The 63623-nt window shown below is 40.0% G+C and overlaps 1 protein-coding gene across 1 annotated transcript; it reads right to left on the bottom strand.

Moving 5' to 3' along the window:
• Positions 1–6572: 6572 nt before the first annotated feature.
• OPN5 (opsin 5) lies at positions 6573–33062 on the bottom strand. The gene is made up of 6 exons (XM_065886195.1): positions 32933–33062; positions 28998–29117; positions 25552–25722; positions 21909–22243; positions 10569–10810; positions 6573–6636 (listed from the first exon to the last, which is right to left on the bottom strand). The coding sequence occupies exons 1-6, from the start codon at positions 33060–33062 to the stop codon at positions 6573–6575; spliced, it is 1062 nt and encodes a 353-aa protein (XP_065742267.1).
• Between the last annotated feature and the right edge of the window lie 30561 nt (positions 33063–63623).

The following is a 63623-nucleotide window of genomic DNA, read 5'->3' as shown; positions in this document are numbered from 1 at the left end:
CAAGCTCAGCTGCAGAATTAGGTTCTCTTTTGGATGGATGCCCTGCCAATTCCCCAACGGCAGCGAGTTCCTGCAAAACCCGAGCTTGGAGGTATTTGTGCGGTGTTCAGGTCTGGTCCTGTGTTCAGAGAAGGGTGCCAGGTTCTCCACTCTCCGGGAGTGTTGAGAGTGACTTGCTACTTTCATGCTATTATTCTTCACTTCCTATGCTTTAAAACTTTTGGTCAGTTTGGGCTTATCCGTGACCGTGCTTCCTACATGGATGGAATGTCAAAATGTGTAGCTTCAGATATAATTCTGGGCAGTTTGGATAAATCCCACATGTTGGCTGCTGTCGAATTTGGCTCATTTTTCAAATGGATCAGAGGCTTTTCTTTTCCTCTAACAAAATTAGATTTTGTTCACTTGGGTGTGTGTGTAAGTGGATGTAAGGAAGAAAATACTTACAAAAGTGTAAGTCTTGGTATCAAGGGAAATTTCCTTCTCTCTAAATAAGTTAGCTTTGAGTAGTAAATCCCCACTAAAACACCCCTGTAGGCGAGGAATGTGTTGACTCACCCACCAGCCTTATGTTCCCTTCCCCTGGTTTTGTGAGAAGGAGAATCTAGCCAGCTTTGAAAAAATACCCAAGCTCTTGTTCTGAAGAATACACTGTAGGCGACAAGGATTTAGACCACACGCTACACATCATACATAGACATTAACAGGTTAAAAATCCTAAATAAGCCTTCAAAATGGAATCTTCTCTGCTCTAACTACACTCTCCAGCTAGTAACCTGAGGGCCAGGTAACTATTTGAGAATTTCTATAACTAGTTTGAACCTCAAAGAAAATTTCTGATTCTGCCTCTATTTCCATAAAGATCCATAGTGGGAAATTATAATGTTCTCACCTCAGTGAAGGGCTGATCATCTTGATCCTTCCGTTCGAACTGAATAGACAAGGCACTCCTGCCCCCTTCTCCTTCCAGAAGGGCTCCCACTGGAATGGAGCAAACCTCTACTCTCTTGGTCTAATGCAGTGCCTCCAAATGTGGCTTACACAGGTAAGCATCTTCCCGAGGTGGCAATTCCTAACACTAGCTGTGTTGATCATAGCGGCTTTCATTTATGGTATAATTTCAGTGGACCAGAACTGTCCTAAGAACCTTACAAACTTAAATCACTCACAACAAATCCTAATGAGGTAAGACTGTCCCTAGTTCACAGCTAGAACAAATCAGGACATTGAGCGATCGAGTCATTTGCCCAGGCCTATGCAGCTGGTAAATGACAGAACCTGAGTTTGAGATCAGCTCTGGGTGAATGAGCCACCGTACTCAGGACTTCTAAACGATGCTGTCTCTCTGATGCTCTAATCTTTGTTTGGGAGAAAATGCATAATTTCCCCAAACCGCCTAGCTGGCCCAATTTTATTGTAACCTGGGGAAAGAAACAGATTTGTGAACTTTGCCTTTGCTCAAACCAAGCGTTCAAATATCCAGAGATTACGGCAGATCGTTGCCCCAGGCGAGGAATGAGTTCAGCTCGAAAAGACTTGTCAGAAACCCCGTGGTTCTCTGCTCATCTGGGCACAGAAGCACCTCTGCAAATCCGCTTCCAGGATCTGTCTTGACATTTTGCGTTTTCTCACAGTACGCCATCAAAGTAAACCCTACCGGCGTCTGTAGATCCCCATCTAAACATTTTTACTATTAAAACCATTTATAATGTAGATAGAGGTCAAGACTTTGCCAAAACCCCCAAATTCTTAAAGAACTGAAAGCACATCCTCCCCTTTTTTGCATCTCCCAAAACATTCAGGACAGTGTAGACTACAGGCCCTGAATAAAAGCTTCCTGAATTCAAAGCTGAATGAGAGAATGCAGTATTTGCCTATGTAGATTTGGTCAATGTTATAACCAAACCAACAATAATGCACATATACAGTTTGAATGACTTTTGCTCTCAAATATGTTTCATGTAATGTATATAATGTCTGTCTATTCTAGAGCCTGTGATACATGTGAGGGATATATATATATATATATATATATATATATATATATATATATATATAAAATTTATTTCATCATCAAATGATAAAACTGGGAAGATCCCTACATACAATTATACACAATGCTACTGCACACTTAATAGACTACAGTAGAGTGTAAACAGAACTTTTACGTGCACGGGGAAATTACACAATTCGTGTGACCTGCTTTATTGCAATATTCCATTGATTGTGGTGGTCTGGAACTGAGCCTGCAATATCTCCAAGGTCTGCTTGTATATCTTCACTCTATAAAATGTCCTCTGACATTTCGAAAGTCTTTAAGACATTTTGTTATGCAGGCATCAGCGACCCCTTCAGTATCCTACTCTCAGTCTCCTCCGCTCTTCCTGTTTCTCCCTCATTTGCACTAACTTAATGGAGAAGCATTCCCATTGGTGGATGTGGGGTTCATATTTCTAAAGCTCATTAGAGGTGGTATTGAGTTTTTCAAGGGAAAACTAAATGAGAAAAATTTTTTAGTTACCACTTCAGTTCTAAATAAGCATCACGCTTGATTCTTGAGACAACTATATTTCTAAGAGTCAAATAATAGGATTTTACTGCATAAAATACTCCTGTTGCCTCACTCTACTTGGAAAAAATCAAAATGCATTTGGAATTTACTATGATTCTTGAAATCCAACCTTTCGAGTTAATAGGGCATTTCTTTTCTTAATTCCCATTTCACAAATTCATTTAATCATTCACTCATTAATGAAACAGGTCATATTTAAATGGAGGTACATAGAAGCAAGTGAATAAGTGAACTTAAGGAATAAATCAGATATCTAGGATGTTACATTCTTGGTTTAATGTGCTAGCCCATATTTCCAAATCTTTCCCAAATCTTAACCTGATAGCTACCCTTTTGTTTTGTTTGCGGTACGCGGGCCTCTCACCGTGGTGGCCTCTCCCGTTGCAGAGCACAGGCTCCGGACGCGCAGGCTCAGCGGCCATGGCTCACGGGCCCAGCCGCTCCGCGGCATGTGGGATCCTCCCGGACCGGGGCACGAACCCGTGTCCCCTGCATCGGCAGGCGGACTCTCAACCACTGCGCCACCAGGGAAGCCCTAGCTACCCTTTTGATGACTGATTTCAACCATTCCGTTTCCTAGTGCCCATCCCACATCAGGCACTGGACCAGACACCAGCACCTAGAGGAGAATAGACATGGTGCCTGCTCACGATTTCGAAGTCTGTCTTACACACAACCACATCAGCAAACAAAAGGAAATGTCTTTCTTTAAGCTAAAGTAAACTTACATTAGTAGAGGTGTCTGGAGACTACACAGGGAGGGCTTTTTCAAATCATTGGAAGACCCTGGGGGTGGGGCAATTACCCACCGACAGCCCGGTGTATACAAGCTCACCCTCAAAGAATCATTCTTTTCTTCCTCCATTCTATCCCAAGGACCAGCTCTGTCCTTCCCTATCGATACTGGGAACATTTCTGGAGCCTCCCAGATCCCAGAGTACCACCATGGAGGATCACTTTTTAAATCGTATTTTCAAATTGGAAGCAGAAGAGAATTTTCAGAACTTCCCTCAAGGCTCCTAGAATTAAACGCTTCCTCCCCTCGCCCCACACCCCCATCGCTCTACTAATCTTTTCTTGTTCCTGCTTTTCAAAGCTGTGTTAAAGACCACGTTCCAGTTAACCAGTTAGTAAATGACAGGGTATGGTCTACCTTCAGGGGCTTCCTATATCAGTGTTAAGTTCTACCTTCTAGACAAACCGACACTCATCTGAATGCTCTTTTCTACTTATTCCCTCCATCATTTATTTCCATAATCATTCCCTCAAAAACAAAACAAACAAAAACTCCTTCACTTCATTTTCTTCAGGTTGAGACCAACAATTTCCTCCTTAACATGCTTTTCCTACCTGCTAACCCCCAAACTCTATAATCCCCATATCAACCAGTATGAAATGTAGATGATTTTTAACCACTATTTTAAATAGCTTGGCCCGTGTTATGACACTGTGTTCAACGCATCCCAAATATAGTTCATTATCTGCCCTCCGTCCCACTCCCACATGCATTTTTCCCTTCTGTAGAAACCATCATCCTCCCAGTTTCCTAAGCAGACGCCTGTGGGTCATCCTGACTCCTCCATTCTCCAGGCAATCAATTGCCAAGATCCCCTACTTCTTAAAAGATTTTAAATTTAAATATTCTCATCTTAATTTCTGTTACCATTCCTTAATCCAGGCCCCCATTAACAGTTGTAATTTCTTTATAAAGCTGCCTAACTTGTCTCCAAATCTCTAATCTTGAACCCCATCGCCACCCAGGACAATCCACCCTCCATATGGCCATCAGGCCGGTCTTTCTAAAAATCATAAGCTTGGACTTCCCTGGTGGCACAGTGGTTAAGAACCCGCCTGCCAATGCAGGGGACACGGGTTCCAACCCTGGTGCAGGAAGATCCCACATGCTGCGGAACAACTAAGCCCATGTGCCACATCTCCTGAGCCTGTGCTCTAGAGCCCGTGAGCCACAACTACTGAGCCTGTGTGCCACAACTACTGGAGACCTTGCGCCCGGAGCACGTGCTCTGCAACAAGAGAAGCCACTGCAATGAGAAGCCCACACACACAACGAAGAGTAGCCCCGGCTCACCGCAACTAGAGAAAGCCCGTGCGCAGCAAGGAAGACCCAACACAGCAAAAAATAAAAGTAAATAAATAAATTTATATTAAAAAATAAAAATCATAAACTTCATTTCTTCCTTCCCCTGCATGAATTCCTGCAAGGTCTCTGCATTACCTTGCAGGTAAAATTCACAGAACAGCACAAACAACAAAGGCCTGTAGTTGCTAACTACAACTTCCAGGCCCACTTCTGACAACCAGCGCCCACCTTAATCATAATTAGAGCAATTGCTAACATGTAAGGGATGCTCCCTCTGTTTCAGGCATGGTGCTAAGTGAATTATATGGATATTTTCTCTTCTAAGCCTTACAATGACCCTGTGAGCAAACTCCTGTTACTATCCCCATTCTACAGGCTCTCCGAAGGGCCCAGAGCTGGGGTGCAGACACAGACTTTCTTCTCTAAACCTGTGTCGCTCTCCACCTGTGGCAGCACACTTTTTCACACCTCTGTATTTTCTGCCTAAAAGTCCCTGGCCTCTCTATTTTCAGGACAATCCTTCTTTTCTCAAGCGGTCCCAAGCCCCAAGTAGAGTTGTCACTCCTTTTGCTTTCATCATAGCATGTGTTTTATACACACATCTATTTAGTATTTTTCTTAAACCACTGACACACCCCAACCCATTCCTGGTCCCCCACCCCAACTCTGGCGGAAACTGAAAGACCAAGAAACTGCAGGTGTCCTGTACTGAAGGCTGAACCCTGGAGGAGGGTCCATTCTCTATCCATCCTAGAGAGAAAGGAGTGGGGAGGGGTGGAGAGAGTACCAACAGCCCCTCCCTTCCCTTCCTCACTTCTCTCACCAGCCATTGTCAGAAAAGCAGGATCAGAATCGGTGCATTATGTTCCTAGCAGAAGGGGGAGGTAGATGGGAGCTGGGAGCAGGGGTAACATGTGGTTGGCCTTAAAGAGAGAACTGTAGTAGAGATGGCCTTGCATGCTGAATTAGGAGAGAAGATAGACGTTGAGCTGAAGGCCAATTTAGACCGAGTATTTACATGCCTGCTGCCTTTACGAACTCTTAAAGGGCAGGCAACTGCATCTCTTTACCTGCGGACCTCACAAGGTATTTGTTGGAAAAAAAGAAGGAACAAAAGAAAGAACAAAGGTAACAAAGAGTAAAAGAAACAGCACTTATACAGAGCTATGTTCACTAAATTCGCTTCTTAAATAATTATAGCTAGTAATGCCCTGTCACATCCACTATAGTAGTATGTAGAACGTAATGAGAAAATCCGTATGAGTAAAATTATCATCAGTGGGAATCACTTTAGTCCTCAAATTCTGAGATACAAGAGAGTTCTCCATTGAGGGATTTAAGGCAAAATTGATTTCCCTAGAGGACTACTTTGTGGCATCACTACCATTAGGGTGTGACCCTCTGTCTGCACGAGAAGAGAGAGGCTTCAAGAATCAGGAGCATCTCCCGGTCAAAGAGCCTGTGGTCCGACACCCTGCCCCCATGATCACCCACCTAAATGAGCCCCAGAAACGGCCTCCCTGGCCCTACATTAAGAAATAATAATGATGATGTAATGAAATTAAATATGCCCTAATAAATAAAACTTTTAAACATTTTTCTTAATACCTCAGACTTCACACTATGTACCATGACCATAGGTTTTAAAATAGAATTAAAAAGAAAAAAATTCCAGGGAGGCTCACTCTAGTAATATTCCTTGAAGTGGTAACCTATCATCTAGTTTCCATTTGGCCACTGGAATTTCCTAGCAAATCTTGGCCTAAAGAAAAAGAGGGAGAGGGTACGAAATATAAAAATATAATATCAAGATAAAAGTGTGGTCACAATCAAACGTTTACAGCAGTGAAGAAGCAAATAAGTGAATCATTGTGTCCATGAGTAATGCCGTGTCCAACTTCATACCTCTTGATGGATTTCCAGCACAGCAGAAGACTTCCTGACTGTGGTTACCGTGTGCAGCCTGGATATAGGAGAAGAAAGATGCAATTTAATATATATATAATACACTATATATGTACATACACACACAGATACATACACAAAGACATATATGTATAGCATGTCAAACTTGAGTACCATGAAGATTATATGCACAAAACTTGAATTAGAAAGAGTTGGAAAATAATAATTCAATTTAGAATATTCAAAGTCAAGAAATTCCTTGGGCAGAGCTTTCCAAAAACAAGCCACTGGTTTAGAGCACATTTCCTGTGCCCTAGTGCGTTTCCTGTCCTCTAGGACAAAATTCTCTGCACACCAACCTACCACTCAGTTGGGCCCTGTGACTCACCCAACTAATGTGGTCAGAGGAGGCTTGATTACAAGCAATGCCAGAGTCTGGGGCTTTGTTCTTCTTTGTTCTTTATCTTTACTAAAATACTAGGAATGTGGAATGCCTCAGGCCTTCACTATGCACCACCAGCTCTTTTGAACATTTCTATTCCACCTAAGATTGGCCTTGCATCTGAAGTCTGGGTCACCTGTCACTGGTGATGGGTGGCCTCATTGGTCTCGAGGTAGATGGGGTAAAAGGCCTATGACTCCACGTGCTGCAATGTCAATGTCTTCCTTTCCCAGACTCTGGTTCGCTGGCTTTCAACCATGGCTGTGTATGTGAATCATCTGGGAGAGATAACCAACCAAACAACCGATGCTCAGGTCTAATCCAGACCAATTAAATCCAAATTTCTGCAGATGGGGTTTAGAGAGCGGTATTTTTTCAAACTTCCCTGCGTGTCTCTAATACACAGCCAGGGTGCAGAAACACTGTTTACAAAATATGGGAGACTACTTCCGGATAATATAGTGTAGTGAATAATAAAACTTCAAAAAGGGCTCTTGGCCACATTTTTTTCCTTCAGTTCATCAGCTTCTACCAAAATCTCAGGGGACTCAATTCAAGGGGGGAAAAATGAGTTAACTTTTAATGAACCGTTAAAGTTACTCAAAATTTATTTCAACAATCTCATATTCAAACACATTAGCTTTTTTATTTGAATTCAAACTATTTCCCAAGAGGGTCTCCCATTATGCGTAGTACATTTCAGAGCTCAGAAAATGAAAGACCAAGGATAAAATGAATCCAGTTTAATTCAATTGAATTGTTCTGGTAGTACATTAACCACTCTGAACTGGCTTCCTATGACTACACCTCACTCTATGGACCTCCACATTACCTATTTTCTTAGCTTTTTGATAGCAGCAAAGATAAATACGGTTCTTCTTGTTTGTCTGTCTTCTTTGGAAAGCTAAAAAGTGGCCACTGCTCAGCCTTCTGGCTCTCCCCCAAAATAGATCCTTCTAGAATCTGCAACTCATCACACCTTTTCAACATTTCTTCTCTGAAGATGCTTCAACCTCTAGAATCCAAGGCCTCCACCCTGCTTCATCACCACCGCCTGCTTTTTCCACCAAAAGCTGAAGCTCTGGAGTAAGGAAGCAGCCCTTGCTTTCGTTAGGCAAAGCAATTGCTCTGTTTCATATAAATGGCTAATCGGAGTAGGTGAACCGAATTGTCCCTTGCCTGACTGATTTTTCCAAAGCTTTGTGGCCCTAAGTCATTTTCTTCCACATAATTTTTTTTCTCTTTGTATTGTGGAGTGTTGAATATTTACGTGCTACTCACACTTGTGAGCAAATATATAGAACACAGAGTCAGTCTGAAGCCAAATTATGAGGTGAGTGAAATTTGTCTTCAGTCATTCCTGCCAAATTCCCATCTCCTTCAGATGAAAAAGTGCCTCACTATTTTCTCCCTCAGCTGCTCCATTACAAGTGTTCTCCCTACCTGCATTCATAATAGAGTTGTGGTTTTTTGTTTGTTTTTTTTGTGTGTGGTACGCGGGCCTCTCACTGTTGTGGCCTCTCCCGCTGTGGAGCACAGGTTCCGGGCGCGCAGGCTCAGCGGCCATGGCTCACGGGCCCAGCCGCTCCGCGGCTTGTGAGATCTTCCCGGACCGGGGAACGAACCCGTGTCCCCTGCATCGGCAGACAGACTCTCAACCACTGCGCCACCAGGGAAGCCCCATAATAGAGTATTAATAGCTGATAAGGGCAAAGTGTTATTACGTCCAAAATAGATGCATTTTAGCATTTGAATTTAGCTAGTCAATTCAACAGAGATGGTAATAACCACCAACAATGTGGAAAAAAGAACACTAACAGTTGTCACCTAGCCCTTTTCACCTGGGCATTTTGTGTAATTATTACGGCTTGGAAGATGGGCTTTGCCCTCAGCTCATCCCAGTCCTAGGCTCTGAGTGGTTCATTTTCCCAAAGATATAGAGCTACTGTAAACAGCAAAATCGACGTTAAACTCTGGTCTCCTACCTCCAAGTTGTGTGTTTCTTCCCCTGGACCACAGCAACAGCGACAGCACTACCTTTCATTTTGTGCCTGTTTTATCTTTTTTTTTTGCTGCTGCTGTACCGACATGCTGAGGAAACTCAAGGTCAAGAGATTTGTCACTTGCCCGAGCACGGTGAAAGAACAAGGTCAAAACCCACATCTTCTCTCACTTCGGAGTGGCATGGACATATATACACTACCAAACGTAAGGTAGATAGCTAGTGGGAAGCAGCCGCATAGCACAGGGAGATCAGCTCGGTGCTTTGTGACCACCTAGAGGGGTGGGATAGGGAGGGTGGGAGGGAGACGCAAGCGGGAAGAGATATGGGAACATATGTATATGTACAACTGATTCACTTTGTTACAAAGCTGAAACTAACACACCACTGTAAAGCAATTATACTCCAATAAAGATGTTTAAAAAAAAAAAAACCCACATCTTCTCATAGTTAATTCTACCTTTTCCTCTGTTCCCTACTTACTCAAGGAAAATAGCATTGAAAAATATCTAGACTTCAAGTGAGTAAGAATTAAGGGGCCGTTCCATACCCCTCACCTCAGACCAGGAACTTGGTGCCTGTTCCACATTCTACTAAGACTGTCCCTGAGTGGATACAGAACACGACCAATCACCCTCCACTCTTGACTCACCCTGAGCCTTTCGGGTCTTTAGGAAAAATGGTGCTGGATCCCCAAACTCACGTGTTCATTGTGTAGCAGAAGATGTAAAATAGGACATCAAAATCACAAAATGTGGGGGAAGGAAGTATAAAAATGTAGATCTTTTTATTCTGTTTAATTTTTTATTATCCTATGGCAGGGATCTTTTCAGAAAATGGGATAATTAAAAGCAACACAGTAGTCATAGCATAAAATGGTGATAAGCGCTAACATTAAAACTGTAGATCTTTTAGAATGTGTTTGAACTCGAATGAAGATCAGTTTAAAGCAAGTAGATATAGTTATGGGTCAACATGCTTGAGTTTTGAAACCCAGCAGACCTTCACCTTGCTTGAACCTCCATTTCCTCAACTGACAAAGAGAAGAAATAATATGGGTCTTGCTGTGAAAATAAAGAAACTGGCAGAGAGTAAAAACGTCATCTCCCCTTCTCCCCTTCCTTTGCCTGTCCAAATCCTGTATCTTAGCTAATGGTAGAAATGTCCCAAACAAGAGAATCTTTTCTGTTGTGAAAACCTAATTTTGGATCAATGCCATGTGGCACAGTAACTCTTGGAGTGAAGTGGATTTGGTTCCACATAAGAGTGATACAGGGTGGATGCTCAAATGGTCATGCCTCCGTATCTTGGCTGCTCTACAACAAAAAGCAGAATCACTTTTCCCGCCCTCTACTCCTGTTGTCCAACTCCTATATATCTGATTACTTGATTTCAGGGATTCTGGTGAACAGAAAGTAAAGTCCTCCTAGCAGTAATCCTAAGTGATGAGCTCTAACCCTAAGAAGGCAGCGCTCCCAGTGGCTTGAACCCCACGGGATTTTGAAACAAAGAGGGTATCACTCATTTGCAGCTTCAGAAATTTTACCTGAAGTCTTCCAAAGATTTCTTCTTGGTGGCCTTCAAGCCACCAGTTTGGCAACAGGCAAATTTGTAATCGATGACCTGGTAAATGATGGGGTTGTACACTGCTGCTGATTTTGCCAGGAGGGTTGGCACCACGGAGAGTTGTATGGGGATGGAGTCCGGCCTTCCAAAAGCTGACCACACGGAGACCACTGCGTAAGGAATCCAGGCGATCAGGAAGCCAGCACAAATCAACATCGCTACCTGGTAAGGGAAAGCGACAGAGAACAAAATCGAGGTACTTGGTGGAAACGATGGGTGTGGGGGAGAGGATCAGGCAGCCTATTTACACCCAAGAAAGTCTGTCTAACATGTGTTCATTTATCTTGCCAGTAGGAATCATTTCATACGGATCTCTGAGATGTTCAGCCAGAAGAAGTTATGACAATTCTTATCCCATTCACCACATCTTATCCGTTCTCCACTCCAGAATTTGAATGTACCCAAAGACCCGAAGTTTAACCCTATAAAAGGTGTCAGATTGTGCCTACGTGGAGCAGGAAAATCATGCTAAAAGGACATCTGTGAGCCGGAAGTTTCCAGACTTCGCAACCCACATTCATTTAAAAACTAGATGGAGAATATGTACACCTTGATGAAATTTTAAATCGCCCTCATTTGCCTCAGGAGACTTAGAAACTCTGCCTTTGTTTGAAATTCTAATAGGAAGCTTCTTCAGAGATTTCTATGAAATGTAATTTCCTTTGGCTCAAGTTTGAGGCTCAGATGGTGGAAATTCACTAGCTACAAAGCAAAAGAGAGTCATCGAGCTTGAACCAAAGTGACACAGTTGTATAAAATGAGACTTTTCCAGAAAGTGCTTTTCTCTCTCACCAAATTATATTTACCTTTAGAAGCCTCTTAACTTTCAGACCAAAGAATAGTTAGAGATAGGGTTCGAAGCACCCTGACTAGTTTCTCACCATCTGCCATTCAGTCTCTTTAAGAATGTAGTCTGGGACTTCCCTGGTGGCACAGTGGTTAAGAATCCACCTGCCAAGGCAGGGGACACGGGTTTGAGCCCTGGTCCAGGAAGATCCCACATGCCGCAGAGCAACTAAACCCGTGCACCACAACTACTGAGCCCACGTGCCACAACTACTGAAGCCCGTGTGCCTAGAGCCTGTGCTCCACAACAAGCGAAACCACCGCAGTGAGAAGCCCGCGCACCGCAACGAAGAGTAGCCCCCGCTCGCCGCGACTAGAGAGAGCCCGCGTGCAGCAACGAAGACCTAACGCAGCCAAAAATAAATAAATAGATAAATTTATTTTGAAAAAAAGAATGTAGTCTGACCCTATAGATTATCCCACTTGAATTCAACAAATCTTTTTTTAGCAAGTGCTTTGCGTGAGACACTGTGTAAGTGCTCTGGAGACACCCGCACACCTCCGTGCCTGGGTTGTATCCCTCGAGAGCACAAACAACTACATGACAAAGCTGAATATGGTTTAAGTGCCAGCTCAGAGGAAGACAAAATTACCTGCTATGGAGCAAAGTAAGAACAGTCTCAGGAGGAATGTGACGTATAACCTACCCACTGGCAAATGGAAATAAAGGCGAGTGAGACCAGCACAAGCAAAGGTAAAGACAGGTATGTGTGAGGTTTGTATAGGGACTAGTGAGCAATTCACTTTGATGTATGAGAAAGCAACTAAGGGAGACGAGCCTGGAAAGAAAGATAACATCCACGTATTCAGGGTTCTGTATAACATATTACTGAGCTTGCCCTTAATTCCATATGCCTGAAAGCACCAGTAGGTTTTTGAGCAGGAGACATAGGAGAGTCACGTTTAGGAAGATTAACCTGTAAAATAAAATGCAGCTGGGAAAAATCGGAGGCAGAAAAGTCATTGTTTATTCATTCAACCAGCAAGCGTGATTGAGCATCTCCTACGTGTTTGTGTTGAGGATAAAAGAATGAACAAAGCAGACACAATGCCGGCACACCTAGACTTTCCATTCGGAGCAGGTTTGTTTAGGCAACTGTATGAACAAGAAACAAAAGGGGTCTTAATTAGAGTACCGAGATTTGCAAAGGAAGTCCAAGCTTCCAGTTTTCTTTTAAATGCGAGCTATTTTAAGCCCCGGTTGAGAGAGAGTGAACTAACTTCAAAGCATCCTTAATACCATTATCTACTAGATTATTTTTTCAGTAAGATAAATAATGAAACTGTATTCAGATTTGCCCTCTGTGTGATGAAGATCTGGTGTTGTTTGTTTGTGTTTATTTTCCTCTTCCCAGTATACCTTTGGCCTTAGCATTGCCAGCAACCCTTCTGCCCTGTATACTCTTTTATGGAGTTGGCATCTCAGCAATCACAAGACCAAGTCTGACCAGAGGACTGCATGCCCCTGGCTACAATCCTAGGGGCAGGGTTGGACACATGACTAGAACGAGCATAGTCAGACCCACCCTGGGATTTTATAAAGGCAGTTTTAGGAAAAGTCAGCCTTCCTTTTGAGTTACCTAAAGGCCTGGGAGGATGAGAGGCTGGAGATACCTGAGGCCAGGAGCCACTTCCTTTCACAGCCCCCATCCCTTAATTTAAGAAGTAAAATGTAAATTAACAGCTCCCAGCCTCAAGGTCAGCAACATCAAGCGGGTGTGGAGGATGAGACACCAAATATTTTATTAATAGTAGTTAAAGCAACAATAGTTGCACATACTGGATTGTGTTTGAAATTCAATTGGAAGAGTTCTTCCCGTAACAAAGTCATTTGTGTGAATGTGCATTTGAATATTCTTTTGTGGGAGCAGAGCTATTGCATGCGGGAAATGGTCCGGACCCCTCAGTCTACTTGATCTGTGGCACAGCCTGCCAGTAGGGTGTGCTTGCCCTGGGAACCCCGTATGTGAGGGCTGTGTCAAGAAGGAAGCGTGAGAAATGTACCTGAAAGTCTCAGATTCAAAAGTTCTACCCCCAAAAGTTCAAGGATCATCTTTAACTATTAACTGCAGCAGAGAAAAACCTCAACAGTAACCATTTTGCTCCATTTTGCAAGTAGAGAATCTAAATCCCAAAGAGGTGAATCAAATGAGGCCAGATCTCCTGCACGTCCTCAAGTCCCGAGTTAGGGTCCTGAGCTAAACTTCTCACCTGCGCTCAGCAGTTATAGAGGAGGCCTGATGCACACATGCAGCTCTCCTGCCTACTTGCCTTTCCATCTTTCTGCAGAAGCTTACCCAGGAGAAACAGCATTTAGTTTGGTCTGTGTGACTTTTGTTTGTAAATGGAGTGGATGCCTCAAAGCTCACAGCGAGGGTCGTATTTTTTTCTAAATCCTCAAATAAACAATAACGATATAAATAAAGCTTGCTCTAGCCGATGTCTGGGAACTTAACATAGCTCCATCCTTTCTCCTTTGGTGTGAGTCATAAGATGATTTCACAGTATCTCAAAAGCTGTTTTCTGTGTTGCTGCCAAAGTCATTGACAAAAAATAGATTAGCACTTAGTCCATAATATTTTCTACATTTTACATATTTTCTCTTTTTATGGGAGTGTATAATGGGGAACACTAAGGACTTAAAACATTTGCATTTTCTTATCCTTTTTAAAAGGACAGAAGAGAATTAAAATATACCAAGGTTTTTAAATACATAGCAAATGAATCTAAGTGGTTTTTCTGGGATTAGAATAAAGCTAGATACTTCAAATTGAATGACTAGAAATCAAGTTTAATGCAGAAAGAGGGATAAAAGCTTAGATCTCAAAGTACTGCATAATGTTACTCATGTTTTTGAAGTGAATACGAAGTTAATATGAGGCACAGTCATTTTCTACAAGCTTCTCATGTTAAAGTCCACAAAATATTAAACTTTGAAATATTAAAGCTATTTTTAAGAGAGACTACAAAACTTTGCAAAACTTTCATGTGACATTCAGTTTTCCCAGAACTTTCTACTCAAGTTGGAGCACGTTTAATCTTCCCATCACTCTGTCCTTCACTTTCCACATTTCTAAGTGTGTCCTCATTTCTATTTTCCAAAATTTCTCTCCCAGACATCCTTAAACCAATTCTAATACAGGCACCTGTACCCATCAATTTCTTCTAAGTTGTTTATTTTTTTAACTGCTTCATTTTTATCGCTGCCTTTTGGTTCACTGGAAAAGGAATAAAACTTCAAATTCTTAAACTAGACAGTTTTTGTGGGAGGAAATTCATAGAATACATGTTTAGCTTCTACAAAAGACTCACACGTCTGCAACCCTGCTGATTTTTTAAAATATCTTGCTGCAGAGGACCAAGAAATACTGGTACGTTTCAGCTACACGGTTCAAGCTGGCATCAAGCGTCACGTAAGCCATACTGCCCACAATGGATCAATTCCAGTGAATTAACCAATTAAAGCAAGAATAGAATAGGGATGAAGAAGTTCTATAAGGCGCTGCCTCTGGGCCCAATACATCTGAACCATTACAGCAGAGAAGTTTTCCAAAAAGGGAAGTCCTATCTCGTCTGTGTGCAGAGGCAGCGTGGAATAGTGGGGAAGTCTGACATGGAGATATTCAGGTTTGGATTCCAATCTTGCTTCAGTTCCACTGACCACTGTAAGGGAGACAGAATCTCTCTCTCAGATCTGCCCCTTCAGTTCCTTCCACCAGGCTCCTTTGCCCAGATACAAGTAAGACTTCAGCCAACATTTGAAGCTGCCTGCCACCTTGGATAATGAAATAGATAAGGAGAGGACTGGATGTGGAAGTGAAGGCTTAAAATCAGAGCCAAAGAGATGGAATAAATTCCCCACCAATGATGAGGCTGAATCACACTCCAGAACCAGCTAGACTACTGATAATAGAGATATTTCAGTGGCTGGGATGAGATAAGGTCACAAGGAGAGAGATCACCACATCTGTGCATTGAGAGACAGGGCAGGAGAGGGTCCCGCCTGCCTACAGAGAGCGTACATTTGGCAGGAACACAGGCAGGATCAGATTTGGTTTTTCTCTCTTGGCTCTAGCCAGCAAGTATACGGATTTGTTCCCAACTAGAGGGGAAAACGGTAATAAAAGTTGGCAATGCAATGATAAATGCCAATTGTAAGACTACGACCCTCCATGCGTGGGCAGCCTGTCATTGAGGGATGCTGCCAGTGACAAGGAGGAAGGTGGGGAGCTGGATAGCTGTGACCTACCTTCCTCGGCCCTCTGTTTCCTCATCTATATAGAAACAGGGGTAGCGATAGTTCGCTTTCACACCACCTTTAAGAAATTAAGTAATGTGACAACTCCAAACACGTCTAGTTTGAGTTTCCTCCTTCCTTCTATTTTACCAGCAGAATGACAACAAAGGCCAACTGTCTCAGACCCACCTTCATACACTGATGAAAAAATTTCTGAGAGCTTTGGTGCCCTGGTTGTGATCCGGCTAGGAAATATTAATTTATATTTTTTTAAAAAAGGAGTAGGGACCTCCCTGGTGGTGCAGTGGTTAAGAACCTGACTGCCAATGCAGGGGACACGGGTTTGAGCCCTGGTCAGGGAAGATCCCACATGCCAAGAAGCAGCTAAGCCCGGGCGCCACAACCACTGAGCCTGCACTCTAGAGCCCGCATGCTGCAACTACTGAGCCCGAGAGCCACAACTACTGAAGCCCACGTGCCTAGAGCCCGTGCCCCACAACAAGAGAAGCCACCGCAATGAGAAGCCTGCGCACCGCAACGAAGACCCAACACAGCCAAAAAATAAATTTTAAAAAAATTTTTAAAGGAGTGGAAGAAAAAGAAGAATTCTGCACTTCCCAGTTGCAGTTTTCTCAAATCTTAAAATACCACTACTCCACAAACAAGCGAAAGCTGTGATTGGAAGGAGAGGCTGCAAATTAGGTCATGTCACTCTATGCATCTGTGTTTTGAGTTGTAAGCAACAGAAATGGACGTTAGCTGAGTGAGACAGAAAAGGAATGCACTGGTTAGGACAGAGCATCACTGGGAATGCTCAACTGAGAATTGGGGCCAAGCAGACAGAAATGATACCCAAAAACTATGACCTGAGCAGGTTCTGATACACAAACTCCTGCTGCTTTAGCCGTGTCCTTGGGAGCAATCTCCCTGCCCTTCACCAGGTGTCACTAGTTTCTGAGACAGGCTACCATAGCTGGAGCCTAGGGTCATAGCTGCACTCTAGCCACAAGGGAATCTTGGAAAATCAATAACTTGTCTTGATGTATCTTTTAAGTCAAGAGGCCATCTTTGCACAGAAACATTGTTTCTCCCCTGCTGCTCCCCAGCAAGACATAAAATGTTGACAATTTCTCAACATGGAAATTTCAGACCCGGAAAGGGTTTCAGCGACTGTCAGCCAAAACAAATGACAAATGTCAGCTTTGCGAGATTTCTCAGTGGGGAAGTGGCAAAACTGGCACTGAACTTTGAAATTCTTTCCTTCAAATATATCTGTATATGTTTGAGGCATTGTATTAGGTTCTGGGGACACAAAGTGAACAGAAAGATATGGCTGTTACCCCTGTGGGCCTTATTGACTAGTGGTAAAGACAGACATGGAACAAACAATCACAGAAGTAAGTAGGTAATTGTAAATTAACTAAAAATTGTGACAAGTTCTACAAGGCAAATGTAAAAGCGGCAATGAAACATTTTAATAGGAGGACTTGAATTCAATTTGGAGAACACTTCTCTGGAAAGTAACACTGAAGCTAAGAACACGTAAGAAGAACCAGAGGAAAGCAATTAATAAATTGGTTCAAGAACACAGTTCTGCTTTCCCACTAACTGCTCTCAGAGTCCCCATGGGGGTTCTCTGCCTCTGAACCCCCAATGATAAATAACATTCAATGAGCAATGCTGGAAGGGAGTCTTTTGAAGGAAGCAGAGGTTTACGTTTATGAGTTTTAAAAAGGCTTCACAGTCAATGTGAAAGAACAGCAAAACAAAATGCCTCTGCAGGTATAAAACGGACAGAGGGCCTCAAGCTGGGGGTCAAGGGACCAGTGAACACTGATCAAGGTGATTAGGTTAACATAGTATATTCAATTATGTGTCATCCCAGTAATCCTGATTAAGCATCTAGCAGGTGTCGGGCCCTGGGGAACCAGAGCAAACAGCACTTGCCCTCATCCAGCTACTATCTTGCAAAAAGAGCCACAAAGATGTGTCATTCAGAAAAGTGGATATGCCAAGTACTCTGGTGGCCCATAGCAGAGGGACTTCAACAAAGCAGGAGGGATTGGGAAGGTTTCCTGGTAGAAATAAGAGAAATAAAGAGCAACCCAGGTGTCCACAGGATCTGGATACTAACTATAGGCCTGGGACATTGTAGGTGAGCTATGTGTCCTGAGAGAATAAATATGAAGTACCAAGATGCCCAGCATAGTCATATACGGAAAAATTAACTGAAACTTCTGGTATTTCCTTCCCGTTACTCCATCCACCTTCCCCCTCATCATAGCAGCAGCAAGAGTGTCCACTGCATTGGTATGAAGGTTTTCACAAGCAGAAATGTTGAAGAAGTAAAACATTCATTTCTCAACCTCTGAGTTTCAAAATAGAAATTCGAAACTTACAAGAGAGGAAATAGTTGAAATAGAGGGTTTCGAGTGTGACAAAAATGATTTTTGAGTATCTGCAGCCAGAGATGTGCAACACTAGAGGCATTAAGTGTACAGTGTGGACAGGTTAAAGGGACGTACGTGGATACAGGAGCCCACAGTGCGTCAAGGGCCTACAGCCCAAAGGCAAGGGAGGACATCAGAGGAGCTGGTAACTGACCTTGAGAAGCTGTCCTGAAAATACTCCACTGAACCGAGCACAGGGGGCCAGGGAAGGGGTTGGGGGAACAATAGACTCTCAATGCCTTTGCACAAGCAGACAGCTTGTGCCTCACTTCCCAGGGTGCCAGCCAAGGTCTTGACATCCACCCAACGGGTTGCCAAAGAAGGATGGGGAAGTACCTGGAATTTCCAGTGAGCCTAAAGAGGCCTTACAGCTGAAACAAGAAAGATGCAAAGTGACCCATGACAATGGATGCCTGAGGCCAGAGGACACCTTAACTATCTCAGCAATACTAGGGTCAATAAATGACAACAACCAAACCAGATGCCCCCACCCACTGGTCCCATGGAGTTATAAAGACCTCCCTGAACTTACACAGAGCCTAGGAAGAGGAGGAAAACCCAATTCAACTGAATTTACCCTGATTGTGTAATGTTGTTTGTTTTACAAGGTCAAATGCGGGCATAAAATTGAGATTATACTGAGTCATAGGAATACAAAGAGAAAGGGTTTTTTCTTTCCTTTTTCTTTTCTTTTTTTTTTTGGTTTCTGTAGGGTTTTTTTGCTTTTGCACACCTCTGCAATTTCTGTAGTCTGTGAAATTTCAGCCTGCTATAAACGTCTAGCAAAACCATTTTTTAATTAATTAGAAGGAAATTACAATGTGGAAAAAGGTTTATAGCTGGAACATCAATTTTTAAGTTGACGAGGTCAGACCGGCAAAATGCAGGCCCAGATAATAACCTACCTAGAAATAATTAGAGTACACAAAGAAATGAATTATTTTGATCCCATAATCCAGTGAGGTGGCCTTTAATAAGCTTTTAGACCAGGACATTCTGAAGATCAGAAGCAACAGATGAACAAGCAAAGTGCCAATCCTGAGAGGTAGTTGAATGGAGGACAAGGCTTCTAACTACGAAAAGGCCCCTGAAGGTTTTTCTACTTATTTTTACTCACTACAAAAAAAATCAAAATTAACTAGTAATTGAAAATAGTTTAAATTTAGAACAGAATGTGCCACAATAGAAAGCTCTATTTTTCAACGTAGGTTGAATTTTGACTTAAATATTTTGCACAAATGTCAATAATTAGAAGCAGTGTATGTTTAGGTTATTTTAATATAGGTTTTATATATACAAATGAAGCCAAGATGTAACATATAATATAGATAGCATGTATAATATAATGAGAATACATGTTAGAAGACACATATAAAGTAAAATCATACACATATATGCCTACACTTTTCCTTTAACATTGCTTTGGTTAATCTGGTCTGGGTGAGCCTGACTATTTGGTCTACACAGTGCAGGGCAAGGAGAATGATAACACATCAAGTTTGGGATTGACATATACACACCACTATATTTAAAATAGGTAACCAACAAGGACTTACTGTATAGCACAAGGGACTCTGCTCAAAACTCTATAATCTAAATGGGAAAAGAATCTGAAAAAGAATCGATACATTTATATGTATAGCTGAATCACTTTGCTCTATACCTGAAACAAACACAACATTGTTAATCAACTATACCCCAATATAAAATAAAATTTTTTAATAAAAACAAACAAAAAAACTACGCATCAAATTAAATGGTATATGCTGAGCTTCCCCGTGTATGTATAATGAGCTTTAGAAGCTCTGATTAATGAGCTGCCCACCCTCAAGAAATACACGAAGAACCAGATGCTAGGGTATTGGTAAAAGCTGGCTGTGAGTGGGCTGAGTTAAGGAGTTCAACTAACAGGAGAGAGGATGATGAGTGATTGCCTCAGAGAAACGGGAGAAGGGCCTCATGGGTAGGAGGACCCAGACTCACTGCTTAAGACCAGCCAAGCGTCTCAAGGCCAGTAACCTTGGGGGATGCGAAGAGGAGAGGACATCATATGACGTCTCGGCAGCTTCATGGCATGCCACACTACAGGACTGCAACTGAGATCACATACCCATGTGACAGTCATCATGTGGTTCCCTGGGCATACTTCCACGAACTATTGAACACAAACACTTTTAGCTCGGTTGCGTTCACCTAGTTCCTAGAACAGTACTTGGTACCAAATAGGATTTGGATGAAACGGAATCCACATTTAACTTGGATTGATTTATTGGCATTAGTTTGTTTTTTACATTACAGACAGGAGCTAAAGGAAGAGCTAGAAATGAAGAACTTAATTCATGATCCTGAATTTATGGAAATATTTTTCCTACATAACAGCCAATTGTAAGCTAGAAGTTGATCATGATTCCTGATGCTGCATATTTGTCCAGGTAGAACGGCTCCATTTTTAGGTGATCAGTATAGATTTAGAGTGATGAAAACTTCAAACTTTCTTCTACTCAAATGTGGAGTTTAGGGAGTAAAGGAACCAGAACCTCTAAGCTCTCACTGGGCAACCAAGAGGTCCTTGCACGACATCTAAAAATCTGAAATTTGGAGAGAAAACTATTACTAGGACAAAAGTCCTGACTTAGTAGGTAAGGACTAATCCACCTGTGTTCTGGAGGGAACTGTGTTACTCCTGGTCCCTAAGGCCAGTGGTCTGTGTCCAGGGTAGGCTGTGAGGACACTGGAAGGTGGATATCAGTCAACATGATGGATTGGGACACCAGAAGAATGATTAGAACTTCAATCTACATTTATTTTTATCTTTCAAATATAAGATGGAAACTAGGGGGTGCTAATATTAAAAACTCAGTTTGAGAGTATGTGCTGAAAACTGTTTCCTCGATATAAGGGTGAAACGTGATGGAAGTGTAAAGGCCACTGCCTTAGCCCTTACCGGAACTCCTAAAAGTTAGAAGAGACATGAGGAATTATGATTTCTTTAACATCATCCATGCAGCCGTTGACAGGATAACATGTTTATCTCATTGAATCCCCACCACAACCCAGAGAGATAGATGTTACTGTCCCTGTTACACAAGTGAGGAAGTAGAGATTCAAAGAAGTTAAGTATCTATCTCTGGGTCACAAACCTGGCAAGCGTCGGTGATAGAATCCAAACTCTCATCCGTTTTCAAACTGTCTGCTCTTTTCCTTACACCACAATATCTGAAGAGCTGCCAACTCTGAGGCTAGCATTTGCCAAGGGCCCCAATGCTGCAGAAATTGCTCTTGTGTGAAGATGGGCTTCCCATAGGAAAGCAGACATGGTAAGCTCTTACTCTGTTAATGTCCCTAAATGTCCATCAAAGTCCATACAGGACGGTAAATACTGTGAGGCATTCTATGAATCATAAAAGTTATTACTCTTATTAGTGAAATAATTTTAAGAAGCAATGCTATTCAATAGAAAGAAAAAGCCCCCAGTAGATCCATTGTATAAATTCGGTAGCTATTAGACGTGTGTGTGTGTGTGTGTGTGTGTGTGTGTGTAAATGAGAGGGAGATAGAGACAGAGGGAAGAGATACTACAAAGGTTTAAATAAATAATAACAAAGTTCATAAGGACATAAACAGTGGACATTCGAAGTTCTCCCAGTCTCCGACATTCTCTGTCCTCTTTGCCCTATGAAGTTTTAACTGATTAGAAAACACGTTTGTAAATTACGACTGCAGTTACCTTGGTCAGTTTCATTTCCAGCACATGGCTACTAGGGATCCGACTGTCAAAATGAGCTACTTCTTTGGAGGAAGACTTAACCTTAGCAATGATCTTCACATAGGAGAACACGATCACAGCCGTTGGGAGCAAGAGGCAGAAGAAGAGGATGTTCAGGATGAAAATCTGGCCCCCTACTGAGGCCTGGGCCAACCACCAGTCCAGGGTACACGAGGTTCCGAAGGGCTCAGGTGCGTAGTCCCCCAGACCTACCAAGGGCATGGTGGTCCAAAAGGAAGCATAGGCCCAGATGACGGCCAGGCAGATGTAGGCGTGCTTTCTTTTCAGCCAAACCCCTGGAGGTGGAAGAATAGCATTAGCAGGATGTAATCTACCCTCCGCCCAGATACCTCCCTTCCATAGGTCAAATTCCACATCCAAAGAGTTAATCCATTGGATTCTGGGAGGAGTGGTCACAGTAACCGAAGCCGGAGGGAGAGCAGGGTGGAGGGAAGAGAGTTCCAGAGCTTGGGCCCTTTTTCCAAGAGAATAAAACTGGAAGTGATTTCACAGGGAAGGTTTTCTCTAGGCATCTGGGAGCCTTGGGAGGGGGAAGTGACAAAAGCTGGGGAGAGGTGGCAGTAAAAAAGATGAGAGGATGCTGAAGACAGTGGAAGATCTTGGGAAAACATCCGGAATGATCTTTGAGATCCTATCCAGGACAAGAGGCCAACTGGTAGAATATAAAGATGGAGCCCAAAAACGCATGTGTTAAGGGTTTATCTAAGGTAGAGTCCTTTGCGGGAGAAGTGATAAGACACTGCCCGTATCTTTAAAATACGCTTCTTCCTAAAAGCTCGTGTGCCTCTCACCTAAGCACTCGTGGAGTGGGTGTTGGTGCCACGGTCATGACTGTGTGGGGTGACGTTATGGGGTGACCCCACTGGGTGAGAGGAGATTTTGAATCTTCCAATGTTATTAATACGACAGTCACATTCACACAGCCATAGATGGAGAAGTGGGGAATCTAGGTAGATCATATCATGTTCTGCAAAAGAAATTCTGTGAAAATATTTCCAGTAAAACAACAACAAAAAAAAATGAGCTCTGTGTTTCAGCACTAGTTTCCATTCGCCGAAAGAGAATTCCAAGAGGCAGAAACAGTGCAGTCATTTAAGGAAAGCTGTAAAGCGCTAGTGATCATTTGCAAAAGTTCAATACAACCACCTAAGACAGGTCAGCCTGATCTAGGGCTTCAGCCTGCAGGGGAAATTACCTCCATACCGGTTATTGCCTGAAACCCAAAGGGCCAGAGAAGTAACCCCTAACTGCCTTGCTTCTTGGTAGCAGAGAAGAAATATCAAAACATGCTTAATAAAAGCCAAACGATTTCTTCAGCACAGACTCAAGGCCTGCCTCTGTTTAGTGTCATGTGAGGTCTGGGAAATCAGAAGGGCCTAATGCTTCTCATTTCTAGTATTTGACCCTCTTCATGTAACCTTTCCAGAGGTCAGTGTTCTTATCAGTAAAATGGAGAAAATAAAGATATACTGCTTACAGATTTTGGTACAGGTGAAATGAACAATGCCAGGCCTCCTTTGCAGACTATGAAGAACTGCACTAACACGAGTATTTACTCCTGTGTTTGTCTTATTTGGCGCTAAGAAGAAATATAACAGATTGTTTCCTTTGTCTCTATTTTTTCAAACATACGGTGCCATAAAATGCAAATTTCACGGACCCACCAGATAGGGGTAACAATTACGTAGCCACAATATCTGTCAGTTATCCATTATAATGGAGAAGACACTGGCACAAATAATTATATATATTTATAGGAATGTGCATAGGCATACGTAGAAGCATTTATGGTTAGGGTTACTTAGTGAGGTGTTTTATACTTACATTCGGTTATGGTGAAAGGCTGTCAAGTACAGGAGGGAGTAGATTAGTAGATTGGTTCTGTGATGCTCCAGCAGTCAGAACTAGGACCAATGGGTGGAGGTTACTGGGAGGCAGTTTTGTCTTAATATAAGGAATAACATTGTAACAATGAGAGCAGACCAATCAGAGAATGGGCTGCCTTGTGCAGTAGTAAGCTCCCCGTCACTGGTCACTGGAATTATTCAAGAAGAGGCCAAGTGGCTGTCTGTCAGGGATGCCTTAAAACAGTTTATCACATTACATGGGAAAAAGGTCTACATGTCCCCAAGCGACCTTCTAATTCCAGCATTCCAAGACACTGTGTGGAGTGTTTAATTGTGCGACAAATCAAATGATGAAACTAGACTATCGAGAATCAACCTTAGGAGAAGCTGGAAAAAATATATAGTTCCCATAGGAATTATGCCCTGCAATGATTCTGGGGATGGGCGGCACCATCTCTTTAACTGACCCAAAGCCTAGTCAGGAGAATATTTAAAAAGCAGAGACATCGAGGTTTAGTATTCCTCAAATATTCTCAGGAAATGGAACTTTTGCTTCTTTGTCTGTAAAATCTATATTTAAAATCTATTTTGATATGACCAAAAAATAAGTTTATAGAAAAATATTGAATCTGAAATCATCCAGCATAGTTATAATTGTATTTTTTGTATTTTATTGGAATTTTTGATTCAAGCTATTTCTATTGCAAGTTTTAAGCTGTTTAGAAAAAGATGCAATTTTTTTTTAAAGGTGAGCCTGGATGGTGCAGACATTGGGCCATGACCCTACCCCTGCCCTGACCCCCTGCATGTTTGTTTGTTTGTTTTTAATTTAGGACTGTAAACTTTTAAAATAGAAAGAGAAATTCCACCCCATTGAGAGTGTCACATCAACTTGATCCTTCCCATTTCAGGCTCCAGGCCACAGTCTGTCCCCATGGTCACAACAATCAAGCTGATTGAGATTAACAAACAAAGCAGCTGTGGTGGGAACCAATCTTATTCCCTGGTTACACCTGGTTCTCAGTATTAAATTTAAGGGGCCCAAATCCTTCTCTTTTGGGTTCAATAGATTTCCAGAGCCCCAAGAAGCCAAAGTACGAAAAGTTTATTTTTCACATGTAGAATCGTTTTATCGTTAAAGAAAAATCTTTAGCCTCTGAAAATTTGTTTATTGCTGGCTCGCCCCTGGCCAGTTCTCTTAGCTACTCATCTTTCTACCTACCAAGACCACAAAAAGAATGTTGGGTGGTATTTCTGTATGTGTGTCCTTTCCTGCAGGCACGGCTCTCTAACCTGGAGGAGAATTCCTCTTCTCTGCAGTCATAGGGATCCTGAGTGCTAAAGGAGAACCAGAACATCTTTCCATATAATTATATTTACTACTTGGGGAACCAGCTAAACATCTTGGACCCAACATCCTTTCAATGTATAAAATGCATTCTTTTGCTTGTATGGCATAACACGGTAAAAAGCTTGCACACTTTAGACAGAAAAATGATACTTTTAAAAGCATCATAGCCAAACACCAGACATTCCTATAAAAGTAGTATTTAAAGAAACCTACATTGACACAGGTTCAAATCTTTAAACATAGGTTAGAACAAGATAAGCTATAAGTAGAAATACTCCTGGTCTCTGAGGTTATTCATAATCCTTATTACCTCTGGGTAAAACTTGTACCGCTTTGACAATCCACCTAGATTTGACTCTCAGGGAATAGAAACCTTCCTACTTACCATAAGATAAATAGCAGATTTTCAAGTACCGGTCCAGGCTGACAGCAGTCATGGTGATAAGACTTCCACAGCCGAAGAAAAATCCAGCCCATCCGTACCAGCGGCAGCCAATCCAGCCAAACACCCAGCGGTGACAGAAGCAAGAGATGATGGTGAACGGTTTGCCTACAACTAGAGTGCCAAGCAACTTGTCAAGGGAAGTTCCCTTCAGTTAAAATTTACCTCACCTACCTCAACTCGCTGTTGAGTTTTATCCCATGCAGACAACAGAGAGCTCTTTTTGGAAATATTAGGTCCAGTTTGTTTACAGCCAGACCCAGATTTCTGGCTTCATCAGTTCATTTTGTTTGTTTGTTTTTTTACTTTCTAGGAAGTAATCTTCTACTTTAATTCATGCCCTGCACCCGCCTTATCCAGCTGTGCATTCAATCTTCCCCCTCTTTGAAGGAAATGGCTGAGGAAGCTTTCCAAAATCTGTATCTGATCCATCTATCAAAAGAGGGCTCCCCAACCTTAATGCATTAGAAGAACCAAGTAACTGACATTGGCAGCCTGCAGGTGCCAGCCTTCCCCACCCCTCCCAGGTGTGCCCCGTACCTGGTACACTGTTAGTTCAGTCAATTAACACATATTTATTGGGTGCTTTTCTAAGTTAGACATACATCGCCTCTAGTGGTCTACACAGCTGGTCTCATACTCCAACTGGCTAGACTGGGCACCCTCATATCAGAGCTTCCCAGTCCTATTGGGTCTACACCCCACTGTCAGTGAGGAAACCCAGTGTAAAAGAATTAGTTTTTTGTTTAACAAATGAACTATTTAGTGCCCAGGATGCAACAAGGTGCCAGAGGACAAAGTGGAGATTAAGATTAACAGATTCATTTTTAATAGATAGAGGGGGCAAAAGAAACAAATAATTTGTAATATAAGATACAGTATGATGGACTGATGGGTCATGATGAGTTCCAGGAAGAAAAATGAAGCAGAGGAGGGAAATAGACAGAAATGGTTTTTTTATATCAGGAGATCAGGGAAGACCTCTCTGCACATGTGATGTTTAGGTAGATGCTAAATCAGTGGTTGAGGACTCGAGCAAACATCTAGAGGGAAAATATTCTAGGCAGGGGAGACAGCAAACTCAGAGCTTGGATTGAGTGTCTGCTGGGTGGGTGCTAAAGACAGCAAAAAAGACAATTGAATGTGACTCCGATGAAGCAAAATTTGTGTCTGTTGTGCCTGGGATCCATCAGCAAAAGGTATTTTAGGCTTCTTTCTGGAGTGGAGCTTTTGATGAACCTATGGGATGTCATCTAGAACCTTCAGGATGCCAAAGGGTTTTGATGAACCTCTTGGAAAGGTCTCTCCCTCCACCACTAGGTAGAATGGTTCTAAACCCAGCTGCACATTGAAATCACTGGAGGAGTTTTGTTTTGTTTTGCTTTGCTTTGCTTAATTTTAAATATCAGTGTCCAGAGCTCCAACCCCCAGATAATCTGATTTAATTTATCTGGATTTAATTTACCTGACTTCATTTATCTGGCTGGGCCGTCACAATATATTGTTTTTAGCTCCCCAGGTGATTCTAATACATATACATGATTGAGAGCCATTGATATTTAAACAATAAATATTAGTTGTATAGATGAAATACATCTGGTCTCTAGGATGTGTTTCTTCAAGGTGCTTATAATGGAATACAGTGAAGCAAGAAAAAAAAAATTTAAAGACATAAAAATGTTTAAGGTTTATTGGAAGGAAAAAATGTATTTAAGAGATAACCAGAGGTTGCAAAAAATGATCTGAGTTGATCAGAGAAAACTAACCCACGGCAGAAAATGCTTTCTGGTGAATTACTCTAAAGATATATACAGAGCAATGAGGTGGTTTATGCAATTCTGAGGCAGACTTGCTTAGTTGAAAGCATTTTCAATGTATCTGACCAATTAAGGACATTTTTATTTAAGCCTAGTCTAATTCAGCCTTAAGCATCAGTCGGCTATAAGCGAAGGACGTGACTGAAATGGCAGGTTTCATTCAAGCATTTTACGTTCAGTACCAGTGAGAGAACCACCAGGGGGCAGCACGTTGAGCTGACCGGAGAGCCATCATTCATGTTGCGACACCGCCATCGCGTGTCCAAAATGAGAATGGCAGTCACTTTGCAGCCTCGCAAATTCTCTGAGGCGTATCGCGACTATTTTCACAGAAAGGGCCAGATATGTCACTTTCCTCTTAATGTGCATGTGTATTTCCCAAAAGAGGTCATGATACTTCAGTCTGTCCATACTGAGTAAAGCCTCCCCAAATAACCAAGATCATCCAAACTCAGTGAGAGGGCGGCACATCCATTGCTGTGTAATAAACAGTGACTCAGTAAGTAGACACATCACCAAGACTTGTTTTCAGAGATTGGCAGTGGCAGAAAAATCCACTTATGAAGAGAGAAACAAATACCGGGAAACGTTTTAGAAGGGATGCTTTGGATGAGACCCTGCTAAAAGATTTCCAGTGGAAAGACGAGTTGATGTGTGCTATTCAAACTCAATTTCTCCAATTCTAGTAACTTAAAACCATAAAGTGGGGATCCAGAGGCATATTTGAGTGTATCTAGGCAACCCTGGAATTTCATAGGTGAATGTAAAGGGAAGTGACTGACCCCAAATTGTTCATATTTGTAAAAATGAATTACAGTTAAAGAGAAATTTTATTCCAATCCCTCCTTGCTGGGTTACCAGAGAGGCCAAAGAAGCAAGAAATAAACCAGTGGTTCAAAATTTTGGTTGCACATAAATTTACCTGGAAATTCTAATTTTAAATAACCTGATGCCCAGGTAACATTCTCAACTGATTAAAAGCAAAATTTCTGGGTATGAAACCCAGCTGTGAGTTGTTTTGGTTTTGGTTTTAAGTTCCCCAAGTGACTTTTTTGTGCAGCCAAGGTCAAGAATCACTGAACTAGAAGCTTCCTATACTTGCAGTCAGTCCCTAAGCCACACTTAAATATGTCATTACAAGGGCAACCCTTCCCCCTTCCTTGGCTCACTTTTCTGACCCATCATTTACCCTTAACACCTTACCCCCTTGATGTTTATTTTAACAGATTTCCCTAAGCGAGTGAGGGATGTAACAGAGCTCAAAACAGAGATCTAAATCCTGTCTGTAAGTTTCTGTTTTCTGAATCATTTAGCCCACTATACTGTGAGGTATCCAAAGTCTCATGTATCATTTCAAATTGTATCCTCAGCATCTAACATGCCCGGCACGTGGAATGGACTCCATCTGTGTTAAATGGATGATCTCTTTAGCCACACAACAGTCTGCTGGCTTACCACAAACACTGTAAAGATGATTTGTGAAAGGAGGAGCAAAAGAAGCTGGGGGCAGGGTGATCTGTGAGCCAGTGAGGCATTCAAACCCCCAAAGAAGAAACGGCGTGGCTGCGTTACCTGAAATCCCCAGATCACAGATGGCCAAATTGATAGTCATTATTTCCGCAGGTTTCAGCTTCTTTTTTCGTCTAGAAGACATATACAGGACATACCCATTTCCAAATGTGGACAGAATCCCTACAAGGAAAAATATAAATTTCCATCGTTAAAACTAGGATTTAGAGCTCACTCAGATATGAAACACTTCTCAATTTCAAAAAATGGACACCATAGATTTAGAGGGTAGCGAGAGGATTCTAAATAAAAATCTAAGTTAAGAAGATGAAATAAAAAGCATGAGTTGTGAGTGACAGGCGAGGGATGGTTTACCTCCAAAGGGATAGGAGTCAGGGATTGTCAAACGGCACTTACCCAGAAAAAGAACCACTAATTTCCCAGTGAAGCTCAGTAGGGTGTGGGAATCCCCATGGTCAGTTCTTGGACTAATCCCCAGGATGCAGCATCTCCTCAGCCATTTTTAGAGTATTAGCTTTATAGAACTCCTCCCCTCTGATGAGAAGGGTTAACCCCTTGGCTATCGATAAATTCTGAAGACGAAGTGACCCAAACCAAATGAGGTGCTTTCACTCTTCTTGTGGACTCCTGAGGGGGGACCAGCATTCAGGAGAAGCAGAGGCCAGATTAGGCTGGCATGACCCCCTGCAAGGACAGGGTCATCTCCTGGAGACACATCCAGGACTTTTTTGCATCCTGAGGACATGGACGCTGGATATCTGCCACTGCTACTGGACTCAGTATGAAGGGGAAGTGGGTGACAATTGATAACATGGACTCTCCCACTCCCACCAAAGGGAGAGAAAGTAGCTGTCAACCCACCAACCTACCAACAATGATATAAATGTGTTCCCACTTTTATATATCCTTTTATTAATGACTGGCTTTGACATTACAATGATACTGTTCAAAAGTTCTTACAAACCCAGTTTAAATCCAAAAAGACCCAATCCCTACTGACTTTAGTTAAGAAAAGAATACACCTACTTCCATAGCTTAACATGTAGAGTAGATTTCTTCAGGAATTCTTGCTTCATAGTGTAGCTGTGTATAAATGAGAATCTGGTACAGCTGCCTTTAGTAGTAAGGAATAAGGAGAGTATTAACAGGAGAAACCCAGATTTTTCTATCTTAACTTCTACTTCTCCACCACAATTCATTTGGGGGGGCAAGGGGGAAAAATGTGTGTTTCAGCTGATGGTATGAAACCACCAGGCATTAACTGCATTTGTGGTCTTAGGAAATTCTGAATCCCAGGAGTCAGTGCTGCCTCGTGGTCCATTAAAACCTCTTTCGCTTTCTTAAGACAGAGGAGGAAAAAAATAGAAGAGGTGGTGGAGATTCTAAACCAACTAAAATGAAACCCATGTCGCATTAAAGGAAACCAGCTAACAAGGCACACTGGGAAACTATAATGTGAAAACATGGCTAGAAAAATTATAAACACATGCCTTCTACTTTGTATCCAAAAAGATTAAAAAAAACAGTAACTATGCATATGATACACAAAGCTCATTTAAACATCCTTTGTCTTTTTACTTCTCTTTTGAGAATATTGATTTTCTTATTTTTCCTTTCTTAAATTATCTTTACTAATGATTCATAAGGCTTCACCCAGTGCCCAAAGCTTAACAAAAAATAGTCAACTCTCTGCAAGAGCTGCATGTTGATTATTCCCACAGGCAATCTCCCGTAGGGGAGTATGAGGAGAATGCAAACTTATTTTTAATGAGAGTTAAAGGAAAAGAAGATTAAGAAGGTAAAAGCTAAAGTGAGGGGGACATTTTTTGATGACCAAAATCCTGACTCTTCTATGAATACAAAAAATTTAAATCTCATATATAGACCGTTAATGAACTACGTATTTGTAGTAAAAGAGTAGAGGACGGAAATGGGTCTCTAGTTTATTTCTCCTCTATTCCAAACTCACATTATCTTTTCATCTTCCAGTTTTCCCTAAGACTTCTAGTATTTAAGAAAGCTCACCAAGAATGTCATTCCACTCTGGTTCCTTTAAAGGAATCTGGGCACATCCCCAGGAGGGAGGGAACCACACATAGCACCAAGCCCAAGACTGGGTCGAGGATGAGTCCAGCCCCCACCAGCTGACCCTGGCCTCATTCTGAATGAACGACTGCTCGGGAACATACATTTGGCCCCACCCCCGACTCCCTGAGTGATCTGAGCTCCCTTTGTTCCGGGACTCTTTTCGGACCCCTTTATCTGGTGCCTCTTCAGCACTCCCATTTGAATATGATTGTAGCTTTTCACCCCTTAATTGTCCTCCCTATTTTGTGTCATCTGGAGAAACATGTCAGGTTACAGATGCTACTTTGTAATTCATTCCTTGCAATTGATTGCGACAAATTCAATTTATAAGATGTCTATTTTTCTGTCTTTTCTGATCATTGAAAGTACTTATGTTTAATAAAAATTCAATGTGGATTTTACTACCAGGTAGTTCCTGTGCGGGGAGAGAGTAGTTTGCCCATTTTGTTCACTTCTGTATTCCCAGCAACTTAAACAGTGGCAAAGAATAGGCATTCGATATATATTTGTGTTTGAAAGGACATGGAGGTCCATTGATAAGAAAAAGTATTTAAATCAGTACCATATTAACTAATAACAAAGCCAAGGACCCAGGGAATCCCTTTGCAGTGGAATTTCTGATTCAATTTCATGGATTCCTTTTGCCTCAAGCACTGACCATAGAGGGGTCTCCAGACTTTTCTAATGAGTTTGGCTAATTTCAGGAGGTTAAATGAAAGTCTTAGCCCGTAATAAGTAGATGAGAAAGAGAGAGAGAGAAGGAGGGGGAGAGAAAGAGAGAAGGAGACAGAGAAAGCTTGACCCAACGACTGAAAAGATTAAAGGCAGACACACCTAAAGACATAACCCACCTGCACACTGGTTACCCAAATTTAAAACAGCGATTTTCAATGTAAGAAAAGTACTGTGGTTGAATCTAATTACCTAGACTAGTGCTGTCCAATAGAAATGTCATGGAAACCAGAAATGTGAGCCACATATGTATTTAAATTTTTTCTGGTCGTCATATTAAGCAAAGTAAAAATATTACTAAATTAATTTTGAGAATATATTTATTTAACCTAATAGGCCCCAAATGTTATAGGTTAGACATGTAGTCGATTGTTTAAAATTATTAATGAGCTATTTTACATGATTTTTTCTGGTCCTATGTTTTCAGTATCTGGTGTCTATTTAATACTACAGCACATCTCAATTTGGAAAAGTCACAGTTCAAGGACTCAGGAGCCACACGTGGCCACCACATTGGATACCAGAGCCTGGAAGCAGCTGTACCATGCTGTGGATCAGGCAGGAAAACTTTTGACCCTGAACTGACTTCCGTTTATTACTCATACATTTTTTTCAACTCTCATCAAAATTACTTAGTGATGCTATCACGGTGGGACCTGACTTTAGGTGAAGTAAACACAGTGTATCCATCCTGACTACAGCATTGGGACAGAGTCCTCTCCATTGTGAAAAGCAGAGGCTAAACTAGATGAGTTCTAAGGTCCATTCTGAGACTATACTCTTATCCTTATATCAAAAGTATTTTTCAAAAAGTAAAAGCATTCTATTTAAATAAGAGCTCATGATCATTAATTTTGTCATTCGGTAGACAAGCCTACTATCAAAGCAACCAAAATGAAATATAGTCTCAAGATAAATTATTTTGCTGTAAAACTTCTTTGGATTATCGAGGGAATATTTATCCCTAATAATAAAGATAATAGAGTCGTTTCTATGAAACATGTATGAACTCTGTGATCCCTCCCCTTCTTCCTGCTTCCTCCCGCTCTCCATCTCAAAATAGCCACTCAAGTGTTGGAATCTTTGTGCAAAATTAACATAGCAGCCCATGAATTTTCTAGATGCAGCCTTTGCACTGAAAAGGCAAGGAAACTTACCAATGATTATTAAGTAAAAGCCAGCCACTAAATCCGCTTCCCAGGAAAGTTTGGAAGCAAAGGGATCCCCCTCCCGAAGGTAGTACGGCAGGCGCTCATCCAGGGCCGGAGCCGTGTGGTTCAAAGCCATGCCCTCCTCCGGCGCCAGGGTCTGAAAGGCAGATACGTGGAGGTCACCGCAGAACTGAAGAAGCCAGCCCGACCCATCTCATAACCACGCCCCCTGCTTTAAAATGGAAAGCACGTTCCCAGGGTCCTGCTTGAGTCTCTAATAACTGGTGAACACTTGAACGTTTTTCTTCCATGATCCAAATATGTCAATATTCAATTCTTCAGTGTGTAGATTAGCCAAGCCTATCCTATGTTATCTCATTTTTTTTTTTTTTTTTTGGACACGTTGGATCTTAGCTCCCCGACCGATCGAACCTGTGCCCCCTGCAGCGGAAGCATCTAGTCTTTTTTTTTTTTTTGCGGTACGCGGGCCTCTCACCATTGTGGCCTCTCCCGTTGTGGAGCACAGGCTCCGGACGCGCAGGCTCAGCGGCCATGGCTCAAAGGCCCAGCCGCTCCGCAGCATGTGGGATCTTCCCGGACCGGGGCACGAACCCGTGTCCCCTGCCTTGGCAGGCGGACTCTTAACCACCACTGCCTTGGATGTGTGTCAGACACAGGTCGGGGACCCAGGTGACACCTTGGGAATTTTCTCCCCCATTCTTGAGTCTCTTCTTGCTCACTGAGTGTTGTGTAAATTCAATAAGCATAGACCGTGCTCTTCATGACGATGTTTTACTGTGTCAGCAGCTGCCGGGGCTTAATGTACATCAAGCAGTAATAATACTCATCCTAATATGTTGTAAAACAGATGTGTATCCTAGTGAAACAATTTGGATGATTTTGGCATATATAAGGATATAGTATTTTTCTTTTATACATAAAAATGGATAAAAAAAACTTTGTTTTAACAAAGTGGCAATCAAGAAAAATAAAATAATTTGGGAGCCCAAATACCTGCAATCCAGGTCTCCAGAGAGGTAACCTTTATCTGTTAGTTAGTGCTAATGAGATCCTTGCCTTCTCTACAGGGGATGTGTTCACAGCCACAAAGAAAACTAGTGCTCAGCTGAGGTGGGCTGTCAAACAGAAATGTACATTAACACCCTTCAGGTTTTTCTGCTGTGGTTCAATATGATGCTAGAGAAGAAAATAAAAGTCCTGTTTGTTTGACCCACTTAACAAGACAGGAAACATGGGGAGGAAGAGAGGGCTGGAAGAAAAGAGAGAGGAAGTGAAGGAGGGAAAAAGGAAGGAAAGAGTATTTTCGGTTGCAGAACCAAGCCAGCAAGAGAGCAATCAATTCAACTCAGTAGCTTCTAAGCCATGTAAAAAGGGGCTGAACGGTCCGTTGAGAATAATAACCTTCAAGTCAATTTATTCCTAAGCAATTCTGCTTGAAGCAAATTGATAAGTCTAAGGCATTGGGAGGATTGTAAGCAAGAGAGGTCTGCTTTAATATTTTCTTAAATCGTTCGTGATGATTTTTTTAAGTGTCAACTGTCACGTAACTCCTATTTCAACCATCTCTCCTTTTCTGAACTTCTGAGTAATGAGTTTCAAATTAATTTATCCCACGTTCTCTCCAAACCCCTTTTCCTAGGCAAAAAAGATGAGGTACAAATTTCATATAATAATTACTATTTTAATTCCCAGCCCTCAGTAATTTTCACTCCTAGAACAAGGGCCCAAGCACTCACCCCAATTCACCTACCAGACAATCCTGCCCACCTCTGGCGTGGGGCACGTTTTCCTCTTTCTCTCCCAGGGGTCTTCCTGTACCATATACCTTAGGATCCTTTCCTAAGGAAGCAATCAAATAGCCCAAACCTCTGCAGATCATCAAGGTAGCTCCTAGCCTAGAGATCGTCTCAAGAACATATGGGAAAATACAAACCCCAGAGATGACGCTGGAATCTCAGGATCCTTACCGGCATCATGACAGAACACCAGACCTGCAGACCCTTCTCAAGTTGGAGATCTTTTTGTCTGCAACCTCACGGTCAACATTTCATTTTCTCCCCCTGCCCTCAAATTCTAGTGTAAAAAGAAACTTGGGCAAAATAAAATAACTTTGAAAAAGGGGTACGAAATCCCCTACTTCCTTCCCCAGTTCACTTCCTGCGGGGTCTGAGATCCTCCATCCCTTCAGATCAGATCGTGTTAGCTGTGATTCCTAGTTATGAAGCTGCCCTCAGTAATAATAATGGCCAACATGAAGCACCTGCAGAATCTCCAACAACTGAGCCTATTCATTCCTTTGAGAAGGAATAAACCACACCACAAGAGGTTTTAAAAATAACTGGGAGGAACAAACCTGCTAGACACACAGTTACTTTGGCAGAAAACTTCAGACAGACCCCAAACTGCAATTTTACAGTCTCTCGTTGTTGTTCTACTGCTGGGTGCCTTCTTGTTTTATTCCTGATCTGAAATTCTGTTTCTGCCGCGCCTTTTAAGCATAAATTGATAAGCGTCAGTTGATAGATTTCACCCTAAACTCAACAGGAGGAAAAACAATCCAAATTGCTTCATCAATTACACAGTGGCATTCGGAATAAAGATTCAGACAGAATCTTCAGAAAAATTCAGCTCTAACTTGTTCCTAGCTCTTACAATCACACAGAAGAGGGGGAAATCCCTGAAAAGTGAATTAAGAACTGCTGTCTCTGTGTCCCACGAATCATGCCTTGGCAATCGTCATCATACCCTTTAACTGACCATGCAACTCAAAGTTCTACTCTCCCGACAATCATCTTAGAATTTGTTGTTCCTTTGTTATTTTGTCCCCTTATGAAAACTCACCAATTTAAGGACCTGCCAGAAAGAAATGTCTTTCCCTGGGCTTCTCAGGCTGGGTTTGCTCAGATCTTTTGATGCGTTCCTATTGGCTCTTCCAAAAGCAACACTAGTTACTCTGTACTTCAGCTGATTTTAAACAGTACCAAGTGAAAGGTGTTCATTTTCTAGACTTTCCTGCTCTCTCCACCCCTCTGCTGAAAGGACCAATCATATCCCTGGAAAAAATAACCTCATCTTATTGAATTATCGAGAAGAGATGCAATTTTTGGAAGCTTAACTTATTGCTGATTAAAAACCCAGCAGCACCTACTGGGCTCTGATATTGATCAGAAACTAGAATACGGTACTTTAAGATACCATATGCTTGCTTTTTTTTTTTTCTCCAGATTTTTACGTCTCAGATTACTCTTTATGATCGAGAATTAAATCCTAAAGCTTTTTAGTAATTGTTTATCTTCTTAGGCTTTTAAAAAAAATCGAAACACTCTCTTCAGTTACCTAACTGCCTGAGAAAGAGCACAAAAATAGAAAAAGAGAAGCTCACACGTAATTTTTAAAGCATAAATGTTAACACTTTGTCCTGACCTGGTTTACAGCTCTAAAGATTTATCAGAATTGAAAGTGAGGTTCTTGATCTAACATCTAGCATTGATCGGATACTCTTCCCATAACTGGCACCATGTCTAACGTTTCACATGCGTTGTTCCATTAAAACCCTATGACAATAATGCTACAAAATAGGTTGCTGTTATTATCATCATTTTGTCAATAAGAATACTGAGATTTAGAGAAATTCAGCAGCTCACATGATGTTACGCTACTTAGGTCCTAGTAGAATGTCATTAAAAGCTTGCGGACTAAATCAATGAACAAGCCCTTAACCCACACATAACACTATTTCAAATGTGTTTTCATGGACAAAAGGGGGAAATTGCATTTATTTTAGAGAAGAAAAAAAGGTATGTGTCAATAAACACAGTCATTTCAGACAAGCCTCCTAAAAGATAAGATTATTTCAGATCACCCCCAAAAGAAATATTCCCAGATTTTCCAATATAATCTCAATTTTAAATATTCTATCCTATCAACATTGTAACTGTGCTTTTCCAATCAAATAATACCATTTTGTAAATTTCAGATTTATTGAGGTATAATTGATGTACAAAATTTTAAGATATTTAAAGTGTATATCATGGTTATTTGATAAACATATACATTGTTAAAGGATTCCCCTCCACTGAGTTAATTAACACATTCATCACCTCACATATTTATCTTTTTTTTTCTTTTGGTGAGAACATTTAAGTTCTACTCTCTTAGCAAATTTCAATTATACAATACGGTGTTAAGTTTCAATTACAGACACCATGTTATACATTAGATCCTCAGAGCTTATTCATCTTATAGCTGAAAGTTTGTACCCTTTTACCAACCTCTCCCTATTTCCCCCAACTTCCAGCCCTGGCAAACCCTTTTCTACTCTCTGCTTCTATGAGTTTGACTTCTTTTCTTTAATATTCCACATATAAGTGATACCATGCAGTATTTGTCTTTGTCTGGCTTATTTCACTTAGCAGGATGCCCTCAAGGTCCATCCATGTTGTCACAAAAGGACTTCCTTCTTTCTCATGGCCAAATAACATTCTACTGTACACATATACACATCTTTTTTATCTATTCATCTTTTGATGGATACTTAGGTTGTTTCCGTCTTTTGGCTACTGATATGATCTCATTTTTGAAAATCTTCTCACCATAAAATCATGCCCCAATTCATCTCCCATCACTCACTTACCCTCCCTCTGGAGATCAGATATCTTTTCTTTCAAAGCCTGGATTTGGAGTACAAATTTGTCTTTCTTGGAGGTGTGTGATTTATTTTTTAAAACTTAAAAATCATTATGTCTTTCCAAAGAAAGATGTTGAAATGAGAAAAGTTATGAAAAGATGCTTAAATGGAGGGAGGGGAGAAAGAGTACAAAGAACATTGACTTTTTAAATTTGCATGTGGATTCTCTACTGATGCCAGACCATGCCTTGTGCACAGATTCATGCTTGCCACAAAATGAAATCTCTGAGTGCAGATTCACAGACCCAAGTTCCAGGTTATGAAAAGATAACTAATGGCCACAGAAATTCAGAGTTAAGTGTCCAAAGAGAGGCTCAAATGCTGGAATTCCAAGAAGGAAGACACCAATGGTTTGGAAGAGGACAACATCATCTATGCAATATAATATTGTCCATAGGACTATACGGGTAATATTATTTATCTCTTAAAATAAAGAATATCAGTTTTTCCACCACAGGCCAGCAAATCTACTGGGTTCTGGGAATAACAGTAAAACGACAAAATGCGTTCCTTCCTTCATAGTTTCCATTTTAATGGAGGTGCAAGGTCACGACACAAAATTTATTTAGTTACTATTGAGATAAGTGCTTATCCAATAAGCATGAATAGGAATTACATATGTCTTCAAACTCGTGCAGTGGGAAATCCCTGTTTTAGAGGTGGGCCAAAGGAAGAGAGAGGATGTGCCTGGATAAGGGTACTGAGGTAGGTAAAAGCGTCAAACCCAAGGCAAGCTGTCTTTTATCAGATCCAGGACCTAACTTCAGCTGAGGCCTCTGGTATCCAACCCATGACAAGAACCTGTGAAGTGTACATCATGCACATCTCAGGCTCTCAGCAAAAAGGATCTCAATACCACCACCAGGAAAATAGTAGTTCCCGGAATCTGGTCCACTGAACTGTGTTCCCTGTTACATATTCTCAAATAATCTTGAACTTCTCCTTCATAAAGCTCCTTTGCTAACGTGTGTCTCTTCTGCCTGACAGAAAAATTCATGACAACAGGAACTATGTCTCTTAGTCACCAGCGGTGTCCCCAGGGCCAAGCAGAGCATCGGAAGCTCACTCAGTAGGCACTCAGTAAATATTTGTTGAATGAATCAACCAGTGAAGAGGGGGGCATTCCGTGTTAGAACTGAAGCCAAGAGGCAAGGAGTTGGGATGACATGGTGGAGGTCCTACACAGCAAGCCTGGATGGTGTTGACTGTTCCCTTGTGAAAAAAAGAAAGAGTAGGAATTCGAATTGTCTTTTATCCCTTCTTTCTTGCTTCTAAATTCTTCTGATTATTAATCATGGTGCTATTTTTCTGATCCTCCAATACAACTTTTTAGTTAAAAGCTCTTGGGCTCTACATTTTGACAAAGGAAGATTTTCTCATCCGTTTATTTGTCCTTTATCTTCTTTGTTTGTCATTTTGACTTAACACCAATAATACTCAAGCAGATGGTTGTAAGTTAATGCTGCTTCCCTGGGATTTAACATATAAACTTGGGCATTAGGAAAGATGCAAGCTTATTCCTCCTTTTATATAAGGGAAGCAATCACTGCAAAAATCCATCTCAGTGAATGTTTTTTCCACACAGGAAGCAAAAAACCTATGCATCAACTTAACTGAAATAATCCAACTTGTCAATTGAGCTATAACGAATAATGTATCTAGCAGCCTTTTTTCCAGAGTATTAGCCTCTATCCAGCTCCCTGGGTCCATGCTTTTGAAGAACTGCTTCCATCTTAGCTGAGAACAAACTCTAATTTAAGTCATCTTAAGGCATGTACAATTATTATTTTGAATATCCCTGCCCCATAAAAAAATCAACTAGTGCAACATTTAAGCTCTATTACAGTTAACTACTTTTTTTTTTTTTTCCTTATTCCTCCTCAGGGGCCTTCTCCTTTCTCTGGCTAGAGGGTTCATATTATGGGTATCTTCAAGGATTTCCCTCTCGCTTCCTTCATACACTACCCCAATGACATCTTTACAGTGTGTCCTACCCTGGCCACCCAATATAAAATTGTCCAGCTTTCTGCCTTGAGAGAGTTGTAAGCTGTAACTCAGGGAGGAAGAATCCAGACTCTCTGAGTTAAAGAGATGGAATGGGAAGGAAAAAAATATCATCTCTAATGAAGCGATAAATCAACCAGTCGAAACTGACCCAGACCTGACACAAATGTTAGAATTAACAAACTGCGACATGAAAACAGTTATTATTATAATTGTCTTCTATATGTATGTTCAAAAGTTAACTAGAGAAATGGAAAATATAAAATCGAAAAATGTCCCTAAAGATGAAAACTACAATGTCTGAGATTAAAAAAAAAAGACTCTGGTTGGTAGTATTAGATCAGAAAAGACTGGTGAATTTGAAGAAAAAGAAATAGAAACTCAAAAATGAAACATACAGAAAAAACAGAATTTTATATATATAAGTTTTTTCTTATTATTTAAATCTTATAATTTAAATGTAGTGTGGGATGTATAGTATATGCAAAAGTAAAGTGAATGAACACATCACAAAGATCAGGAGTGAAGAAGAAAAAGTATAATATTATGTGGTTCTTATGCTATATGCAGCATATCTATCACTTGAAGGTAGATTGTGATCAGTTAAAGATGTGTATAATAATTCCTAAGGCAACCACTAAAATAACAAAACAAAGAGTTGTAGCTAATAAGCCAACAAAGGAAATAAGATGGTATCATAAAAGTAGAATAGGAAGGAGGAGCAAAGATTAGATGGTGTCTTCGTCAGAGTTCTCCAGAGAAACAGAACCAATAGGGTGTGTGTGTGTGTGTGTGTGTGTGTGTGTGTGTGTGTGTGGAGAGAGAGAGAGATTTATTAGGAGAAACTGACTCATATGACTATGGAGGTTAATAAATCCAGCAATTTCACTTCTGGGTATTTTGCCAAAGAAAACAAAAATACTAATTTGAAAAGATATATGCACTCCTATGCTCATTGCAGCATTATTTACAATAGGCAAGATATGGAAGTAACCTCAGTGTCCAACGATAGATGAATGGATCAAGAAGATGTGATATATATATATATAGATAGATAGATAGATAGATAGAGATATAAAATGTTATTCAGCCATAAAAATAGAATGAAATCTTGCCACTTGAAACAATGTGGATGAACCTAGAGGATATTATGCTAAGTGAAATAAGTCAGACAGAGAAAGACAAATACTGTATGATTTCATTTATGTGTGGAATCTAAAAATACAACAAACTAACAAAGCGTAAGCAGAGTCACAGATACGGAGGACAAATGGGTAGTTGTCAGAGGGGAGGGAGTGGGAGATGAATGAAACAGATGAAGGAGAATAAGAGGTACAAACTTCCAGTTACAAAATAAATGAGTCATGGGATGAAATGTACAGTGTGGGGAACATAGTCAATAACTATGTAACATCTTAGTATGGTGAGAGATGACAACCAGACTTATGGTGAGAAATATATAGAAATATCAAATCACTATGCTAGAAATATCAATATATAGAAATATCAAATATTAAAATATATAGAAATATCAAATCACTATGTGTGTAACAGGAGTTCACATAGTGTTGTAGGTCAATTACACTTCAAAAACAAGCAAACAAACAAACTTATAGAAAAAGAGATCAGATTTGAAGTTACCAGAGGCAGGGTGTAGGGGAAGAGGGAATTGGATGAAGGTAGTTAACAGGTACAAACATCCAGTTATAAGATAAATAAGAACTAGGGATGCAACGTACAACATGATTAATATAATTAACACTGCTGTGTGTTAAACATGAAAGTTGTTAAGAAAGTAAATCCTAAGAGTTCTCATCACAAAGAAAGATATTTTTTTCCTTTTATTTTGTATCTATATGATGATGGATGTTCACTGAACTTAGTGTGGTCATAATTTCATGACGTATGTAAATCAAATTATTATGCTGTACACCTTACACTTATACAGTGCTGTATGCCAATTATAACTCAATAAAACTGGAAGAAGAAAAGAAGTTCTAAGATCTGCAGTAGACAAGCTAGAAGCCCAGAGGATTAGTTGGTAATAGTTCCAGTGTGAGTCTGAATGCCTAAGAACTGGGAACTCTATTGATGTAAATTCCAGTCCAAGCCCAAAGGCAGGAGAAGGCCAGTCTCAAATCAATGACCTAAGATTCCATCTTAAAAATCAGGAATGAAAAGAGAGCAAATGTAAACAGAAGAAAGGAAATAATAAAGATAAAAATGAGAATCAATGAAATCAAAAACAGGAAAACAATAGAGAATGACTTAATAGGACAGTTGATGGCCATTAAAATATTTCCTGAAAGAACAGTCCATGTTTTTGCCTCAGTGAATGATTGAGCAATGGGAGTATATTTATAATTCTGTGGGTTTAGATCAGTGATTTGAAATTTTAACTGGACATTAGAATTACTGATCGAGCTTGTTAAAATGCACGTGTCTGGGTCTCACAGGAGATTCTGGTTCAGGTCTTGTTATGCATATTTAAAACCCCTCTGGTGACTCTGATGGACATACCTCCACGCTTAAGAGCTCTTGACTTATGACATATGATATGAGACTCTGTTTGTCCTTGATTTATTTTCATATTGATATGAAGAGGTAATGACACAGAGTTCTCCTAAAGTAAAGCATTCCTCAGAAGTGAATGTGTGTGTGCGGTGACGAAACATCAGGAGAATGGGAAATGGGAAAAGCCTTAGATCATTCCCTTCCACATCACAACTGGCCCCCAACCATAGTGCAGGATGCCATCCATGACAGCTCAACATGGTAGCCTGATGTCCTCCAGGTAATTGTTCCAAACAAGAGCGAATATAAAACACAACTAAACACGAATATAAAACACAACTAAACACGAAAACATATACCTGCATTATAAAACATCGGCAAGGGTATATAGGTTCTAACATAATGAGAAAAGGACAAATTTGTCATCAAGAGAAAGATTATCAAGAGAAGGATTAAACAGTACTCCATGGGGAAATTTATTTCTACCTAAAGGAAATTTTGTTCACCTGATGACTAAGATGATACTTAAAAAATAATGGTGACGACGGTAATAATAATAATTCCTACCATTTATTGAGTGGCTTCTATATGCCAACCTATACTTATTTGTGTGCGTGAGTGAGTGTGTGTGTGCGTGTGTGTAGAAGGAGGGAAAGACTGAATTTGCCTAACAGTGGTGATTACCTTGTAAGTCTGTGTAAGTAGACAGTCCCAAAAGCTAAGTTTACAAGAATTTTTGATCCTAGACCAACAAATCAATCACAACAATATTTTAGGTTATTAAAAGTTATTATCCCCTGTTTGAGCCCCTTAAAATTTTGTGAACTATGCTGGCTTGTGAGTTGAAGACCCAAATGTGGGGAGTGGTGTTTACGTCTTCCGTCCAGCAATCCCAAAGAGGAGCTTCCAAAAGCACTCAAGGAAAGTGAAGTAAAAGTTGCTGGCACGTAAATAAGCTGCCAGTCTTCACTCTGCAAATCTTCTTGCCCAAATGAGGCAGTGAGGAAGACAGGGCCAGACCAGCTGACGCTTTCCTGGGCGCACTCCTAAGTGCTAATGCAAGTCCCTGGTAAGCGAGTAAACGCTGAACGTTGTGATTAAATGAAGCATGAAGCATGTTGAAAAGGAGCGGTGTGGGTGTATGTTTGGAAGGGAATTTATAAAAGTTCTCATCAGATTGGCTCTCTGAAGATTTACAGGGAGCAAAGTGGAGAAATACTTTCTTCCCTTCACAGGATTTCAAAGAAGAAAAAAAGTATAAGAGACAGAGGAAATGATCTCTTAAGACATAGTTATCTTATCACCAACTGAAATTTCCATGTAGACATAATTTGAGAACCCCTCAGGTGACACTTTCATGCAATGAAAAAATACTATGATAGAATTTTTAAAATTTATTAACCCTCAAAGTTTATTTTAACAGCAAACAAAATTCTCCCAATCTCTCTCATGTCAATCAGAGACACAAATAGGACAGCTTGTCAGCTAGTAGCGGTGGGTGTCAAGAACCTCTACATAATGATATCTGAGCAATAGATTTCATCTACAAATTTTATATAAACTGTTATTGCTGTTCATTACAAATTTTCAATCCCATGCAGTTTATGCAAACATTTTTTGCTTATTCCTGTTTCCTAGTTATATTCTTTATATTGACTGCAATCATGTAATAATGTATATCATGAATAATGAAAATAGAAAACGGGAATAATCAAGAAAAGTCTCTAAGCACATACATATAGATGTGGGTGTGTGCATCACAGAACTTATTTGATCAGATTCACATATCTATTTACTCTTACTTTAGACACAATTCTAACAAGGCTAGTGACTTGGCTTCCCTGACTACAGGGTGTTGAAAAGAAGAGATAAAAAGTACAGAGGCAGTGGGAGTTCCCTGGCGGTCCAGCGGTTAGGACTTAGCACTTTCACTGCTGTGGCCCAGGTTGGGGAACTAAGATCCCCGCAAGCCACATGGCATGACCAAAAAAAAAACCCCCCAAAAAACCCCAAAACAGATATCAACCACAGCAGGCTTCCTGTGTACATAGTTAAAAAAAAAAAATACAGAGGTAGCGTAATTTCCTCAAAGTTCATACATGTTGTAACATAAGACAGAATTTCCTTCTTTTTTGAGGTTGAATGATATCCCCCTGTATGTATATAGCACGTTCTCCTTATTCATTCATCCACTAATGGGCATTTAGGTTGTTTCCACCTCTTGGTTGTTGTGAATAATGCTGCAATAAACATGGGAGTGCAAATACCTCTTTGAGATCCTACTGTAAATTCTTTTAGATAAATACTAAAAAGTGGGATTGCTGGATAATATAGTTTTAAGAACAAATACTGCGTGATCACTCATATGAGAATCTGAAGTAGTCAAACTCAGAAAAGCAGAACGTACAATGGTGGTTGCCAGGGGCTGGGGGAGGGGAAAGTGAGAAGTTGCTGTTCAATGGATATAGACTGTCAATCATGCGAGATGAAAAGCCCTAGAGATTTTCCGTACAACAATGCACATAGTTAACAATACTGTACTGTACACTTAAAATATTGTTAAGAGGGTAATCTCATGTTATGTGTTCTTTACCACAATAAAAAAAATACGGAGGAAAACTAGAGATGCCAGGGATAAAAGCAAGAAGTGATTGCAAGAGCCACTTGGGTAGACAGCTTGGCGGTTTCTTACAAAACTAAAGATAGTCTTACCATATGATCCAGCATTCACGCTTTCTGGTATTTACCCAAATGAGTTAAAACTTATGTCCACACAAAAGCCTGCACACGGATGTTTATAGCAGCTTTATTCACAAATGCTGAAACTTAGAAGCAGCCAAGATATTCCTCAGTAGGTGAATGGATAAATCCAGATAATGGAATATTACTCAGCGCTAAAAAGAAATGAGCTATCGAGCCATGGAAAGACATGGAGGACATTTAAATGCATATTACAGAGTGAAATAAGCCCTTCTTAAAGAAAAATACATACTGAATGATTCCAAATATAGGGCATTCTGGAAAAGGCAAAGCTATGGAGAGAGGAGAGAGGTGGTCGGGGGAAGGAGGGGTGAGTAGGCAAAGCACAGAGGATTAAAGCTATTCTGTACAATACTAAAATGGTGGATAGGTGTCATTATACATTTGTCAAAACCCATAGAATGTACAACAGCAAGAATGAACCCTGATGTAAACTATGGGCTTTAGCTGATACTGATGTGTTAAGGTAGGTTCATCGATTTTAACAAATGGACCTCTCTGGTGAGAGATGTGAATAGTGCTGGAGGTTGGGCACATGTAGGGACAGAAGGTATATAAGAACTAACTCTGTGATTTCTGCTCAATTTTGCTGTGAACCTAAAACGTCTCTAAAAAATAAAGTTTATGAATTAAAGAAAGAGGTGATTGCAGGCCACCAGCCAGCAAGGGAAAGGGAAAGTCAAATATATATATATATGTAAATATAAATATGAAAATAAAGAATTCATTAAAAAATTAAAATCTAGAGGGTCAAGATAACCAGCTCTGCATATGGTGACAGCATTGGGGCATCAATGTTTTCTATCACAATGTAATAATTGAATAATCAATATTCATATTTATGATCTTAGTCAATACACAAATATTTATTAAGCTTTTTCCAGGTGACAAACATTGAAGGGAGAGGAGACGTGGTTTATGATGATGTTGGTCATAGACGCTTACGTAACTCTGGGCTTTTCTTCTGGTAGGAGTAGAAAAATTAAGATGTGCAGTGCCGTCATGCACAAAAAGGTAGAAAATTCCAGTGCCATAAGTTAGGTGTATATGGAGCTTGGGAGCTCAGCCTGAGACAGAGACAGTCTGTCTCAAGTGTGGGAAGTTGAAGGGTAATTAAGATGGAAATTAAGTGTACTATAGTAATTGTGAGCATAGCTTCTGGAGTTCTACTTCCTGGGTTCAAACCCCAGCTCCACTACTTACTAGTTGTACGCCTTTGGGCAAGTTACTAAAGATTAAATGAGTGAAAACAGGCAAAGTGTTGAGAACAGTGCAAGAAAGGTTTGCTGTCAGAACTTAGGAAAGGAATGAGGGGTCATGAGTCCAAAAGATGTGCATAAAATGGGCAATGTGACCCACGTGGTCAGGCAATAATAAACAACTGCAGTATATACGTGCATCCACCCACCCATGTCAGTAGGCTAAAAAGAAGTCTAAGAGTACAGGGGAAAGCTCCCAAACTCAATGGTTAGACACCAAATAGCAGTTGAGAGAATGTTCTTACAGACAGACACGTGGGTTCAAGCACCAGGTGTGGCCGAGCCATCTTAAGCCACTGAAACTCTCTAAATCTCATTTTTCCAGAAGCAAAATGGAGATACAAATATAATGCCTATGTTAAAGAATTGTTGTGAAAAATAAATGAGATACGGCCTGTAACACACACTTCTTGACAAAGTTATTAAGAATTTTCTGGCTAACTAAAGGAAGAAAACTTCTTTGATTGCAAGCACATTATTAAAAAGACTTTTGAACTGTATTTATCTGCTTTCAAGTCTTCATAGACTTGTAACTGTCATGGCTTGTTGTCGAGCTAGAAGATGACTTTTGTCAAAGAGATGGTCTTTCTCTGCCTCTTCATATGCTGCCCTGCTGTCTGGAACACTTATCCTCTGTCCTCCAAGATCAGCTAAATGTCACCTGTGTGTATCATTCCATTCTCACCATCACACTCCAATACAGAGAACCACTTATTCCTCAGTCACTTCAGTTCCCACATTTCCTTATACTGACCACTATTATACCGACTATTATAGCACACATCTCATCGTACCTTAGTTAATCCCCTGTGCCCTTACTGATCCCCTCTGTGTAATTCTTAAATACAGAGACTGTGTTTTGTTCATCATCCTTGTACACCTCACACCTTCACCTAGCCTGCCTCATTGTAAACATTCCAAAATGTTTATTATGCCCTCAACATGTTGTTTTGGAAGGCACTATCCATCTGGAGACGGCATCAGATTGCACAGGTCAAGGATAAGACTGTTTATCCTCCACCCACCGCTTCAAACACCAGCCAGCTGCAAGCCCAGGCTGTTATCTGTTTCTGATCAATAAGCTACAACCTGCAGGCTCTGGACCCCCTCCAGTTCAGAATGCCAACTGCAAGCCCAGGTTGTTACCTGTACTTCTGACCAACTGCCTATAAATTGAGGTTCCAATGACCCCCTTTTCAGGTTGGATTAATTTGTTAGAGCAACACTCAGAGTTCAGAGGAACATTTTACTTACTAAATCACGGAAGAGGAAGAGATGCATAGGGCAAGCTCGCCACTCTCCCCAAATCTCCACGTGGTCACCAAACTGAAGCTCTCCAAACCCTGTCCTTTTGGGGGATTTTTATGGAGCCTTCATTACACAAGCATGATTGATTGAATCATTGGCCACTGGCAAGTGATTCAACCTCTAGCCCATCTCCCCTACCCAGAGGTTGGGGAGTGGGACTGAAAGGACCAACCATCTAGTCACAGGTTGGCTCCACTGCCAACCAGTCCCCATCCTTAGGTGTTTTCCCAAAGTCACTCATTAACGTAACAAAAGACACTTTTATTGCTCTTACCACTTGGGAAATTCCAAGGGTTTTAGGAGTACTGTACCAGAAATGGGGAAAAAGACCAAATACATATTTCTTAGTATAAATCACAATATCACAGGTCACAACTGTCATTTTAATGATAGTCAAGTTAAATTAAGTGCCTGAGCCTTTTTTAACATCAGCTCTCCTGGTATCTTATTGGCATTTTTTATTCTTTTGAAACTAAAATATAAATTATTAAAAAGACTATAATATATCCTTACTAAATTTTCTTTGTTTCTAGTTGTTATTCTAAACTATAAAGATCTTTTTTAAATCATTGTTTTGCAAGCTCAGTTCCCTACCAAAAAAAGGGGTAACATAAATTCAACAGGAGGTGAATTATTTGTTAAATGATGGTACACCAACATCATGGAAATGCAATACTTCTTTTAGCTTTAGATGAGTCACACAGTATAACAGACTCTGCCCAATTAATATTTTGGGTATGTATTGTCTCAAAAGACTTACCAATTACCTAAAAAATATTGGATATTCACAGCCTAAAAATTTGAACTGATGGCATAGATATTCTCAAATCTTTTATATCTGTCAAAGAAAAATTTCTACCAGATATGAAAAAATTAGTTTTTTTGCCACAGCAGATGGTGCTCTGGTTGATTTAGATCAAAATCCATGTTTATTGGACTTTAAACAAGATACTCATGCTTTCCTCATTACTTCATTCCAGTGTGTGATACATATTGAAAATACATATTGAAAAACAACTGTGGAGCACACATATTTCATGGAATATTTACCAAAATTGATCACATGCTGGGCCCTAAAGATAGTATCGATAATTTTCAAAGAATTTAAATTATCAAAAGAATGTTCTAAAGCTTATGAGTACGTTTGCCATACATTTATAATAGTGAAAACAGACAGGAGAAATACAAATATCCAATGTTAATATAATACTCAAAGAAACAAAAATATCCCACATGTACATATTATGCAGTCATTAAAATGGAAAGTATGAAGAACAAAAGCTACATGTGAGAAATAAATGTTGCATAAAAACATAGAATTCAAAACAATATACATACCCATATACATGTAAAAGGTATGTATTTTAAAAATAAACATATGCAAAAGGAACTTAGAGGGTATTTTAGACACTATTTTCAGTAAAATTGTAAAGACTATATTTTAACATTTTTTAAACATGCTTTTTATTATCTTGGAAGAGTGAGATCTTACCTAATGGTATTTCTGAAATACAAAAAAAAAAAAAAAAATGTAAAGAATTGAAAGACCTATACCATGATGGATAGCACTATAATTTGAACCTTACAATTAGATTTTTTAAAGGCTCAACTTAATTGCTAATTTACACAGGTGGGATTTCTGAAATGATCATTCAGTATTTACTCGCAAAAAACCAGAATTCTTACCACTGGAATCTAATAATGGGATTTGCTTTACAAGAAATCCATTAATAAAGTAACTCTTATGATTCATAAATTGATAAAATATATTTTCTTTAATTTCTGAGCCAATTGGTGGAGAGTTGAAAGGGATTTTCTCTTTTTCTTCCTTTTTTATTTCTTTATTTCTTTTTTAGAATATAAAATAGGAGTTACTTTTAGAAAAATAAAAATGAACCATGCCGGTTCATTTGGGTTCATTACATGCAGAAATAGGATAGGAAACAAGCCATTTTAGAAAGTGACACTTTCCTTTATATTTGCACGTTCAGTACTTGTTTCACAAAGACCAAGAATGTGTGAATGTTGTCCACCAGTTGGCTGATTTAGAAGAGCTGTACTCTACAAAGTCCCTAGTAGCCTAGACTTTTAATTGGACGCTAAAAATAATAACCCTTGCAGTAATCAGGAAGTTCAATATTATAAGTTAAAAGGATAATAAGCAAGGAGCCATCAAAAAGCTATATTTATTTAAAGAGCAAAGATTAAATTGGCTTACTACGGAGAGTAAAGTGAATTACAGTAAACTTCCCCAGACCACCCGGCTCCCATTAACGCATTGGAAGAGACTTTGAAGCAACAACCAAAGAACACTTTTCTTCTCTCCCTGTAACTTCAGAGTGATGAAGATCACAGATTGCTCTGTTTTCTAAATTCTCCTCTGTCTGGCCTTGCTTTTTTATCAATATTTTACCTAGCCTTATTTTTTAATTTATATTTTTATTTTGTTGTCTTCTTCCTTTAAGCTACCTCAAATTCTCTGTGAAATAGCATGATCATTGGTGAAGAAAAAATTCAAAATAAATAGGTCAAATTATTAAATTTGCCTACGTGATTGTCAAGATCCTATAACATAACTTATTAATGCTGCTTCTCACTAAACTCTTCATTTTCTCTCTTCTTAATTTGTAATTTACAGTACAAGTTAATGAATATGGTGATCTTCATCATAATGGTTGACGCCTCCTCTTGAATTCATTCATTCATTTTTATTCACAAATGTAAGAGGCTTAGTTGAAAGCCATGAAGAGTACCGTCTTGGCCACTGGCCTCCTGTACTGGGAGGGTACCAGCGCTATGACCTCTGGGCTCTATGCATCCCTTATTCATTCTTCACTGCTCTTGGGGTCTGAGCATTAGGTAAGGAGGGGAGAGTCAGGCTGGAGCTCACTGAATAAGCAGTCATCACATGTAGACTGGTGAGATTGGACACCTTATGTAGCAGAGTTAACAAAGAGTAGAACGAAGGTATGCTTACAGCACGTCACAAGATCAACTGAACCAGATTTCCAGTGAAATAACAGAAAAAAAAAAAATCAAAGTGGAGACAAGACTCATTGTTGTTGACTTTGAATCAGAAGATAATGACTGGAAATTAGTATTCTAATAAAGAATAAGGGAATGTCATATGAGTACCTGAATAATTTTTAGATATCCCTGACTTGCACAACACCATCAAGAAAGTGATAAATAATAATAGTGTTTCTGTTTATAAGGTGGCAAGATCAGTGCTGCCTGGCATGATAAAAAGGTCTAAAGGGCAATTCTGAACATCTCTCTGCTAGTGACACGTACACAGTTTCACTAATTACTGTCTATTCTGCAGCCAGGACGTTTGTAGACTTCTCTTCTCGTGATTCCAGGCAGAGTATAGAAGCAAGGACATCTTTTTGCAGTGTGCTGTGCCTTTCTTTATGGCCTCAAAATGGACTAAGATTCAAAAGCCAACTTTTAACCTCTCTTCAAAGGCATTTGTGAGTCTACAGTTAGAACAGTAATCTTGCGTTCCTGAATCAGCAGATACCAGATCCTCTTTATCATAGTGTCAATACTCTCATCCTTGCCTTCTTGGATTTCCATAAAACTTGCTATGAAGGCAAACAAGTCAAAGTGGACTGCTCCCTGAAGAAAGCCAAGCACATAAAAGTATTGATAACAGTGTCAGGTAAATTGACGAGATGCTCCAACATATGCTCATTCATTGAAAGGCACCAACACTTCTCTTAAATCTTTGGTTATCATCTTCATAGTTAGTAACCTGGCTAAAAACTCTCATACTTGGGAGGAGATCAGAAGTTGCCTTTTGGTGCTCCAGACATATATAATGAACCCTAGCTGGATGTTTTTCTAAAGTGTAATATAAATCCTTACACAAAGTAAAATACCAAAATCAATATAAATAGTATGAATTAATATTAGCAAGAACAGCTTAATGCAAAGATGCATAGTTATACCAAATCACAGACCCAGAAGATATAAAACAATAATTTCATCTGGTCCAAAATGCTAAAGATAATTATTCATGTTTTTTTTCTCTGAAACATGCTTACTAAAGTCATGGCCAACTATTAATTTTTGTCTTTAATACTTTGAAGGAAAAAAAATATTTTGAAGGAATAGGAGTGAATTGACTGTCCTTATAAGGCCTCTATAAGGTTTTCCAAAGGATGCTCCATGGTTTATATACTTAGATGGACTTACACCTTTCAAGAAGTAGCTAATGCCATGGAAAGGATTTATAAAACACTCTCTTGTTCCTGACACATGAGGTCCACTAAAATCTGCTTTCCTCTAACTAACACATATTTCTTCTTGAAGTTTAAATGTATAAAAATCTTGAAAGGTATATGATTTCTAAAGATAAATGGGCCAAAATATATATCAACTCTGGCAGCCACCGATGGTGCCACTGACACCCTTCTACAGAGAAGCAGCATGCCTGGACACCCTCCCACAATTGTTTCTGTACTGTGCCAATACTGCTGACATGAAAATAGGCCACTTTTATAACAGTAATGATATTATAGAATTGGCAACTAACTTTTTTTTTTTTTTTTTTGGCAACTAACTTTTTAAAGCCAGAAACTTGCTATACATTTTGGTATTGATATTGTTAGGGTTTTTTTCACCTTTATTGAGATACAACTGTATATAACGTCGTGTAAGTTTAAGATGTACAGCATGATGATTTGATACACACATCTTTAGTTTTTTTAACTGAAGATAATATAACCAAAAAGAAATAAACAACCAAAAAAGGTAATGTAGATCTTTCACCTTCTAGCCATTTGACTTTGGAGATGTTTCATGACCTCACTGAATCTCAGTTTCCTCATTAGGGACTTAAATACATTCCTTTATGTTTTATTTCTTCAACCATGCAAAAATCCTGATGAAAAGTTTTCTGAACTATCGGGACACGAAGACCGGTATAGTAATGAGCAGTTCTGCAAACTGCATGTGGGAATAGTAAGTCAAACTTTGTTTTACCTTTTGTGTTAGACTGAATAATGGCTTCCCAAAGATGCCCATGTCCTAATGCCAAGAACCTGTGAATATATTACCTTACATGGCAAAAGACATTTTGCAGATGTCATTAAGTTAAGGATCTTGAGCTGGAAAGAGGATCCTGGATTATCCAGGAAGAACCAATGTAATCACAAGGCTTCTTATAGAGGGAGGCAGGAGGATCATAGACAGAGAAGATATGCTGATAGAAACAGAGATCAAAGAGAAGAAAATGTGTGAAGATTCTTCACTCCTGGCTTTGAAGATGGAGGAAAGGACCACCAGCTAAGGAATGCAGGCAGCCTCTAGATGCTGGAAAAGGCAAGGACACAATCCTCCTGTAGAGCATCCAGAAGGAATGCATCCCTGCTAACACCTTGATTTTAGGACTTCTGCCATCCAAACTCTAAGATAATACATTTGTGTTCTTCTAAACCACTAAGTTTGTGGCATTGTTACAGCAGCAATATATCTTTCCACACTAATTCCACTCAAATAATCTCACATTGGGTGATACAGCATTCTACACAGCTGGTAGTTAAATTCTTTGGAAAGCAATTGGCAATATATGTCAACAGACTGAAAACGTTCTCATAGTTTGATCCAGCGGTACCTAAGACTCTATTCCAAAGAAATAACCACAAATTGAGACAATGTTCATCCTGGTATTATTCATAATTACAAAAACAAAATTTGAAATAGCATAAATGTCCAATGATAAGGATGTGGTTACATACATTATGTAGCATGTGAATTATCTATGAAACATTACACAGCAATTTAAAATATATTTGAAGAAATGTTAATGACACAGGAAAATCATTATGGAATAATGAGAAAAATAGTAATAATACACAACTTACTGTGCAATACATCCTCACTGCATTGTTTTCAAAATGTCTCTATTGGAGTAAAATGACAATCAATAGAAAATAAAAGAAAACTTAGAGAATGATTATTCTCTAGATGAGTAATTTAACTTTTCAAATTCATATCTTTGTATGTTTCCCAGATTTTCCATAATGAGCGTGTATTACCTTTACAATTAGTAAAAAAAAAAAAAAAAAATTACACTATGTTGTTAACCCACACCACAATTCGATATGGAAACAGATTACTAATGAGAAAGGGACCCTCTAACATATAGGAGGAAACAGTCACTCTAAAAGGAATCAAAGGGGTTCACTGCAACAATAAAACCAGGTTCCCAACATCTCTCTGGAAGGAGAGTACACATGCTTGATACCCCAGCTTCTGCAGCTGCTGCCTGATGGATGGGTCTCCGGACTGCCTGGCCCTGATAGCCAATGGGGCTGGTATTCACAAGTCCCACAGGACTGAAACATAGTAAGCAAACATAGTAAGTAAACATAGAAGCAGTTCTTAATTGGTGCTGGTACAAGCACTTGCAGAGGCTATGCCCCTGGGGCTCAGCATAATGGGAACAGGCAGAAACACAGATCTCTCGGTTTTTCCCTGAAAGGGGCTTAATTACACACTTTACATGCTGCTGACTGAGAGTCCCGACTTTTAATTAGCATACATTGAAGGGCTGGCTGTGATCCTCCCCAGCGCCCAGGGGAGCCATGGGGCACTTCCATCACTCTCCCTCCTGCTTGCTCCAACAATAAACCCAAGTTGCCAGTATCTCCCTAGAAGGAGCTTGTCTACACATCTAGCACCCCAACTTTTATGCTGCTGCCCCAGGACAGATCATCCAATCACCCAGCTCTAACAGCCAATAAGGCTTCCATTCATGAGTCCCACAAGACTATAACAAACAAAGAAGCAGTTTTTAAACAGGAGCAGAAGCACCCCCTGTGGCTATACACCTGGGTCCAGCAAGCAAGCAGCAAGCATAAATGCCCATCGCCCAGTTACTCCCTGAAAGGAACTCCCAGAAGCACAAGGAATACCAAATAAAATTAATATAAAGACCAAGGCACATTATAATTAATTTGTCAAAAGTTAAAGACAAAGAGAGATCTTAAAAGCAGCAAGAGAAAAACAATTTGTTACAAGAGAACCTCTATAAGACTATCATCAGATTTTTTAGCAGAAATTTTGCAGACCAGAAAGGAGTGGGATGATATATTAAAAGTGCTAAAAAGGAAAAACCTGCCAACCAAGAATAATCTACCTGACCAAAGATGTCCTTCAGAATTGAAGAAGATAAAAAGAATTTTCCAGAAAAACAAAAGCTGAATGAGTTTATTACCATTAGACATGCCATACAAGAAATGTTAAAGGGACTTCTTCAACCTGAAACAAGACGATGCTTATTAATAACATGAAAACCTATGAAAGTATAAAACTCACTAGTAGAGACAAATATATAGTCAAATTTAGAACATCTAATATTGCAATGGTGGTACATTATACTTATAACTCTAGTATAAAAGTTAAAAGAAATAAGTACTAAAATTAACTATAACTACACTAATTTGTTAATGACAATGCAATATTAAAAGATTTAAATTGTGACATCAAAAACAAAATGTGGGAAGGAGAGTATAAAAGCGTAGAGCATTTGTGTGCATTCAGTGTTAAGTTGTTATCAGCTTAAAATAAACTATTATAATTATAAGGCGTTTTATGTAAGTCTCATGGTGACCACAAAGCAAAACCTGTAGCAAGTACATAAAAGAGAAAGAGAAAGAAATCTAAGCACGTAACTACAGAAAATCATCAAATCACAAAGGAAGAGAGCAACAGAGGAGCAAAGGAACAAAGGAATTATTCAATATAAAACAGCCAGAAAGCAATTGACAAAATGCCAATACTGAATTCATATCTATCAATAATTACTTTAAAGCTAAATGGACAAAATTTCCCAATCAAAAGATAGAATGACTACGAGGATAATATACAAGACCCAATTATATGCTACAAAAGACTTGCTTCAGTTTTAAGGACACATGTAGGCTCAAAGTGAAGGGATGCAAATGGAAACCAAAACAAAGCAGAGGTAGCTATATTTATATCAGACAAAATAGACTTTAAGCCAAAAACTGTAACAGGAGACAAAGGAGGTCATTGTATAATGATAAGCGGTCAATTCATCAACAGGATATAACAATTGTAAAACTTTATGCACCCAACATTGGAGCACCTCAATATATAAAGCAAATATTAACAGATCTTTAGCACCCACTTTCAACAATGGTTAGACCATCTAGACAGAAAAATTGTTTAAAAAAAATTGGACTTAAACTGTATGTCAGATCAGATTGCTTTCATAGATATACACAGAACATCCCATCAACTGCAGCAGAATGTACATTCTTCTCAAGCACATGTGGAACATTCTCCAGGATAGGTCAAATATTAGTCTACAAAACAAGTATTAGTAAGTTTAAGAAGACTGGAATCATATGAAGCATCTTTTCTGATCACAATGGTACAGAGATAAAGAAGGCAATCACAAGAAGAAAACTGGAAAATTCCCAAATATGTGGAGATTAAATTACATGCTCCTGAACAACCAATGGGCCAAAGAATAAATCAAAAGAGAAATCAGGGAGCTTCCCTGGTGGCGCAGTGGTTGAGAGTCCGCCTGCCGATGCAGGGGACACGGGTTTGTGCCCCGGTCCGGGAAGACCCCACATGCCGCGGAGCGGCTAGGCCCGTGAGCTATGGCCGCTGAGCCTGCGCGTCCGGAGCCTGTGCTCCACAATGGGAGAGGCCACAACAGTGAGAGGCCCGCATAACGCAAGAAAAAAAAAAAAGAGAGAAATCAAAAAACATCTTGAGACAAATGAAAATGGAAACAAAACATACCAAAACTTATGAGATACAGCAAAAGTAGTTCTAAGTGAAAAGTTTAAAGTGACAAATGCCTACATTAAGAAAAAAGATCTCAAAAAAAAAAGGAAGATCTCAAATAAACAACCTAACTTTACTAATAAGATAAAATGAAATAAAAGGAATCGAGGAATAATTGTCTGCACATTAGGAATTACAACATATTTTCAAAATATAGTGATACCTAATCAATCAGGGGAAATAATATGTTTCACATATGTAATGTTTCTGAGTAATTGAAGCCATTCATTTTATATCCTCGCTATTTCAGAGATCTTCATTTTTTATGGTGGAAATTTGTGGATCATGTATTATATAGTTCTACCCATCATTAGATTAGAAGTCAATATGCATGATTTGTAAGATAATTTGACAGTAGGCACATCACTGGAGCTTTTTGTATTTCTGATCCTTTTACCTATAAACTGGAAATAAAGATTTATACTCTGGCTGTACACAAGGTATTTGTGAGGGTCAAATGAGGTATATATGTTAAAGCATCTTCAAAACTGGAAAGTACTGTACAAAACTAAGGAATGTTAGCTACTATATTCTAGGTGATTCGGGGCTATTGTCGTAACCATCAATATTTGTTGGATGCTGGAATAAGTGATACCCTGTGAATCGTCTAACTCCTCAGTGCTACATATTCCTCACTTTGTAGGGCAATATGCCATGCTTTTGTGAGTTCTGGAGTCTTCTTTTTAGAGTCTAGGCTGTGATTATTAAATAAATATAAAAGGAGAAAAAGATACACACACACGTAGATATATGTATATATACACACACATACACCCTCTATTTTTGTTTATTATCAACATTTTAATTATATTGAAAAGGCAGCGATTCTCCTTTTAAAGAATTTGTACTCTATTTTTTGTAATTAAAACTTTGATCATAAATTGTAAAACTGCCCACCCTGTATCCTCTTGTCAGGGAAAAAATGTAGGCTCTGATTTATTGTCCTGTGAGACTTTTCTTCTTCCTCCGACCACCCAAATTCAATTCTCTAGTACTTGTGTTTCTTCTGTACACATGGACTCAGTTCTGAGAAGAGAAGCTATGAGAGAAATAAAATGAATATTTTATTTGCACTTTCTGAGTCATTTTGATTCATACAGGTAAGAGTCAGGGTTTAAATTAGGCAATTTCTGGCTGGACAAGTTATGCTGTTCCTAAAATGAAACATGGAGAATGGAGGTGAGACAATAGTGTAAAATGACTGATCATCAGCCACAATTAGACTTTCTCAATCGCCTGCCAAGTGCTTGACAGGCCTGGGCACAGGGCTGCACAGCCCCTGATAAAGACTTCCTTGACTTCTGGTAATCTTCCTCAGTTACTGAAAACTATTGATCCTGTTTCCACACATCTCAATGTTAATTGGCTTCTCCTCAAGCATCCCCGTGGACACCACAGACCAACCCGACCTGTTAAATAAGCAGGGTTGATTCCTATTAATATTTTCTCTCATCTAAGTTAAAGAGTCAAGACACCACCGACTGAGGCAACTTTTAATTTGTTCTTAAAATAGGACAAACGTTTCCAGATGACCCACTCACATGAGTCCCTATTTTTGAGAGTGATTCAGCAGTATAATTGGAATCCAGAGAGATGGTGGTACAGGGCAAGACCTAGATGAAAAAAGAAAAAAATCACAGAAGAAACCAAATAGGTCATATGGGTTTTGAAATCAATCAATATAAATCCCTAATCTATCACTTTTTAGCTATTTGTGATTATCTATAAAAATGGAAATATAAAATACAGACACTAAATTCTCAATATCTTAATCTTAAGAATGCCAGAAAGAACTTCCATCATTGGCCATTGGCATTTCTGACTGCCATGTATATATAATCTGCATAAAAACAGTAATAATAAATTTTAAAATCCAAAATGCCTATAGGAAAACGATACAAGGCAACAGAAATCAATCTCTGTTTTTGGCTTTTGATTTGCTGATACTTTATGAAAGTCAAACTCAAGAAGAATAACAGAAGATAAATTTCAACAATCTCCATCAAAGCCTGTATCCCTCAGGACAGCGCTGGCTTTATGTATAATGATATTTTCCACGGTTTTCTCATTGAGTCAGCTTCAAGGGCAGACTGTGTTTCATTCCTTTGTTGCATGTCCTGTAGCCCCTGAACAGAGCTAGGCCGTAGTAAACACCCAGTATCAACTGAGAAGAAAGAACTCGGGATTCTATTCTCAGTGCCACTGAATGCTTCCCTATGACAGTAATGTAAACTTTGGTACTCTGGCAAATACAATCAGTTAGGTTTGCCCTCTGCGTTTTGAACTTCATGCTTTACTGTTGTAGAAACAAGGGAATGTCTTCAGCCCTCATCATTACAGGTGAAGCGAGGTGCAATTGACATCACACCTGCTTCTCCAGAAATCTTCCAGGACATCAGTAAGGGGTCCAGATGGAACCCACACCCTTGGGGTAATGCCTAGCCCCCAGTGGAGTAAGGAAGAACGGACACACTTGGTTTAAGAACATACTTCCCTTAGCCTTCTACCTACCTATTCCCATCTTCGGAGGCAAAGAGAAGAGTTCTTAAAAATATAAATGATTCACTTTGTTATGAAGCAGAAACTAACACACCATTGTAAAGCAATTATACCCCAATAAAGATGTTAAAAAAAAAAGAAAAATTTAAATTTAAAAAAAAAAAAAAGGGCTTCCCTGGTGGCGCAGTGGTTGGGAGTCCACCTGCCGATGCAGGGGACATGGGTTCGTGCCCCAGTCCGGGAGGATCCCACATGCCGCGGAGCGGCTGGGCCCCTGGGCCATGGCCGCTGGGCCTGCGCGTCCGGGGCCTGTGCTCCGCGGCGGGAGAGGCCACAGCAGTGAGAGGCCCACGTACCGCAAAGAAAACAAAAACAAAAACAAAAAAAGAATGCGGGCATCTTGAGGAAGGTAGAAAAGGTAAGGAAATGTATTCTTCCCTAGGCTTCCAAAAAGGGACCCCGTCCTGCTGACATTTGACTTTAGCTCCGTGGCATTCATTTGAGACCTCTGACCTCCAGAACTACAATATATAAAATTCTGTTGTTTTAAGCCACTAAATTTGTGGCAACTCGTTATAGTAGCCACAGATAACTGACATCCGTGCCTCTCAAGTCCAGCCCATCTTTCATCCCTACCCTGCCCTCCTGCTACCAGTGAGCATATTTCCTACTTTCTGCTTCTTGTGTATATATGTTTTTAACAAATACATATATGTCTAATTTTTCTTTCTTGTTTATGCGATAGATTCCTTACTATACACAAACTCTACCCCTGGCTTTTTTTTTTTTTACTTAACAGCTTACATTCTTGTTCCTTGTTACCCCTGCACAGGACTCCATGGTGAGGATGTTCCATAACTAATTCAACCAGTTCTTAAATAGTCAACATTTGGGTGGATTCCAAACTTTGCTAATAAGAATAGAGCTTCAATGAGTAACTTTATGAATATGGCGTCTAATATTTAGGGAGGTGCTTTATCACACTAGATTCCTAGAAATATTTCCCTACAGGGAAAATAGGAAAAGCATGTGTCATTTTGTTAAATAGTGCCAAATCCCCTCCATAGAGGTCACACTACTTTTCACTGCAACCAGCAATATACACTAGTACCTATTTCTTCACAGTACCTATTTCTGACATGTGTTGTCAAACATTTGTATTTTTGCCAATCTAAGAGTTGGGAAATGGTTTCTTAGTGTGGTTTTTAATTTTCATTTCCCTTATTATGAGTGACAGTAAGCCTATTTTTCATATGTTTAAGGACTGTAAACGTTTTTATCTGTGAGCATTTTTATATCTTTAGCCCATATCTTTATATAGTTTTAAATTTTTTTTCTTAATTTTAAAAAATTCTTTCATGTAAGGGAGCCTTGAACAGAGCTATCTTCTACTGCTTCAGTGAAGTGCCATTTTAAAAGTTAACCACACCCTTTTTATCTCCTTCTGACTCTGTTATGCTCAGTTGTTTCAGTAGGGACTTTTGTTCAACTGATTCCTCTTTTCCTTTACTTTCAGACCTCCAAGAGACTCTTCTCCCTCTACAGATCTCTCTCTCCTCAGAACCAGGGCTTTCCCAAGACTGTTGCCTCTGCTCCAGCACACCTCATAGGCCCTTCCCTTGACTGATACCCAAAGGACCAGTTCTCTGTTTCACTGGGCTTCAGGCTGATTCCCTGCCTTTTGGGGTTAAGTCCTAGTTGACGTGATCTGTGCCCTTCGGCTACTGGGATCCCACTGCCCTCCTCTGTCTTCTGTGCAAATCCCTCCTCACTGTTCACCCTAAGGCAGGCTCTGGAGGACATTCTGATAGTCTTGAATGAATATTTCCTTCCTGATAGGTAAACTGAGGTTTGCAGTACTGTCTCTAAATATAATTGTTAGCTAGGGGTGATTGCATTTGGTCTCCTTGTTGATCTCTATGATTTGGGAGAGAATGTATGAAGACATTCATATTTATGTCAGCGCTTACAAGATCCTGGTATGTATTAAGCTCTAAGTAAGTGTTAGCAGTTATCGTTAATTTTATTAATTAGAGGGTACATGGACATTGAAGAATAAGTATTGGAATGGAAAAATTAGATTGCTATGGGCAAAAACTCATAAAACTGGATGCCTGCCTAATATCACAGTGTCCAAGAATGGGTTATAGATCAGGGTTTCTCAACATTTGTACTCTTGACATTTGGGGCCAGATTATTCTTTGTTCTGGGGGCTGTCCTGTACTACTCACTAGATGCCAGAAGAAACCCATTCCTGCAAGTCGTGACAATCAAAATGTCTCTAAGTCATTGCAAATGTCCCTCTGAGGCAAAGTTACCAACCAGTTGAGAATCATTTCTACAAATTGAATAAATACCTGAATGTAAGGGAGTATCTTTGTGACCAGGGGTACAAAAGGATTTCTTTACACAAAACTTCAAAAACAAAAACATAAAGCAAAACATTGATGAATTTCATTACCTTACTCAGGTTACTTTGTTGACAATTGGACTGAAATGGGACAAGAACCAAATCAGAAGAACCGATTAGGTAGTTCTTTAACTGAGGTGCCCAAGGTCACACAGCAGGGAACCAGAATTCAGATCCGTGTTGTCTTATTTTATACACATGTTCTTTACCTCTACTTGCTATGTTTCTGGAGAGTTAACGTAAGAAAGGTTGTAGGCTGGTGAAAGGCCTAAGAGAATTAAGTTAGCTCAGGCCCCTGTCAAGTTCCCTTGAGATAGGTAATGAGATTAAGTTGAGCCTCTAGACTCAGAGGTATTTTAAAGTTACAAATAATATGGACGGAAATATGGACGGAAAAATCTTTTATGCCAAGAGGAATTGACCTGTGGCTGATGAGAGAATTGGACTTCCTCAATGACCAGCAGAAAATCAGGTTAGAGGATGAGAAGGTTGAAGCTGTGCTTTTGTAGTTCAGCCATATAACAAGAGCAAGAGGGAGGCAGCTCTTGGGACCATCTGAACAGGGCTCACTATCTGAGATGCGGCCCGTGTTCAAATGCCATAGCACCCAGCCTGCCCCTCCAGTGTCCAGGGACTCCTGTGGAGCCTCAGCCAGAGAACTACATGAACTGTGGGGGGTGGACTTGCCATCCTTTTTTCTATACTGTGCATGCTTCATTACCTTGCCAATTTCTTTTATTGTGGTAAAACCCACATAGCATAAAATGTATCATCTTAACCTTTTTAAGTATACAGTTCAGTAAGGTTAAGCATATTTACATTGTTGTGAAACAACAATGTTTTCATCTTGCAACTGAACCTCTATGCCCATTAAATAACAACTCCTCTTTCCCCTCCCCCAGCCCCTGAGAGCCATCTCTCTACTTTCTATTTCTATGAATTTTACTACTTTAAATACCTCATATAAGTGGAATCATACAGTGTGCGAGTTTTGCAACTGATTTACTTCATTTAGCATAATGTCCTCAAGATTCATCCATGTTTTCACATGTGACAGGATTTCCTTCCATTTCAAGGCTGTATAGTATTCCTTCGTGTGCATCCATCACATTTTGCTTACGCATTTATCCATCAATGGATATCTGGGTTGTTTCCATCTCTTGGCTACTGTGAATACTGCTGTTATAAACATGGGTGTACGAAAATCTCTTTGAGATCCTGTTTTCATTTCTTTAGGATATATACCCAGAAGAGGGATTGCTGTTCATATGGAACTTTTATTTTTAATTTTTGATGAACCTCCATACTGTTTTCCATAGCCATTGCACCATTTTACAATTCCAGCAACAGTGCACAGGGTTCCAGCTTCTCCACATGCCCAGCAACATTTGTTACATTCTGTTTTCTTTTGATAGCAGCCATCTTAATGGGTGTGAGGTACCTTGCACTTTTGACTAGATCATGTATGTCCAGACAGGCTCAGATTTTCTCTGTGGAAGAGGTCTAGCAGTGCTATCTGGTTAAAGCAATGCTACTATACTTAATATGAGGCTGGGAAAGGTTACTTGTCCACAGCTAACATCGGGAGAGTAGAGGTCCGATAAATTTGATGGGGTAAGGCTTCAATGGAGTGACGATTCCCCCAGCCACCTGTTGCACCACCCCTGGCTAATGATTCCTAGGCGGGTCTTATTGGTTACCTGTTTTCTATCATAGGTCCGTGTAATAAAATGCTGTATTCCTGAATGTTTATTCGTGGAGTGCTTTTTCCACTGTGTTATTTGGTAATCCCTATGAACAATTTCAACCTTTGCTTAATCATTTGATCACAGTTAGCCTCATGCCATGTTTGGATAGTACTTCTCTTTTTGGGGACTTAGCTAGAGGTTTATGTCATTTCAAGTCAGTCGCTGTAAGATTTCAGCCACCAGGTGGCACTGAAGTGTTTAATTTATACAGATCAATCATTTTCACTGTCGGTTTGCCAAGTTTTAAACTAATTTGCTTGTGAATTATCTACGATTATGTAGCTGCAGCTACTCTATTAGCTTCCTATCAGTGCTGTAACAAATTACCATAAATTCACTGGCTTAAAACAATACCATATATTATCTTACAGTTCTGCCTGTCAGAGAGGTCGAAAGTGGGTCTCGCTACATTCAAATCAGAGCATCAGCAGGGCTACATTCCTCCTGGAAGCTCTAAGGGAGAATTCGTTTCCTTGTCTTTTCCAGCTTTTAGAGCCTGCCTGTATCTTTTAAATTTATTTTTGGCTACATTGGGTCTTCGTTGCTGCATGCGGGCTTTCTCTAGTTGCGTCGAGTGGGGGTTACTCTTCGTTATGGTGCGGGGGCTTCTCATTGCCGTGGCTTCTCTTGTTGCGGAGCATGGGCTCTAGGCACG

Source organism: Phocoena phocoena, chromosome 10 (assembly GCF_963924675.1).
Source record: "Phocoena phocoena chromosome 10, mPhoPho1.1, whole genome shotgun sequence".
NCBI lineage: Eukaryota > Metazoa > Chordata > Mammalia > Artiodactyla > Phocoenidae > Phocoena > Phocoena phocoena.
Note: the sequence above shows the minus strand (reverse complement) of the source record. Positions and strands in the feature narration are given on the sequence as shown.

Coding starts and splice junctions, on each gene's coding strand:
- OPN5 (XM_065886195.1), bottom strand. CDS start 33,062: ATGGCTTTGAACCACACGGCTCCGGCCCTGGATGAGCGCCTGCCGTAC. Junction 25,723..28,997: donor CTGTGATCTGGGGATTTCAG/GTAACGCAGCCA, acceptor TTGGCACTCTAG/TTGTAGGCAAACCGTTCACC. Junction 22,244..25,551: donor AATCTGCTATTTATCTTATG/GTAAGTAGGAAG, acceptor TTCCACCTCCAG/GGGTTTGGCTGAAAAGAAAG.